Here is a 72,089-nt window from a genome sequence, read left to right as displayed (position 1 = left end):
TTAAATGGCAAAATGATTCAATTATAAAAGTTATTTAGTCTCAGAGAGTTACGTGAACATTACGGCTGCAACTAGCAAATATTTTCATTATTTTCTCAAATCACTTTTTTTGGTGTATGAAATGCCAGAAAATGGTGAAATGATTGGATGACTGAGCACCGTGGTAGACGACTGGTTACAGCTCATGCCACATAACTGCAACATCCCTGGCTGTCATCCAACTGGGGACCTTTGCTACATGTCATACCACTCCCTCCACCCCCTCCCTTGTTTCCTGTGTGCTTCTCCACTTTCAACTGTCAAATGGAGGCAAACAAATGCCAAAAACATATATCTTAAAAAATAAATTAAAATAAGGTCACCATTTCACATAGCGTAAGATGCAACCTAACAGTCCGCAGACCATATATTCATTAACTGTTAGAAACTAAAAATTAAATTGATGGTCAGCGACTTGATGAATGGATTAATCATTGCAGCTAAAGTGAACTGAACTAGAAACTGTAAAGGAAATGTAGGTTCAGGTAATAAATGCTGTCCTCCATTAGTTGGTTTGTGGTTCAGACCACATTTTGAAAATTTTGAGTCAAGTGACAAACACTGCCGCTTTGCAATAAACCTGCAGACAAAGGCCCATATTTCTAAAAACCTTGAATTGAATCATGGAAAGACATTAAATGATCCCTTTATTTCCACATCCCACGTTTTCAAATACTAAACATTCAAGACAAATTTGACTCAAAGTAAAAAGCACCTTTACATCACAGTGTCTTTCAGAATGGATATTTTAGCATTGCACTAAAATGGGTAAAAGGAGGAAGGAAATGTGCCTTGCCAATCACCATGACTACCAGTCACAGTGTATTGCAGTTCTACAGTTAATTTGTTGCGTCTCCCCTCCATACCTCTGCATCAGTAGGACAGAGAAAGAGGAGAGAGAAGCTTTGAGAAGCCTTCAGAAGCCTTCAATAGAGGAGAGAGAAGCTTTGAGCTACAGAAGAAAAGAAAAGGGCAATTGGAGGTCAGATCCATCCATATCCTGCGCAGTTAGCTCTGGAATTGGCTTTAAATGAAAGAAACACACTCACACACATACTGCAGAAGTTTTGTGCCCACCTATACAGCAAGACGCACACATGCAGGAAAGCAAGTGTACAGATGCATATACGGTACAAAACCAAGACACACACACACACAAGATTAGGGTCAAGTAAGGATGGGTTAGGGGAGTAAAGTTCAGCAGTTAGATGAGGGTGAAAATGGGAAGAGAAAAACTGTAGCTTAAAGCAGCAGCAATTGCAATGGGGATAAGAACCAGGTATAAGGATGGGAAGAAACAAATCAACAAAGAAAGTCAGAAGGATAAAAAAGAAATTTCTCTTAGAATGATCAAATTCCTGTTTTAATCGGATTTAGAAGCAAGGCTGTTTATGGGTATTTTTCTTAGAATAAGAGATTTAGGTTGCAGAGCAGATGAGCGGGGATAGATGAGTGCTCCATACTGTACCCTTCACGCACTTTGGAGATTTCCTCATTACTATTATGATTATTAGAGAGGACGGATTAAAACTGGGGGCATAAAGTGCATATACTGTATGCATAAAAACAAACAAACCACCTAAGGTTAGATTACATAAACACTTTAGTATGTAGGTAGCTCTAAGAGACAATGTGTGAATACTGAATATTACTGTACACATTAGTATTGTGTTTACTGTACTGTTATTTTCTCTTTTAATACGTTTGCCTGCAGTGGTCTTACCAACATGTCTGGTAACAATTACATCACCATTAAGAGGCCTGATATGTATATGTTGTTTCAAGTCTTGCCATGTCATTCAGGCTGCTATAACAGGACTATACATGAACTACATTTCAGGTGTGTATTGTACTCTTGTACTCTCCTGATGTGCTTTTTGACTGTCTGTTTAGGGTGATAAGGACTTCACCCCTGCAGCTGCCCAGGTGGCCCACCAGAAGCCCCAACCTGGTATCCCAAAGCTGCCCACCAACCAGCACATCAACCAGCACATTCATCAGCCTCGCAAGTGAGCCAGGCAGCCGTCAACTCCCTCCACCAGCCGGCCTTCCCAATGGAACACATAAGTTGAAGATGTTTCCCCACCAGGCGCAGATCTCCTCAAAATAATCACATTTAAATTTTGCTAGCCTGTTGCATTAATGTAAAGCAGCTTAATGCCAGTATGGCCATTGTAGAAGACCCAGTCTGTACACTCTTGCTGCATCGGTGCACTTTTGGGTCCTCTCCTTAAGGTGGTATAGATGGTGTAGGGTCCTCTAAAATGACTATTATTCTAAGTTTAAACATTAGTGGATAAACTGATCTGAGATCTGAGTCTGTTGGGGGAACTCACACCCCGGTGATGTGCTGACCAGAACCACATCACCACAACCAGCCAATCACAGAAACCTATCAGTCAGGCTACTTAACCAACCGAATCACCTCATAGTGAGGAGCCTGAACTCCAGCCTTCTACCTATGACCTTCACAGACAAAAAAGAACCAATCAACAAATCAGGAGGAGGACACCAGTTTTATATCATCAACAGGAACCAAAAAAAAAGAACACACAGTGAGCAGCTTCTAAATTGCAGAAATCAGTTCGATGTGAGAGAGACTTTTGCCAAATTGCACAGTTACAGCATGGGTAAGAGAAAGTAAAACTAGCCAATTATATGACAGCATTAACCAATAAGTAACCAAAATGCTGAAGTTCCTCTGAATATTGATAAGCATTCCATTTGTGAGATTTAGAAATGTAGTTATTGATCAACTCTTAATTGAAATTGGTCTGTATGTTCAACCAGGGCAAGAAATTGTACATTTTCAATATATTTTTTAAAAGGCCAATACAGGGAGATGAAAAACATGACCCATCTTACTGTACTGACTCATTCAGCTACTTGATGCATGTTGTTAGTGTCATGTCTCAAAACAACCAGATGCTAAAGGAAAAGCTAATATAACTTGAAAAATGTATGTAGATTTTTGCTACAGCCTCCTCCGATGTCAGAGCTTTTACCTTCATTTAACAGAGGGGCCACATTTTTTCCTGCCTCGTTTGAGCTGCAATGAAGTCTATCGTACTCTGGCAATGTTAACTAATTTTTATGCAAACTCAACCTGCTTCATAGTAAAAATCTTCCAGCTGTGCCTCTTTGCTTGACATCTTCTGTTAGCTTTGAGTAGGGTTTTTTTTTTGTCTATTTTATCTGCTACACATTAAAATCAACTGCAGTGAAAACATGTATCCAGAGCCATTTACTGTGAAGCAGCTGCAGGGTTCTTTGTGTTTGCATTAAAATTAGTGTTAACATCACAGGGGAGTAATGTACTTTATCAGGAGAGGAACAAAGCCTGACTGGGATGAGCCACTGACTGTACGCTGAAGGTAAACACATGAACATATTAGAAGAATAGCGCCACTATTTCTACATTCCACAAAAGTGTTAACGGTTTCTGTTTTCTTCTATCAGGAATAGTGTCAGCCCCCCCAAAATCTAGATCCACAGTTCCCCAGGAATGATGCATATCAACACTCACAGACACATGCACACATACACACCACCCTTTTCCTTAATCACCCATCCCCTTACACTGAAGTGTAATTTGTTGCAACACTAATGTTCAGGTTTCCAGGAAAAAAAATGAAATTTATCTTGCCAAGAAGGAATGATTTCCTGTGTTAATTTAATTAAGTTTAAAAGAGTTTTATTTTTGTTTGTCTCAGTTTCTTTTTTTTCTTGAGTAAATTGTTCAAATTGTACAAATCTTTAGTCATTGAGTGGACTTAGGTATTAGGTGTGGTTGTCATAGTAAATAAAGATATAAACTATCTTCAAATATCAAAACCTTGTTGTTCTTGAGACTCATTTGAAACATTTGTCATGTAAAAAAAGAAAAAGAAAAAAAGGTTCTCATCTTGGTAACGGTTCTAATATTTTGCAAAGTTCAAACTAATCTTTCTTGATATGTTGGGTCCTGCACATCACCTCCACTTTTTTAGCATCCCATTGTGCATTAGTAGCCTACTCTGCACTGAGGGATTAGGGCTCAGGTGTTGTTTTGAAATGAAACAGAAGCATCTTTCCAAGAACTGTCCGCTGTTTTTTTCTTTTTCCCTTCACTTCACACAAACACACAAACACTGTGTGCACCAGGTGTTAGTGCGTGTAATCCATTTTTACACGAGCATCTGCAACCAGGTGTTCTGTCAGCCCATGTTAGCCCAATAAAACACCCACTGCAGGCTTAGTTGGTACGAGGCTCTTTCAGGAAGCTGAAACTCCCCATTAAAGCAGACAAAATCTCCTTGACTCTCCATGGTTGTATATAGTTCTCTCAAGGTGGCAGACCTCTCATCTGCTGCCATGTCTTATTAGACTGACTGGAAGGGCAGGATGAGAGTGAGTCACTGATCAAAAATGTATCATGCTACTCTGCTCACGAATCTCTAGCTATGAGGAATTCATCCACATCGAAGAAGGTTCCAATTTTATTTATACATCTTAATATATTTTGGAAAGGTTAATTTTACATGTTTTTCTAGTCTATGAGCTAGTAAACATTAGATCATTAGTTGCAAAGATTGACACCTAGAACACCCATGCTAGAAAATGCTGAAATAAATTTTAAATATGTTGTCTGTTGATTTAAAATTCAGCTCTAAATTTAAATGATTAAACATCAATTAAGAGGTGCGTAGGTTTACTTCTCATGTCAGTGCATCATTTGTGGACTCTGACAGCTTTGCTCCAGCTGTCAGAGCCCCTCAGATATACACTGATGGGCTCAATCCACGGATCAACAAAAAACTCCAGCTGTGGTTTTGTGTCTTGCTGTTTTACACTACAAATACACACCTGATGTTGTTCAAGATACTGCTTACTGTGTGGGTATATTCAGGAAGGTTATCCAAAGCTTCAATTACCTGTGTCAGCAGCTCAAAGAGGTTAGCCATTTGTCAGAAATTAAAGACTAAAATGTACTTTTTGTAGTTTCTCTTCCAACACCATAAAAACACTCAAGGTTACAGTTTAAGGCACTTTACTTTTTTCAGTCTCTCTCATTTACAGGCACTTTATTACATCAACCCTAAGTATACACTGCCAGCTGTTGGCCATGTGGTCCCCAGGAAAATTCAAACTGGCTTTAGCTAGTTGAGACCGGTCATTTCTGTGATGGACTAGTCTGACAACCTTCCAGTGATGCTGACGTTTACTGAGTCAACAGGCAGAAGGGAAGAAGAGATATTTCAGTCGTTCAGGTCAGGACATTCTTTTGTTCACGGTCATTTTGATAAGGCGGCTATATTAAAATGTCAAGGTTTGACTCCAGTATTGACAAAAACAAACCTCCATTTTTATTTTTTTTATGTTCTCAGCATTGCACAATACCATGGGTGGTACTCCTCAAGCAGCACAATGACGAGATTTCATGTGAAACTAACCCATTTTTTCATGTGTCGCTGTAGAGAAAGTAACATACAGTACTTTTATCACGTTTTTGTTGCTCCTGGGAGAAGACTTTTGTAAGAGATCCACTCTCTGAAAAGTTTTTCTCACTTTTTTCTCAGTTCCTTTTTAGTTCACACATTGTAGGTAACTCTCGTGGTGATTCACTTATGAGAAGCAATCATTTATTCATACATTTTTCAGCATTTTAGAAATGATGAAGTATTAAAATAGTATTAATAGTATTAAAAAATGAAAATTATACAACTGTCATACCTTGAACAATGGGATAGATCACATTTTGTTCTTGTTAAATCACAGAAAATCGAGAAGAATGAGACCAAACAGTGGTCAAGTTGATCATATTTGTATGCAGCTATTGTTAATAGATAATACCTCAGAAATGTTTCATTACTATTTCATTCCCAAGAGAGGAACAAAATAATTGATTCTTTTAGTGGTTTTTTTTTTACATTAAAATTCAATTATTTTATTTTATTATTTGACTTTATTTATGCAAGTACAGATGAGATGTATGTTTACATTATTAACTTATATTTAATGTTGACAATTATGTTCAACTTATCAAGATAAGCTTTTTCTTGTAGAGCCCATTGCTGTTTTGTTAAACAATGGCCTACTGTTATAGTGTGTGTGTGTGTGTGTGTGTGTGTGTGTGTGTGTCTGTGTGTGTGTGGTGGTGGTGGTGGTGGTGGTGGGGGGGTACTTTTCTTTTCAGTATTACAGTCACTAGCTCATTTAAAATGTATGAAATACCCTTTATCTTCATCTAAATGTTTTACCAAAACCAACCAGCAGAGGGCATCAGCTAAGGACCCCCCCAAAAAACCATCACGAGAAGCACTCACACAGTACTGATCTGGAATCAGATCATTTATCTAAATCCCAGCCTGTAGCACCACAAGATGACATAATAGCTGTCGTATGTATGAATGTATTGAATAATGTTATACTGGGTTTCTATGAGGGATTTGGGTTGGGATGAGGGTGGGAGGAGGAGGGCGAGAGGGGAATTGCTGACCAAGCCTGTGGCGCTTCATAATCTCAGGTTACAATCTAAGCCAACAGCTGTTTCAGCTACAATGATGACCTAAATATTGTCTGATGCATTCAGGGCTAATAGGTTTGTCTCTCTCTCACATACACACACAGTGCAGTTCATTCCTCCACACTCTGAATAAAGTGAACTTGGGGTAGATGAATAGTCAACACACAAACCAATTGGTCTACCCCTATTGTGCCCAGATAAATCCTGACCAGAATTCAATAGACTGAAATCTCAATGGATACTTTCACCAGATCACAGAAATACTAATAAAAATGCTCAATAATAACTGACAAACATTAAGAAATGTATTCCTAAGCAACAAATGTTAGATGCCTCATAACAAATTGCACACGCAGTAGACATCACTGATTGTGACAATGCATTGCCATCAGAAGCCATTTCACTGAAACATTTCCTTATGTTAATGTTAAATATGTTAATCCTGCAGCCACTTAGACTTTGTTAAATGTAGAGTTCAGTAAATGTGCAGTTTGCTCATCTTTTGTCGTGTTCAAATGACTTCCTCTGGGCAGTGTTGGAGCAGATTGCCACTCTGAAGTCAATGAAGTTTATTTGAAGAAATGATTTAGTTGCGCAGTGCCCTTGTAACCCCTTAGCAACTCATCACCATGTATATTAGACACACACTCTTGGATGGCACTTAAGCTGCAATCGCCAAGAGGAGTTAGGACCGTGAAATTGTGCTCTCAAAAAGCCCGACAATGTGCTTTCCCCGTGGCTCTGTGTGTTTAAACTCTCAGCTTTTTTTTTTGCACCCCATTATTTTCATTGTTGTAATGTTAAAACAGCTGACCTCTTGCTCTATAATGGGTTGGCTGTTTTTATCAGAGGGTCCATATGTTTAGGATTAGTGCTTCGGTTCCTTCTGTCATGTTAACCAAGAATTGGTTTGGTTATTGAGTTAATTTTTTTCTGTCATTGTTAGCGGATGAAATGTTTTATGAAAACCAAGATGGGAAGAAGAGCAAAAAATCCTATTGGTTTAGAGCATCAATATTTGGCTTAATCACAACCACATCCAAAGTCACTGTTAACAGAAGTGTTTATTTCTTTTACATCATTCATACCCTGTAAATGCCATCCTCCCATAAGGAATGCAAACACACATCTAAGCGTCTCAGTCATTGCATGATAGTTTATAACCAATACAACCAGTGTTCTGTGAAGTTCTGCAATGTAAACATTTGGGAAAGAATTCCAACTTTCCTTCCACCTGGTAAAGACTTGAAGTGTTACATTGCAATAGTGCTCTATGCTGTCTTGGTCTCAAACATTAAGACTAGAAAAACAGTTGTGTGAAAAAGACCATATTGAATAAAAAATAGAAAGTTTTGTCATTAAAAAGCATTCAAATTCCTAATAGAAAATATACAGTATATATACCGCGCTATGTATATGTACTGTATATATATGCAAAATACATTCATGGGATTGTCAATATAAAGCAAAACAAAAAGCATCTAAAATATTTCTGTCATATGCTAGTAGCTTCTATGCTTTAGCTTTCTCAGTCATTAAGACACGCCCATTAGTATTCTTCATGGAAACATTTTAACATCTTTAATAATAACTGCTTCCATTTTTTAGGCTTAAAGACAACCGCACCATGTCTGCTGTGGTTAGTCTTAAAGAATCTATGTCAATGTATCTTGTGCTTGAACATTGTGTAACACACTATAAAAACACTGGTGTGCTGAGCACCCAATGCGTAACAAAATATAGAGTTGGCCATCTTCACTGCATTAAAAAGCAATAAATATGAAAAATAAGTTATAAGCTAAAAATATTTCAAGTATCAAATCCCCTGGGTAATCAATGTCAGAAAGGACACGGAGCATTGTGAACTTGTGAACAACCATTTTTAAGAGGCAAACCTGCATCCTTTCCTCAGACACGAGTGGAATTCAATTAGGGATGCAAAAGTGTTCAAGGAACACTGCTGGTAATTGTAGGCTCACCCTGAGCACATTAGCTTGCAGAGAAATATTAGAGCCAGATCAATCATCACCAAGCGTTGTATTTTTTTGGTTAGTGTACATCACGTCCTCATGATATTATTTCCTTTTCCCAGCAGAGAGGTGTCTCTTGGTTACAGCCTCTAGCCTCCTCCTCTCAGCCTCCTCGGCCTTCCTCCTTTCTTCTTTTAGCTCCTTGTACCGCCACTTTGGGATCTGCAGCAGGTGTCCACCTCCATCTTTGGCGCTGCTCTTCCTGCGGACCTTTTCTGGTTCGTAAGTGGGTGTGGGGGCTTTGGACACCCTCACCTTTGGAATGCTGAACCCTGGCCTGACGCTGCTCCTCCTCATCACCATATGCACGGGGAGCAGGCTGGTTCTCCGCAGTTCAAGGGCTTCGTTATAAGCCATCATGCCCATGCTGGGGCTTCTGTGTCGAGCCACCAGGCTCTGGGCCTGAAGGCTGGCCCGCCGGTCAGCTGCATTCTTGGCCACCAATGTGACTTTAGAGTTTTGGAAGAGTTTGAGGTGAGTATCCACCCTGTCAGGGTTGATGGTGCGGAGCTCCTTGGCACGTTGCTGGCGGACGATTTCAGGAACTGCATAGCGCCGTTTTCCCACAGCTGGGGGGCTGTCAGGACACACCTGAAAAAAAAAGGCTCTGATTGTTATTATCATCATAAGCAGTTTTAGTAGCACCATTAACAGCATGCTGGGTTTTTATTAGCTAAAAGCTGTGCTGAGTCTCCCTTTTGTTTGCAGCATTTCAATACTGGTAATCTTGCATGAATAACCTGCTTAACAGATAAGGCTGGTCTTAATTACATCCTTTAATTATTGTGAACAAATCCCATGAAAATTAGATGCTGCTAGATTTTGCTGATAAAAATAAAACATAAAATAATGCCGGAGTTATCCTTTAATAGCATTAATACAACAAAATGAGCATTTTTCACATTGCTTCTGTAGCAATGATAAAACTTAAGACCTCTACTAATGGACAATCACTGAAACAAGTGATTCAGTTTCAAGTCAGTGGAAGCTGATTACTACAAGAAGGTATGTGTCCATATGAAGATAAGAAAATGAACCCTGATAACTCCAACTGTGCTGAGTGTGTGGAGATACCACCAGGAATAATACAGAGGACAGCAAATTTAAAGACTTGCTTCACCTTAAAATCCTTCCTTATCATAAAGAGTTGCTTCACCATATCAGGATTTATAATTGAAAAATGCTTGTTTTCCTATTTCCAGACATGCCCTCCAAAGGGACCTGAGTTTGCAGAAAAGCATGAATTTCAAATGTTTGATAGCCTGACAGTGATGCTGTTTACCTTTTTTTTTCCGCAAATCAATACTGTGCGATGCTCAGCAACATGGGAAATGAACATTAAACAGGATTTAACATTATTAAAAATATTTAACATTGAACTCACTGTATGGCACGCCACTGCAATGAAAGGACTCCTCATTGCAGTTGTAATAGAAACCATGTGGTCGATGACACCTTCGTCCTCAGGGTTGGTGACATTTGCAATGTTGAAGACATTACGCACAGTGTCAGACAGGCGCTTCAGACAGCCACGGGGCTCCTGGTTTTTGGCCACGAGTGATGCCAATGGGGGCCACTCTAGACTGGAAGAGCAAGGTTGATATAAATCCACAGCACAGAGGCACAGACACTGAAGTCTATACCCTGAAAATGCTTCTTCTGTGTTATGTTTTTAAATTGTATAAAAGTTTTTTGACATTTTTAACAAGACAGCGTATATGCACACAAAATACATAAAAACCTGGCTCCAAATCCCCTCCTGCACATACAAACTGAAAAGGGGCCTTACTCAAAAGTAGGCAGTAGTAGTCAATTAAAATCATATATAACATAAACATATATAACATAAAATAAAAAGACACAATACAAACAACACTGACTTATTCATGGACAACTAATAGTCTATCAATTGTGATTTTTATATCAAATCTGATACAGGCATTGGCAAGATGTCCATATAGGTATTATAGGGTTAATCTTATGCAAGGTGTCCATATAGGTCAAATGGGGTTAATCTTATGCAAGGTGTTGTGTGCATTTCCGAGAGTATATGTGATAGTTTCAAGTTGAACACAACTGTTCATCTAAAAAAGCCATCCAGCTAGATGAGAAGAGGGACATCCATGTCATTGCTATATACTTCCAAGCAATACAAAAGCTATTTCTAAAAGCTGTACTTAAATATGCTATAATGAATAGTTAATGATAATGATAGTTATAATGAATCAATCTATATCTAGCATTAACTGTGGCTGAATGTCTTATGTTTTGCTTCAGCTGGGTATTTTCCTGTAGCTTTTATTTTTCTCCCTTTCTTGTGAATCAATAACCAGCTTGCACTGACCCTCCTTAAATCCCCAATATTTACTTCATATATATTTATGTGCTTTACTTATATATACAACCTTTTCACATAAAACTGAGGAAACATTTTTGTGCTCCACACTAACAGTGTGTCCGACCTTGTATTGCATGCCTAAATCCCCATGGCTCTGGGTGTGTTGTGAAGATGTGAAAAGCAGTGAGCTGGATATCAAGGTGAACTCACTGGGGGGAAAACATTGCAAAACTAATGATGGGAGCAAACAGCCATAAAAGAAAGTGCAGGGAGTCTAAATATGAGTCTGACAAAACCTGTCCTAACTAGCATCCCGCATAGCTAGGATGCTGGTCTGGATGTCAGCTGGCAAAGTTAGACTGTTTATACAGTAAAATACTCTAATGCATCACTTCTTAAAGTTTGCCAAGTATTGTACATAACAATTTACCTGTATGTGTCACGGTACTGGTAGGCACAGGGCCGTTCCATCAGGCGTGTCATCAGCCAGGCAGTTTCATAACGGCCTGTAAAAACGGCCCATTCCCTGGCAGTGAAGTGGCGGCCAAAGTCCCTTGCATTAAGAGAAGCTCCTGGGGGACATGAATGTTAAAGATGTGAATAAAAGGACACATAGCTGAAGGGTATATAAAATCACAGGTTAAATTATACAAAGGTTGCTATCTGTCTGTGTGTTGATGATAACTCATGTACAACACGCTCATACAACACTAATCCTCCAGTATAGCAATAAATACCCATATCGGTCAGACAGGGCCAGTTCATAGATCTGTATTAATGCCATACATTCTGAAATAAACATGCTAATCTACAGATGCCATTTCCATCATTCCATGGTTACAATAAACTCACATGCTGACAATAAAAGCTGATTTTATGATTTGTTATCAAAATTCAGAACACAATCTGGATTACTGCCAAAAAGTATTCAAATTGTCCATCTGTCCAACAAATTTTAGAAAATCTGTTCATACTTTAATGAGCTGCTCTGATGGCAGAATAATAAACTCCATCAGTCTCACAAAACTAATTTTTAAAATCCAGACCTTGAAAGTTTCAAAAATGTACACATCCTTTGAATTGCAAATGATTTGAAAACGTAAATCAATAAGGGGTGATGGCCTGAACCTCATGAAAAGAGTTCTTGATCAAAAGATTGTGTATTTTCAGTGTTTGTCTGAACCAACTTACAACTACAGCCGTTTTTCTTACCTGCCATCATGATGGAGCGCACACACTCAATCCGACCCTGCATGGCAGCTTTCATCAGAGCGGTGAAGCCGTGGCAGTTTCTCCTCTCGATGTCCAACCCAGAGTAGTAATTGAGCAGATAGTTGGTGATTGTTATGTGGCCTTAGAAAACATAGCAAAGGACAGTAGTTACTGGAGCTCACAATAGTCTTTTTTTCTGATCACTTATGTTGGAAAAACCTTGTGCAGCTATAGTACTGCAGACTATTAATGCCACAGTGTGTCTATTTGTGCCTGAGCTTACATGTGTTCAACAGTACTGTGATCCAGCTTTTGTGTGTAACTGAGCCTATGTTTACTATACTTTGTGTGTGTGTGTGTGTATGTGTGAGCCTTACCTGCCTGAGCGGCGGTGATGAGAGCTGTGTTTCCCTCACTGTCCTGCCAGTTCACATCCAGATACGGACACTGAGACAGCGCTATGACGACGTCAACATAACCTTGGTAACATGCAACCAACAGCGCTATCTGAGACAAAAAGTGACAGGACAAGAGGTAGAGATGGAGGAGTTGAAAGAACAAGGGAAAGAAGAGAGGCTTGCGTTTAGGAATCAGCAAAGAATGTTCAAAAGAAAATAAAAACATGTCAAAGGAGATGAAGCAAAACTGCAGTAAAGTGCTGACATATAAGAAGTAGTATGAAGAAAAAATGTGATCAGGGCCTGTGCATCTTTCAGAACTACTATCCCTGAATAAATATGACACCTGTTGTGTTTTCACTGTGAACTGTCTGTCTGTCTCTGTCCGTCCGTCTTTCTGTCTGTATGATGTTGTGTACTTTTATTTTTGTGCATTTGTGTGTTCATGCCAGAATAGGAACCCTTTTATGTGTGTGTGGATGTACTGTATGTGTAAATATTAGTCTTTGAGTGTGAGTTTATGTGAGTTTGGGTGTGTGAGTGTGTGTGAGTGTGTGTGAGTGTGTGAGCCTGGAAAACTCCTGTAAAAGTTTGGTACTTTCCGGAAGGTGCACACTTCATCAGCCAAAACAAACAAGTTTGCCACCGCAGAAGAGCTGAGACGGGGGGGGGGAAGGTGGCAGCAGCAGCATTTAGGAACACAGAGTTCTCAATTGATATGTCAGTGTGGATATATTCATTCATTAACACATGAAATATTTTCTATGAGAAAGAAATGTCTTTCACTAGATGGTTCAGGGCATATGTGGAAAAAGCCTGATATCTACCAAAAATGATTCAATACAGTACTTTGTAAAGAATTGGGAGTAAAATCAAATATAGTCCAATTAGTGATGGCTTAGATCATGATCATTCTACCTAGACATCTTCAGATTATGTAGTTCCATACCACGCAAAGGAACAAGTGAAAATCTATTTAATGTTGAAGGCTTTGCTATTTTTTTAAAAGTTCGTGTTTGCAGGCTAACAAGTATAATTTATGATCTTGGAGCGATCAGAAAAAATGAACTCACAGCAAAAATCTGACAGATAACTTGTTGTTCATAACAAGCTATTAATTGGCAAGATAGGAGATCCTACTGGGATTTTTAATTAGCGCTTTATTAAAGCCGGCTGTGATGGAAAGGTCACTCAGGCCGAATCTAATCAAAACACGCACAGACATTGCAAGCGACAGTTGCAAGACAATTGTTTTTTATGTTTTGCTGCAGGTGCCTGATGAAAGAAATTCAGATGTATAGCATGCAGTTTACTTTTATGTTTCCAGACACAGAAAGAATTCTCTGCACATGCATTTAAAGAGTTTTCCAATTAGTGCATTGCTTGAAATCCAATATGCTAACCATGGGGTATTAAACTTGTTGGTACAAACTGTACATAATGTCATATGGATATCAGATCAGTACATTAAAGAGTTAAATAATAAGTTAAACAATTCAAACATTGATACTTTGTTGAAAAGAGTCAAGTAGTATATTGTGTGTATGTAAGTTGGTACTATTTGTTCCACATTAGACTTGTTGAATCTCCTCAGTGCCACAATGTTCTCTTCATAAGCTCATAAAACCTACTTGATGCACTTCTTGGCACGATGAGATTTTAGTCTTGATTTTCAGGCACACTGTGTTTCTCCACTAACTTGCAATCTCTGGTATGGACTTGATCATAAGTTCTGTCTCACTGAAATGAATAAATATAATAATGACTAAAGAATGGTACAGAGAAAGCCTGGAGGTTTAAGAAACCTTACATAGTTTGCACCCATGCCTCACCTAGATATATCTACTTTCTACCCACACACACAAAACATAGACTGACAGTGTGTGTGAAAGGAGAAAGATTTAAATGTGCATCTGAACACACTGACTGCTAAACAATGCAACATACCTATATATGTTACACAGTTTAATCATACGTATGAAGGTGCAGACTGTTTAATTATTTTGAATCACTATCAGCTCCATTTTATGTTGGTGTGTAATCTGAGACATTGATTTGTGAATGTTAACGTAATTCCTTTTAGCAGTGCAACCTCTCTACTGATTAGTATTTAAAGATAAGGGTTGCAACTAACAATGATTCTCCTAATCAACTAATCTGCATCATTATTTTGGCTAATCTAATTGATTACTCATTTGGTCTATAAAAACACCAGGAAACTATAATCAATGCCTATTACAATTTCCAAGAACCCAAACTTATACTACTAATAATTACTTTTACCCAAATACATTCACTTTAATGTTAAGATGTTTATCAAATCTAAGAAGCTACAACCATCAAATACTTGGTGTTTCTGCCTAAAAATGGCTAAAATGATGAATAGATTATTGAAATTGTTCGTTTCTTGATCGACTAATTCATTAATTTCAGCTTTTTTACAGTTAAATAATTGATCTGAATTATATTTGAGCTACGATGAGCTTTAGATTGAGTTGTTAGCTCTTAGCACAGACTCAGTTAAAATGTTGCCTTGCAGCATTTATGGTACCTGTATATAAGACATAGTTTCACCTGCAAGACAACCTTAACTTAACTTTAAACTTTCCAGGCTGACAGCCAGCTGGATATGTAGTCACATTAGTGCCTGAGAGTTTTAAGGCAAAAAGATGGAGAAAGGTCCTGCATCGACTAGAATAAGATCACTTCCACTGGCACAGGTCCAGATCACTTTGTCTGGTTAGAAACACACATGTAGGTCTATGTCTCTCTTTCTCACTCTCTCTCACAAACACACACATTCTTGGCAAGCCTCCAGCCTTGCTGTGATGCACTTTAAAAGCATGCCCTGCAGCATGTCTGGAGCAATCTCAGTCGTTAGACATCGTCCTATTTTCTCTGTGAACCTTTTTCACATACACACACACATTCATGCACACACAAGCATTTAACTTCTGTTTTTTACCTTTTTCTCCCAGGCTCTAGTTTTCTACTTGCACGTCCCTATCACACGCACAGCAATATTTGTTACATCTATGTTAAGCTGCCGGCAATGTCGGTGATTGAAGAATCCGAGCACGAAGCAACGGCAAAATGCACACGCAGCAAACAAGTACAGAAACACTCATGAATGGCAAAAAGGCTCATGTGCTACACAATATTACCCACTCAATGACAAACTCTGGGGCTAAAGGGATAAAAATAACAACACTACCTGGCACCTGAACAAGCCTGAAACAATCAAGAGGGGTACTTCCAGTGAGTAATGCATGTGTGTGTGTAGAAATATAGAAATATAGCAAAATTTAAAGAGAGGCTTTGAGCATGACAGAGATTCACATCCTCCCCAATAGTTTTTTTGGGGGATTATGTATTTTGCATGTAGGCCAAATGAAGATGCAGACTGGAAATTTTAAAGCTTTCATCACTTTATGCTGATGGACACAGACATACATCCCCCCTGACTGTAATCTCATCTATTCCATTACACTGAACTGCGGCCGATCTCTTAAAATGTGAAGAGGTTTAACCCCCAAATTTAATACAGACCCAATCTTTCTTGATTGAAGTGCAATTTTCTTGACCTATTCTTTTAAAATAGATGGTAAATATATATAAATATATAATTACATACTGTAGTATACATAGCATTGCATTTAAACTGTCTAGCGGTGGGTTGCATTAGTCTCCTTTTGCCTTGGACATTACCTTTTATAATATTTTGCAATTTCAAAACCTGATGATTGCCTCTGCCAAAGTTGTGTCTGGGCTGCTTTAAAAAAAGGTTGTTGAGTTGATAACAAATATCCAGAAAATCTAAATCAATTAAAAATCATGTCAATGGTTAACAATACTGGCCACAAGGCATTCAAAACTATGTTATATTAGTATTTTCTAATAAGATGACCAGTTGTTTTCTGCCTATGATTAACTGTATCATTGTGCATCATATATTTCTACAACTGAATGAATGTACCAGCATCATCAGTTAGTATCAGACATTCACATCCTCAGGAGAACACCATCATAGCCGGCACTATCACCTCATTACAGTAAATACCATTTGAATTCCTTTTTGGCAGTGACAATTTTGACCAGTACATCAGTCATAACAAACCGAGGTTGTGTTGATTCCCAAGTGAAAATGAATTTCAATTTCAGGTGGACTTTAGGTCAAACTTCCATTATGTAATCAAGGTCAGTGAGTACTGGTGCAGTCTGAACACACACACACACACACACACACACACACACACACACACACACACACACACACAAATTCTGGTTAACTTATTATTAGCCCATACAGACACACAGACAAAGACACACAAATACACACACTAGAATCACTTCCGGGGTATTTACATAGACATTTGGTATTTATTTCCTGGAGTCTTACCCTAACCCTGACCATAACCACTACTTGCCCCAACCTAACCTTAACCTTAACCACTGATCCAAAAAACCCATGTTTTACACAAACTGTACACAGTCAACTCAATCACACACACACACACACACACACACACATATACAAAAACACACAAACACGCACACACTCCACTCACTAAGTAATCTGGGGAATATCCAATGCTAGGAATAGAAAGGCTTAGCCTTATCAGTCAGAGAGACACAGAGCGAGGGGGAGGGAGAGACGTAACTGTGTTTCTACAGTTAATATGGGAATGCTGTGTTTGGGTCCAATGTGGATGACACAATACCCAGTGTAACCCTTAAAATTCCTTACAGACACACAAACAGGTTTCCCAGCCCAACTTCAACTGTCTTCCCAAGTGCAAATGATATCAAATTAAATGTAATGCAGAATCTTCACATTAGCATGAATCATAACTGGCATTGAAATTAAAGATGATCTGGAATATTTCACTTTCAAGTATTTATAAAATGTTTAAAACCAATAATCATTTTAAAGTCTTTGCTCAATGTAGATTTAAAAAAAGGACATCAGATATTAGCACGGCACCAACAGCCCTACAGTCCACTAAACTACGTTCTTGTTCTTCATTCTGCTACAGCTGAAAAATTCAACCTTACTGCTAATACTTGCAGTAGATGAAGTTTAAATGAGCGTACTGTACACTGCAAAATTGGATTCCAGGGGGTGAGCTTGGGCTAAAAAGTACCCTATCATAACATAAGCAACCAGGTTAGCACCCCAATAAAGTAGAAACCTTGATCTGTCTATTAGGTCTGGTCCTGGTTTTACATCCTTAGAACAACTCATAGGTTGTTGTGTCCCTTGTGAGTTCCCGGCCACTTGTGCCAACTCATGGTGATTTTCCCATAAATAAATCTAACTACCTTCTCGTGTCCTTAATAAAACTAACTTAACCTAATTCCTTTCATTCTTTCAAAATGAATACAGCTTTGCAAAACTAATTGAAAGATCACACTTAGCTAAATACTTTAAATCATCAGAGACGCGTGGAAAACTTGCACGAGCCAAGTGTAAAGCGTGGCGTTCGTTTTGCAGTATTTTACAGTACGTCTTTGTGTTCAAGGACATACACACACACACACACACACACACGTACAGACACAGGCAAATACGCTCTAGACCGCTCTCAATCTCATACTGTACACCAGAAGCAGACGTACTAAGCCATGTTTCTGTCAATAGCCTCCCTGTTAACTGTCTTTTTCTGCAGCTCTGCGTTCACATGGCCGTATCAAATCAGATGTGTATGACTGTCGCTTTGATTTTTCCACTCATCTGTATTTGCTAGCAGCATCACGCCTGCTACCATTCGCAGTGCCAAATTTCTGTCCTTCCCCGCCTGTGCCTCATTTAGCCTGTGTGCCTGTTGGCCTAATGGTCGATCTGTGTGCCGGTCAGTCGTTCTTTCTGACTATGGCGTGACACTGTGGTTAACTTTGTCGCCTGTTGCCTTGTAATGTGAAAATACTGTACTTGTCCTTGTTTGTCTCCTGATCTCACCCTTTTTGGAAAATTTGATGATGCACTAGATGAGGACAGTGTGTGTTGGCGAGACAAAGAGAGGCAGGGGTGGCCTCATTTGAGCCGATTGGATCGTGTGTGTGTGTGTGTGTGTGATTGTGTGTGTGTACATGTGTCTGTGTGTATTTATTGAATTTTGTTTGTGAGCATGACAGCTTATCCAATTCACTGCCAAAGCAATGCACGCTGTCCTAAACAGGGTTAGAGGTGACTGAGGATTATATTAATTTGATACAAGATACAAGAAGTAACAAGACACACACACATACACACACACACACACACACACATTATGCATCTCCCAAAAGTCAACTTTATAATGACCGAGATAAACCTGATGTGATGTGATGTTTTTTTGTTTTCAAAATATTGTCAATAGTTCATTGAAATGTCATCCATCACAGTCACAATACTGAGAATAGAGAGTATTCAATACAGAGATTCTGAGAACATGTATAAACACTATGCTCTAATCATAAACTAGGATAATTAAATACACGTGCTTGCACACGGCCTACATAGTGGTAATTTCTGTGTAAATTTAGTATTCAGCCTTCTTTCAGTCATCTTAGGGTACAGTGTACTGTTTGTTTGGCTTACTCTGCTGTGATCGTGATTCTGGTTAATCAAGTTTAAACATGTTAGCAGTGGAAAGTATGATTTTATTACTTTTCGAGGGCTAGGTTGAGAAAAAAACAGGTTTGCAGTAAGATTCAAAGTCTTGCAAAACAATCTAGAGGATATAATATCAAAAGTTATGCTGGGTGATTTCTGACTTTTTCATCATAAAAACATAAGCCTCAACATTGGATATTTTAGCACTTTTTCTTTCCTGTTATGTCACATGAGGTTCATTTTTTGCAAATTCTAGCTATTTGACTCAACTTTCTCCACTCCCTGCATGTGTTACCCTTAACCCGTGCTGTGATGCAGATAGTTTGTCCACATGAGGGATTGTTAATTTTTGCATGACATTTTAACTCTGGGCCATATTGGTGTAATGTGATTAGGTGTTGGTTGTGCACTGTGGAGCCAAAAAGACTCTTGTTGATACTTTGGTGCCAATCCTGTTTGTGTGTTCACCAACATATCACAGAACTCCAACCTTATGTTACCTATAGCCCTTAAAATGAACTTGTTATCTTTGGCAGCAGGTGGTGTCACCTAGAGACTGTGCCCTCAACCATCCACCCTGCTGGTGTACCTTTATGTAAAACACTGAGTCTCTACCGGGTGTGGCCTGTGGTTATGTAGCTGACCCGGATCTTTGACTTCCCTGTTGAAGGGGACAACAGAGAGCAGAGGCAGCACATTAATGCATGGAAAATATGATTGCATAACATTTCACAACCTTTAGTTCTTTAATATAGCACATGACTAAAACCCAAACCTTTTAAACTGACCTGATGTATCTATACTAAAATGATATTTTTGACTCTACTTGTTATACCAACTTTATCTGTATGTGTATTTCAATACTTTCTGCCCCACTGTATATACATATTTCTATTTCAATTTACTGTATACAAAACATGGCAGTAGTTTCTTTGTTTTTCAGAATGAACAAGTCTCAATACTAAATATCTCCCTAAAAACAGCTCATAAGAGAAAAGCAAATTAGGCTACATGGTACATGATGTACAGCACAGCACTTGGTCAGTCTGTCTGCTGTGTTGTACTATTGACATATGTGACAGGATGTTGAAGTCACACACTTACACATACACACACACACACTAACGAGCATTACAGATTGTATCAATATGTGCCTCTAATAGATGTGGTGCCACTTGCCTAACCTGTATTGTGTCTCAGGGTACATGAACAGGTCTAATGTCAAATGGCATGACAAAACAAATGGTCAACGCACACACTCAAACAATGCACAATGAAAACACTCCACCCTGTGTCTCTCTCTGCTATACAAACACACACACACACACACACAGTACACGTGTTTTGAGGTGCTTTCCGCATCCCAAGACCTTTGGCCCTTTCTCTAGTTAGGACTTTGCAGCATGTGTGTGTGTCCTTCCGCCCTGCATGTCATATAGCAGAGAAGAAGAGAGGGAGAAGTCTCTGCATTCCAATGATGTCATTCTGTTCTTCCTTCCCATGACCTCATTACTGATTATATAGTGTACAAGCAGAAAAATAAGGAAGGACAGTTGGTGAGAGATACTGTAAGTGTAAGAGAAGGAAAGATAGTAGAAAGGACACAAAGAGATGTGGATAGCCTGAAGGTAAGAGACCAGACTTGTGATGTAAGGTCAGGGATACTGAAACACACACCAGCTGTGAAAACTCTTTCTCCCTCTGCACCTATGATCAAGTTTTCTGATTGAAACCCTAAACCCCAAAAGTTCTCCACTGCAGTTATGAAACTATAGTCATACTCAGATACTTACACTTGAAACTTTGTGCAAGAAATGTGCTCTAGCAAAGTGCTTTGCCAACTTTTTACGGGTGAAAAGCTATCACAAAGTTAAGAAGACAATTAATGGTGAGTGGTCTGTGATGAATTTTTAGCATGGAGCTTGCTGCCAGCCAATTTAATTAATATTAGCAAAATGTCCACATGAATGAAAACTAGTCTTGTTCCATCATTATGGATTCATCTCTTTGCCCTGGGCTGCTGTTCTTTGGCAGGAGTGAATAATACACAAGGCGCACTTTGATTGTATTGCCAATACAATTTCCAGTCATTTTCCAACAAGAACTTTTTTTGTGTTGATAAATGACCTGCTACATCCCTAATTTATGGTTTTAAAATGCATATTAGGTCATTAATAAGACTACTTAAATTGTTCTAAGGCACACTAATGCAATTATCCTAATGGTACGTGTAGATATTTACCCCCAAATTGCATCAGACACACTATCAAACAAATATGCTTGCATGACCACACGCATACACACACACATACAGATGATTTGCTAACTGTATGAGATGTTTTTAAGAAGTAGAGGTTCTTGCAAAACCGAGCCCTGTCAACACACACATAGTGTACACAGATCTGTAAGAAATCTATGGTATGGTATGAAATGAAAACTGAATGATGGCACCCTAGTTGACTGATAGACCGATCTCTTATTATAAATTAATAGAATTGGTTGCTAAGTGATTATTAATTAATCTTAACAGTTAATGAGAAGTTTTCATTGAGGCAGGTTAACATGCATTCATGGCAAAGTCAATTTCATTGCCAAACACATGACACATGCTAGTAAGCCTACTTTAAAGGTATCGAGGACTGGAAGTAGGTAAGTAAATCACTATGGCAAGCTCAGGCTTAATTAATTCAGTACCATGCTCCTTAACAGAACTTCTTTCACTGAGTGGCAGGAAAGTGAATGTAAGAATACAAGCCAATTTACTACTGAGTAATCGACTTTTGTCCCTCATATAGGTTAGGTTTTGCGAGATGACAAACTTTTTTATCATGTTTGGTACCACTTGTGGGCAACATGTTACTTCATACCCTGTTATTTCTGTCTGTGTGCTTGACCTCCTCCTCCTTCACTCCACGCCGGATCATAATTCGGACGATAGCCGCGTTGTTGGTGCAGCATGCCTGGAAAAAAGTCAGCGGCTCCGGGCTATCTGGAGACGGGGTGCGCTCCGAGTCCGCGAACACATCATCCGGCGGGTAGAAGGAGTCGTCCGACATGATACTACGACAATCATCCAAGTACTCAAAGTCAACTTCCTCGAATTCATCATCATCTTCCTCGCCTCCATCGTCGTCTTCATCTTCATCTTCGCCAGACCCCAGATAGTCCTCATCCTCAGAGTTGGACGGGGGTTGCTCGATTATGGTCGGATGAACTTGGGCAGTGCAACCCCCGGCTTTCTGCTGCAGCTGGATCTGTTTGACCCGGACCGACGATGCGCCTCCTCCATCCCTGTCGTCGGTGATCAGCACCATCTAACCCCCGAGCCTTGGGCACTGTCCTCGGGGTAGAGTGCAGCCTGGCACGTGGGGCGCGGGCATGGGACTGGCTGTCTCTCCAGAAAGATCAGAACAAACTAACGTGACTCTGCCCAAAAAAAAAAAAAAAAGTATCTTACATCGCCTACGGGAGCCCAAATTACACACACTCCTATGTCCGTGGTATCATATATAACCTACTAGTTGAGCATCAGTCATCTTCGCAGAGTTGTTGACATCATACCCATCCGACGCGTGAACGTCCCACGAAGTGAGACCCTCTTCCTTCGCGCTCGTAAAAACCGAAACCACGTTGGGTTGTGGTTGCACTCATCAGGTCTTCTTTTTTTATGTCGTAAAGTGAAGCTACACCAGAGAGTTTAAATGCTGCGCACACGACTGTCCCGTGTAGAGCGGAGAGAGACAGCAGCCTGTTAACCTATAGTCACCTAATCCGATTATATGGGACTGGGACTCTCTCTCTCTCTCTCTCTCTCTCTCTCTCTCTATCTCTCTCCTCTGTCTACTAAGAGATTAATTCTACTGTCTCTAATTGCCGGGAACCCTTAGTGATATATTCCTACAGTAGGCTATCCCTACATGGATTTAGATTGATTATGTTAGTTTTACATTGACTTTAATGTAGTTATATGGGGACGGTTGGCATGAAAGAGGAAGTGTTTTCCAAAGCATTTTATGGAAGAAAAAGATTGAACTACTTCAGAATCGAACTGGCAGAATATAAATAGGCTACTTCTATACTTAGTGAGCTGTAGGTCTATTTATATGCTATTTCTTGTAAAAAAGTTGTTTTTTACATATGACTTCCATGTCAGTTTCTAGTAAACTAAACAATGCAGAAGTCAGAGAGGTTACAAATCAATACTACAATGGTGTGTGGCTATGCTTTTGGTTTTTCTTTCAATGTTGACAACAAAATAAAAACCCTGTGCTTTTCTCTTCTTTGAAAAAAAATTCCCCATTTGAATAATTCGGCTGACTCATACCCAAACTCATGTGGGGGAAAACCAGCATTCAACTGGCAGCCTATGATGAGTAATTACTATCTACAGGGCATCAGTTTACAGCAAACCAAAGGGGGCACCCCGACTTTCAGGCTAATAAGGTGGATTGTGATTATTAAAATGACTGCAGCTCATGAGGGATGTTTCTATCATAATGTGATGGGTTTCTGAGATCATTTATTTTAAACACAGCTTTGGTATATTCTGTTCAGGCACCCCTCTGCCTCTCTCTGTGTCTATCTCTCTATGTTTGATTTACTTGACCAGTGGCCAATTGAGATAATAGAGATATAGATTGGGCTTCATTACTTGGCGCTCAACTGTGGGAAAAGTTGGAGCTAGATGCATGTGTGTAAACAGTTTCACCTCCTGGGAAAAGAAAAATACTACTTTGTGCAAAAAAGTATTTTTTTATCTGGTGTGTGAAAATGACTGCGTGGGCACAACCAAGGAGACTTTTCATGACAGACAAAATAATATGCTGTGTCTAGTGAAATAGAATATAGCTGCTGTCAAATTTGAACTAGAAAATTCTTATTTCAAAGTAATATCAGGGGGGAAAATAGCCAACAAATCACTTTATATGACATCTCCTGTAATAGAAATGAGTTATTACGTTAATATTCAACTCACTAGCAGCAGTAAAATCCTTACTTGTGGTTCTGCACTCACATCATGGTTTGCATATGAGTAAGGACCTAGCTGTAGATGTCCTATGTGTGGTAAAACAAAGCTAAGAGGTAAAATCATACACATTTGACCTCTGCATCCAAATGATCTTTTACATATGTTGTTGTGTTTTATCTACAGATACATAATTAAAACTTTGGAATGCATCAGAGTGTAAAATATATGATTATAGTTTATCCTTATCAATTACCTATGTATTTACTGTATCTGAGAGTGCCAAAATACAATAATCTGCTATTAAATGCCACAGCCAGATTTACAGAGACATTTTTTTCTCTCTGTAATTAATACATCAGTTTGCTGACATCACCTGCTGTGGAAAAACCTGGTGCACAACAGTCCCAGTGTGTACCCATTATTATAATACCTTCATCTACCCCCAGCTGAGAGCTCCACTCTCCTGTGGCTCTTCCATCTCTATGGTGTCAGTCTACTGCTGTGTGGGTGACAGTCACTATCAGCACTTCTAGAGACATACAATGGTGAAAAGTTTCAACGTTTGGTCAAGACACAATCCCCAGAGAAATGGATGATGAAAAATTAAATGACACTTCTATATAGTTAATTATAGGGTTTGATAAAAGGTCTCTGGTGAAGTATCAAGACGCAAGATTAAAGTGACTTCAGGCCCAGAAATATATACAGGGCAACAACAACAATATTCATTATGTCAAAATGCCCGTGTAAGCATGTATGCATCCCAATTCAGTTGAGAAAACATAACATATATCTAGATGACCTAAGGCCCAGCAACTTTGTGAAACTTTTATGTGCAAAAGCTTGCATATTATTACAACTAATGAAAATATGGACAGAAGCTAGGGGAAAACTAGGGTGTCTTCCAGCATATCCTCTAGTAGGCTATTTCCTATTTCATATTTTGTCTACCTCCACTGATGTAAAAAAAAAAAAAAATCACAAACACACCTCTTCTACTACACCTCGTAAAATGGAATACAACTAACAGCACCACAAACTACAGCTTACAAAATGAAGTTGAATGCACATGTCTCTAAAACAATGACGCTATAGAGCTGTCTGTGTCATAGTCAGTCTGCCATTCAGTGTCATTGATCTGTGACAATAATGAAGCTTAGCCAAAATTCAGTCAGGACGACTCTAAAACATACAGGCATCAGGAGTAACTTTCCTGCTTTCTTTCACGCATGCTCATATTTTTCCTAGTTTGTCATGTCCAAGGGTGTGATCTTTATTGAGTTGTTACCTGTCACTCTCGGCAACCAATAGCAAAACGCCACACTTAGCCTATCATCTCGGGGCAGTCTGTTTACATATGCCTCTCTCTCTCTATGCTTCAGCTGTGCTTACAGCTGTTCCTGCGCCCCACCACCTTCCCATCTCCTCCATTCTCCACAGGATCTGCAGTCCATTTTCCATTCTGCCATCTTCTCATTAGACTAATCAGAAATCACCACCACCAGTGTCTGGACTTCATGGGGGATCTTTATATATATTGCAGCCGTTTCCGGGATGATTCCTCATGGAGTTCGAGCGCCAAAGACTTTGTCCATTTACGAAGACTTTGTTCTCTCATATATTCACACTAAATATCTTTTGTCACTTGTCTCTCCTGATTGAAATGTATTCTGTAATCAAAGCTGAGTTGTAATCCAGTGAACCTTGATCTATCTACCAGCAGTTCCTTTGCTGCTCAATGATCTGTTCAGTGGGATAAAGCTACATTGAAGGCAACTCATCAAATTCTAGATGCTCTAATATTGCAAAGTGTAATACAAAACATTGCAAGTAGCCTGGTAACCACTTAATACTGAAATACAAAGATTTATCTGTTATATTCCTCAATATTATTCCCTGTCTCATCATGATTAGCTTTCTATTCGAACATGTTTGGACAACTGTAAATATATACTGTGAATCCAAATAAACCACTTGTACCTACATTGGGTTGTTTGACACACAGAGTGGAGCCAATCAGCCCATTTTAGCTCTAGAAAAATGGCATAAAATGATTCATAGTTATGACAGAGACAAGTGGCTGATTTAAAATGAGATTTCTTCAGCTGCTTAAGATCACACACAGGTTAATTTAATCTGAGCTCAGGGTCAGTTTAACAGCTGCTGAGAGATGTGTTGTTCATTCAAGGATATTCTGAAGGGCAGAAGCCAGTTTGTATGTAGACTTAATCCCAGATCCCCTCCAATATGTCCTACATACAGTATCCCACAATGCACTTGTTTGCTGATGAACTGCAATATACACTATATACTATATACTATTGTATATGTCGTAAAATACTGGAGTATGGCATCTTGAAAGAGTCAGATTTGTTTCCCGTATATTGCTGAAGATGTATCAATATTCTGTGATGTGCACATGCAGTCATGTGGGGCTCGAAAGACAAGCTGCAAATAGCACAACATTAGCAACACCATCACTTGCAGAGCCAATTGCATTAGCTCAACCTGAGCTCAGAAGACAGATCCCCTGGACAGATAATCACAGTGAGCTCTTCTGTGACTGCCTGTGTGTGTGTGTGTGTTTGTGTGTGTTTGTGTGTGCATGTGTGTGTGCGTGTGCATGTGTGTGTGTGTGTGTGTGTGTGTATGTGTGCACCATGTAAATGGTTTATGCCAGGTCCCTGATCCATTACATATTCAAGGCTCTTTCAAACGACTACACTTAGCAAGAGTATAGCACTCCAAAGCTGTTAGATATGAAATCTTTTTTAACCCAGAACCAAAGCAGTTTCATGGCAAATTCAGTAGGGCAGCAAAATCAGGACTGTGTAATTTGATGGCTATTTCTTGCCTGTCTCTTTGTTGCATGTGGCAACATATATTTGAACCCATTTCTTGGAAGATTTATGAAAAAGTCATGGCTGGAAAATCACAGCTCAAAGTGTTTAGAGTTCATTAAGATATGGTTGTATCTGTCATGAGGCTGTCTTAGAGTCTCAAAGATAACAACCCCATCCAACAATATAGTCACATCTACTACAAAAAGGAGCTACACCTTTCCAATTGACCCCCCATATTTTCTCTTTGCAACTTGCTTCTTCCCAGTATAAAACAAATAACTGTCCATTCTTGCATGCTGCAGTATTTAAGTATTTCTGGAAATTAACTCTGTCGTAAGTAGACTTATTTTTGGCTTTACATATGTGATCAGCAAGTAGAAACACTAACTGGATATTATGAGGACGTTACTCTAACAGAAGGTAGGCAGAAGTGGTTGCTTTAAATATGTCTCTGCCCTCTATGCCTCTGTTTTCAGTTTTTATACTAAGCTAACTGGCTGCAGGCGGAAGCTACATATTTACTGTAAAAACATGACGGTGGTATCAGTCTTCTCATCTGAAGCATATTTCTCAAAATGCCAAATTCCTGCTTTAAAACTGAGGAAGTACAAGTTCTTTTGAAGGCTCTTCATTTGAAAGGACTCGTTGGCCTTTGAAAATTAATTCAAACAAATGATCAATAATACATTTCTCTAGCATACCCTTTTTCAATAGATCTCCTATATGCCTGCATCCCACATGCGACTCATGAACACAGCATGACCTTGCCGCTGGGAGGTTTAGACAAGCTCCTGCATGCCTCTCCTCATTCAGTCATTCATTTATTCCTCCTAAACCACAAACAGCCAAAACACCCCAACACACTACGGTCTCTTCTACCTGAAGCACGAGTGCCACACAAAGATCTCCTGTGAGTCTCCTCTTCACACAAACACTCAACTGTTTAGGTTTGTGTATGTGTTCGTGTGTGATGATTAAGTAAACGTGTGATGAAAATCGTGAGTGTTTATGTCAGGGTTTTTAACAGGGTTGCTTGTGCCTAAGAAGATTTTTCTGCAGATGTTTTTTTTCCACTCTCTCCCTTGCTCTCTCTCTCTCTCTCTCTTCACAGCAAAGACCTAATGTGCTGATTATTAAAAGCTTGATTAGAAACTCTTCATATTATGGCTTAATCAGTTAATGAGGCCGGGACAGACAACACAGTCTATTCAGAAGCTGAGGACAACACTTAAATCAGAGAACAGAGAAAGCTTTTGCTGGTATCTAAACAGGAGAAATTCAATAGCCCACACTCGGTAATTAACTAATTTTAATCAGCCAGCAACGACCATTAATTAAGCTCTTTTTGTGATGTATGCTAATGTGTATAAAAACAACTCCCATATACGGCCTGAACAACTTTATTTATTGTTAGAATATTCCACAAATGCTATTAGACCATAGATGGAACTAATGCTAATAATAAATACAGACATCATTACATACATACAAATGTTGCAATCAATTGAAGCCAAGTTACGCCAATGAGGTCATTTGCAGAACACTTACATTTAACTAAAGAGTGACAAGACAGGGCATAAAAAGTTGCACAAGAATTAAATAATGTCCTTTTTCACACACATCAATGTTGTAGTGAGACTGAATGGTGAAGCCAATGTGCAAATGTATTAAAATAATTTCCCTCTAATAGCTGCTGGACTCTGGCATGAATCCCAGAGTTTGCTGAAAGTAGTGGAAGTCTAATCCAACGTCTATCTTGAAATATAAAGTATATTTTTTCATAAGTTGCTGGGGTGTAAATAATTAATTCTGCATCTTCTAATGTGCATCACAGTAAGGATTATGAGATCATTGTTCCATTAAGAAGATAATAAGGCTTAAAGAGACAAATGCTATCATAATGAGCCGTGGTGGTTTCTGCTTTATTGTCCCACCTCAGCAACCAAGGAGTAGGGAGTGCAAATCCACGCTTTAAAACATCCCATGAGAGAAATATGGATGATATCAATGATATTATGTCCATTGTTTTTCTATAGTCCATGTTTGTAGCATATTAGTTACATTCGATTCAGTGTGATGTCAGGTATTTCCAGCTGACTCTCTCTTTATTACACATGCTGCACCCTGCACTCAACAATAGATCTTTCCAGATCTGGTTTAGCTTTTACCGTTCTATATAAATCTATAAAGTTCTCTTCTGTTAGTTCTTATTCGGCTCTTGAGGCTGATCTGGAGGAGAGGAGTCCATATCGTCACGATGGATGAAATCAAGAGGCTTAATCATCCCCTGTTGGAGTTCCCTGGAACATAAAGTTTGTTAAATATAGTTAGACATCTATGAGATACATTTGTACAGTACAATGCAAGCAATACATGTGCAAATGTCCCAGTTCCCTTACATACTGTTGACTTATATACTGTAATCATTTGTAATTTAGGTTATTAGTCTTTCAAGAAGTAATTGATGCCAAACAGCCAAGCTTGACAGCAAACTCTACATTAATTCAATTATGTAAACCAAGCCGATTGCACAATTTCAACCCAACAAATCCTGTCAACAGAGTACAGCTGTAGAGTAGTAGAGCACAGCTGTACAGTAGTAGAGCTGACTGATACAATATCCATGTTCTCTAACTTCAGAGTATAGCATGAATCATGTTTTCCTGAATCCTTACCCTGAAATCTGTTACACAACAGCAACAGAGAGGAACGCTACAAGGGAGCCTTTTGTGTCCACTCTCTCTTCTCCTGTCTCTTTCACACTGCTCTGCTACATTCGTCGTGTCCCTGGAGATGTGATGTTATGAGCAAAGCTTGACGAAATGATGGAGGTTGTGCAACGAGGTCCTGCCTGGAGCTGAGATTTCTAAACCACTGACATCTTTGCAATGACATCATCTTTGTTCCAACACCCTATAACAATGGGGTATACAGCATTGGATCAGTGTGCATTGTGACCATTTTAGTGGAGGATGCACCTAAGACTAAGTTCAAGTTGCAAAGAAATTTAAGGTCTACACATGCTCTGTGGAAACTTGTCAGTGTTTTACACTGTGCGATGGAACGTATCGAGAAAGTAGAAAAACACATTTTAAAACGAATACTGGAATGATGTTTCTACTTGATCTGCCTGGCTGTCATTAGGATCAACAGATCTAAAGATCTTCAGTGTGTTGTGTGAGTCAGGATATGGATGAAGAAAAAAACAAAAAAAACGGAAGTTCCTAATTAACTAAAACATTTACTGAGTTCCTGGAACAGTTCTGAAGTCCAGTCCTGGTCAATCAGATGTGTAACATTTCATTTGAAAATACTTTCTATTTCACTTTCTGAGTCATAGAGTTTTGGAAATTCCAAAGAATACTGACTTCCAAACAGAAATATCTCTGTTTTAAGTCCTGACAAAATTCTTTCTCTCCTGTGTCATACAGGTGGAGAGCCTGCAGTTATCAAGATATCAGGGATTCTATCTGTTCTCCAATCCCCTTTGACTCGGCCACAGCTGCAATCCTGCGAGGGGTAAGCTTCAGCGTGCGTGTGTGTGTGTGTGTGTGTGTATCCTCCACCCATAAAACCTACTGCCAACTGCGCCTGAACTGTGAATTCCCACTGATCCTGTTTCCTGTCCTGGCTGATGAAATGCTCCCAAAATAACACAATTGCATGTTGAAGAGCCTGCGCGTGCATGCGTAAGGGAGAAAAACATGTTTATAAGAACAGTGTGTAATGCATTGATTGTATATGAAGATGCACGTCATGACAGCTAACCCAAAAGTAAGGCTAAAACATCCCCTTCTCCCACTGGTGACTGGCAGACAATATCATTTTAGGTAGTTTGTATTATGCTGATGTTTGTCCATGTGCACATTTTTCTGATAATTCATTTTTTAATTAGTTATTTGATAATACCAAAAGAGGTGTGCTGTCATGATTGACAGCTGTGACAGCCACTCTCAGTCTACAACTCAAATTCTGTCTCCAAATTATGTCACACAAGCACGGAAAGGAGATGTTTTGGCTTCACTTTTGCATAGTGGTAGGAAGTGGAGGCGTGTCGTCAATCCTGATATACAGTCAGTGGTGTAATATGATGCCTCTGTGACTTACCAGGCTATTTTCCCATACTGACATGTTAAACAGTGTCTTAAATATGTAAATGCAAAAGTTCTGCTCTCAAGTTCAGTGAAATTTGGCGTGAGATTCTAACATGTGCTAGGTGAATGTATGTATACCTTTGAGATTTCCTGGCCCTGTGTGTGATTTTGTGGGCTGACTACTGTAATAAACCTGTCTGAGTGTACAGTTGTACTTGCCCATTTCCAATATTGCATGGAGGAGTGAACAAAACACAGGGGGCTTTAAGTGCTTAACACAAGCTGAAAATCACACTTCTGCGCCCTCAGTGCTTATCTCCTTACCTCTTGTTTTTTTTTTTTGCCTGCTAGGTGGAATGAATATACCAGTGGAGAGGCCAACTGCAGTGAGGCTGTGAGTTGATAGGTTGTGTGTATGATGATATGAATTAACTTTGGCTAACCCAGACATAAGAGAACAGGCAATAAAAAGCATACACACACACACACTCTACCTGACAGTTTGTGTAAAGCAGCTTTATGTCTCTCTTGCTGATCATTAAAAGATTCCAACCTGACTAAAAATATCAGCCTTGTTCAGCTGGACAATGATGAATAATAACCTGCTGTGCCTGATGCTAACAATTAATGGGACCAATTTCTAAGTAATGAAACAACAGCTGTGCTTGAAGGAACATTAGTAGGCCCATTTATTAATTGAACACTGTCATTTTGTTACTTCTATTCCTTCCTTCCTGTCCTCCACTGCTTTCCGTCTATCCTTCCCTCACTTCCTGCTGATGTAGAAGTTGGAAACTTGAATCATGCCGTTCTGCTTGTTGCTGTCGGGCAGAGAAACCAATGCATCAGCGTTACAGCTCTTCTCAGCAGAATAAGGATTTTCACAACAGTGAATATCACTATCTCAGAACACCATCTGAAGCCAGGGGACCCAGCTTACCTTTTAGCTCTGACTGTGCTTCTTAGCCTACCAATCATCAGCTGGCAGAAAATGTTGGACCATACTGGCAGCATACCTTCAGCTTCAAGTTGTTTTAAATGTACTTCCCACACTTTTTCATACAATATATGCCTTATGAAAAACTAGGCGTAGTTTTGTAATGCAGTTCTAGTTACACTGTGCCTCAATTGTACATGTATGAAAAGGAACTGTAAATGCCATAATGTGTTGTGTTCAGTAGCACTTCATGCTGAAAAGTTGAACTAATCAAACTATGAGTTATGGTTGCTACCTCACATGATAAAACAAATAAGGGAAATTTGAGGGGGAAAAAAACAAAAAAAAGACAGTGTGCTGGCTGGTAAATTCCACAATTCTTGGAAGTCACATAAGCTCAAACAGCAAGTCCAGTTAACACTATACTACGTTTCATATGACTCAACTACAAGAATAAAGTCTTTTTTATGAGGTTTGACTGGAGCTGAGTCCAAGGGGAACTGTTTCAAATGAAGAAAATAATTATGCTGTGTGAGAAAAGAGAACTGGGTAGCATTTCTTCTGGCGATGCATATGAAATAACCTCGTTTTCTTCTGTCTACATCCACTCTCTACTGCAAGTGGAAGTTTCATTTCTAGAGGGGATGACACACACACACACACACACACACACACACACACACACACACACACAAACAACACCTACACTTGTGGCTGCAGGCTGTTGAGGAAGTTGTCTATGTGGTCCTGTGACATGTCCCCATCCAGGTGAGCCAGGTAGGTGTACAGTTTGGCAAAAGTGTCGAAGGGGATCCTGGCAGCAGCACCCTCTTCATCCTTTGTCAGGATCTCACATGCAACCTTGAGAGAACTCATGAGGGTCTGAGAAAGCATATTCAGGGAGACAGACAATAAGTCAGTATGATTAGATAAAAAAAACAGACACAGAAATATAAAAAAACTTTCAGCATTCAGGGACAATCACATCCCATTTCGGCATCAAAGGCACATACTGCAAAAACACTTGCATGCACACATTCTAGCTCATACTACCATATAGACTGGAGAAAAAAAGCCTGATTACAGTAATACAGAGCATGACTGCCCTCATGTGGTTTAACTGTTCATCAGCATCACACACAGCAGCATCCTTCCCAAACTACTGCTTAAAGAAATTCTCTTTGATCTGTCTCTTCTGCCCTATCTGCATCTTCGAAGCAGAAGCCTTGGCTTAATAGAATTGCAAGGATTCACATAGTCAAGGAAGGATTTATCCAGTCATTCCTTATGGAGCCCGGGGACCCTGATGGAGAAGTCTGGATCATGGATGTCTGGATCTAGTTTAAAAACTGGAAGACTAGAATGTGAGATGAACAAAAAAAAGGTGCTTGAAGATGCCCAGCTGTGCTTGGCCTCACAGCAGGTTTTAAAGCTCAACAGAAGCAAGTGTTATTAGAATTTCTATGTGGCCTTATGCAACATCTCACCCCTCCCAGAGCACTGCAGCCCAGGGCAAAAAACTCCATGCAATCGACATCTGTGCTGAAGCTGCCCAGCGACAGCAGAGTCTCCAGCTGATTCATGGGTAGACACAGACCCTTCCATTTCTTCTGCAGATCCTCCTTGCTGCATGTTTGCCCGGGGGACAGCTTAGATTAGGTGGGGGTGGGTGGGGTGTGTGTGTGTGTGTGTGTGTGGGGGGGGGGGGGGGGGGGGGGGGGGGTAGGAGAGTGGAGGGAGAAAAAGTTGTAGAAAAAAAAAAGAGAGACAGAAGAGATTATACAAAGGCATACAAGTTCAAAGACATACTTCTTTGATGATTCTTTTATGAAAAAAATAGATTTGATTAGACTGTAAAAGTATCTGGAGTAATTATTTTTGTATTATTTGCCAATGTAAACAGCAGTATTGGTTCTTCAGAGTTGGACAGCTGTGCATACTGATTATCTATTTATCAGCAAAATTGAATTTACTTATGGTAGACTTTTATGTATGGGAAGCTAAAATAATTAATAATTAAGACCTAGCAAGGATAGATATGTAAGCAGAGGAGTTTTCTTTAAATATTTTCTCAACTAAATGCAATTCTTAATATTACAAAAGTGATCAACTTTGCAATACAAACTGGCATAAAGTCAGAAATAGTGTAGCATTACACAAGGTTCACACTGTTGCTTAAGTGTTGGCCTTTAAGAAAATATTAATTATTCAGTTCTCTTAATGAATCCACCACACCAAGATACTAGTAGATGCCCCAGGTGAGATAAAATAGGTTTACAATAATATGAAATTTTAATGATCCACATGGGGAAACAGCATCACTGCAAGTATGAGGATACACAAAAAAAAGAATGTAAGTGTAAGCAAATGTGGACAAATTTATACAGTACAGGATGCAAATTCAAAGTAGTATAACGGTGGAAAAATGTAATAAATTCAATACATTACTTTTGTGTTGTCCTACTGTTGTGAAAATACCTGTTTGTGGAGAGTCTTGAGTAGACCTGGAGTCAGCCCAGTGTCTGTCTTCTGGGTGGCAACATTCATCTCCAGCCTGTCCTTGACAGGCAGACTCTCTCCTTTAGACAGTGCACTGAAGTATCTGTGAAAGGACACACACATTATTAACACACATACATTATTAAACACTGTGCTTATCGCACTCCTACTTGTCATTCATCCCACCTCCTCCCTCCGCATACCAATGAAATTAAGTGATAAAAGGACACTTTGAAGAAGTAAATATGACATAAGTTCACATTATTCAGATTTAATGATGTTTAATGTTCTCATGAGTACAATTTGAATAAATCATACATTGACTCTTTTCTTAGTCGGAAGTTTACCAGTACTGTTGTGAAAATGGCCATACAGTGGCTCATCTTACCCCACTGTTTAAATCATATTTAGCAGTGAATTTAGAGGCTGTATGGCTTCCAGCAGTTCAGCGAGGCAATGCAGCCAAGTTTTAATAGCATAACATATTTTAACCCAGGACACATTTTAATTCTTTTACTGTGTGGCTCACTTTACTTTCTATTATTGTAAACACTGCCAAGCTACAATGGCCAATAACTCAGTGGAGAATATGACAGTCCTCAGGGGTACAAAAATTCTTAATATATTTAAATTTCATCCAGTTCTTTCAAAGTGTTTTTTTTTTTGTTGAGAAAGTCAGATAGTTTAACCTCTGCAGTACCATAAAAACCACCCTGGGATCCAATTATAGCCAGTCAACGCAAAGATGAGGAATACACAAGTGAAAAGGGTGTGCCTTTTCAGTTATCCTGCCTGGAGACACTGTTTATAGTATTGTTTAAGAGATCAAAATTGGAATAAAACACTATCACATGTATCTTCCCTCTACCCGCACCACCGTTGACAGAGATTAAGACTTACGCCTCAGACCACAGCAGCAAATCCTTGGGCTGTGTTCGGATGGCTGCCTTAGTGAAGTTTTTGAGGATGTCTGGCAGGTCTGGAGGGATGTTGATTTGCTGGGCACAGTAGATTGTGTCTGGAAGAGGCATGGCTGCAATATAAAATATTGCAATACAGTAGATGAGATCTAGTAGATAGCAGATCTAACAGAAAATCTAAAAGTGACAGCTTCCTCGCAACTAAAAACCTACAACGACAATAACAAACCATCTACATAAACACAATTTGTATAATACTGGCTTTCTAGTCTTATGTATCCGTTAATGTTGCTGTAACATCGGGGAAGTTTAATAGAAATATGGAGATGATCCTGAAAGCACAACACTGGACAGATGTGCTGACAAGACAATCTTTTCAATAACGGTTATCAATATGAAAGTGTTTTGACTTAATGAATAAGAAATAAGGCAAGACACCATATTATGTCTCTCACTCTGATATCTGCATTATTAAAGGTGTGTTTTGGTGAATCGGCTCTATCTTTTAAACAATTAATTAAGAAACAGACTTAAGCAGACTTATTACACTAAATGTACCATTATGGAATAAACAATAATTAAGTGTATCCTTTTTAATACTTAACACTATATTAACTACTAACGGTATTAATGTTTTTTAAAGTTAAGTGAGCTTTTTTTGGCCATAACGTTGATGCTATCGTTACCAGCTTCAAGCCAATTTGCAAACGCTGACACTGAACTTTAACTTTGAGAACACCCGGCGCATTGCAAACGGTTACTTTACCTGGACTGCTAAACGATGAATGTGGACAAAAAAAACAGCTAAAAGTTTGTCTAAAATGTGAGTGGCTAGGTCAAATATTGGAAGTTTATTCCCTAGCACTTTGTGTAACGCTGCATCGTCGCATAGCAACGGTGCTGTTCTTCTTCGGTTTTTAAATTGTGGTCGCTGCATTACTGCCCCCCTCTGCTGGGAAGAGTGAACCACAAACCATATAATTTAAACCCTTTTTGGCAAATGAAGTGACACCCATTCATTCTGGATGGTCACCTATTAATCTAACACTACTTTAAACATTTTCGATGTGCTATACTATTTTGGATTGGTTATGACAGTGGAGAGTGTCTACTGAAGAAAGCAGGCTTCTCAGCATTTCTGAAGCAACAGAGCCTAATACTGGTGATTGTAGAATTCAGTAGAAGTAGAAGTAGAAGAGACATTTTGATAATAATAAAATAATGACAATTATTTATGCAGACAATGTGACTACAACTGGCAAGTCAAGTAAGTGAATCTCCTAACAAATCATGTTACCCAGAGTCACTTGATCCAGTCCAAGTCAAAATGTTGGAAAAAACGAGGCAACACATGTAACATTTTAAAACTTATTCCACATAATTTTACAGAAAGGTTACTTGCCTGTGCAATGCTTAAAAAAATGTTATTGGATACAAGCTATGCCAGTTTTGGCATAGGTCATATTTAAGTTAGAACTGTCCCAAACCATGCAACACATTTGGACAAACACATAATGTCAGACACCATTCTGTGTCAACACACACATTTATTGAAGTGATGCCACAAACAGGCAAAACATCATATTGAAGATTTTATTATTAAACAGCTTCTTGAAAATACATGTTTACACAGAGTGTGATTAGAAAATAAGAGTACAACTACCAGTATTTGGTAACTGAACTGACATGAACAATTAAAAAAAAAAGCAGATCCCCGAACCACACCCGATGCTCAAAATAAGTCAGCAACTACAGTATGATAGACCAAGGAGACAAATTCATACTTGTGCAATACGCACACATGCACATTCACACAATCACTGTCAGGTCACATACACTGGCAAGTGCAAATTTGTTTTAGCACATGTATAACTCAATTTCAGTACGTAGAATCTGCAATGTGAAATCCCTTTACGGTTCAACTAATTTAACATCTAGAGGGAGCCATGTAATACACACAGCACAGCGTTTCCTTTCCGCAACATCTTAGACTGTTACACAGGGGCAAACTAAAAATTGTAATTGATAAACAAAAAGGATGGATTATAGCAAAAACAACACAGGTTATGTGGACTAGATAATGGACTATCCCGTGATGCTAGTCCCCTTTTTACCCCTCATCTCTCTCTCCGCTTGTTACAAAAATAAAACTGTGCTTCCCCCAAAAACCCACCCTGGACACTCTCCTGTGCCTATAAAACTATCAAGGATCAGATAATATGCCCCACTGACACCTTAGGGCCGTGGCCAACTATTACCCCTAAAGTCTCTTAACCTTTACCTTATCTTAAGCTCTCCTGGACGAGACTTGAGCCAAGTCATCATTTGAGAGGCATTCAAGTGCAGTTCTGGGATTGACAGAGTGTATGACACAATGGAATCAACTTCAATGTCCACCTCAAATCGCAAAAACACATCTATGTCGTACAATATTCAGACTAAAGCAAGTCCTCACAGGTAAATTAAACTATATGAATTCGACCTCTCTGCCCTCAGCTGGCATTCCCAAAAGCATTGTAGCGTCACAGGTCACTAGGTGCAGGTAAAAAATTTGAGGCAATGCATATGGGCAAGTTCATGCTTAACATTATGCAGACACACTATATTTAACCTTTCCTTACATGCCACTGTCTACTATATTGATTTGATCCCATCTTCCCTACCATGGGCAACAATAACCAATAAGCTAAAAAGAGTTAGCCTTGCAGTCCTTAGAAAATGATTCCAAATGTCTGGCATTAGCATTAGCTGGCAATATTAGTTAATCGTTTATCAATTAGGAATCAGATGGAATGGAACCAAATCAGTGTGGGACAGTGGGCAATGCAAACCAGCATATAATAGAAAAATAATGCTGCTTATGGTTTTAAAAAATCCTTAAATGTCCATTTTCTTTGCTGTGAAGTTGGATAAGGATGATTATAGCGCTTATTATGCTTTTGGGAGACCAGGCCTTACAAGCTACAAACGACAAACTGGTCAGTCGCAGGGTTCTGTCTTTCCTTGGCTCTATCTCTTGCCCCTTTTGTTACCAGCAGGGGGCTTCTTGAGCTGGAGAAGGGGCCCTCCTGTGACAAAGCCTGCTGCAGGTTGGTTAGACACACCGAAGGTCAGGCCGGCCGAAGGGTTGAGGCCAGGGTTACTGAAGTTAAAGCCTGAGGTGCTGCTGCTGCCAAAACCTAGAAAAGCAAGAGACAGGAGAGACGGAGGGAAATATTAGTAATGTTAGAGAAAACCAATGAATGATAACAAAGACTGTCAACATATTGTCTTGCGTCCACCTGGTATAAAACCCAAGAATGCCAACACGCTCATGTAAAATGCATACAAGATACAAAGATGGTCTTGACAAAGCTGACTTATGGCGGAGGGGAAACTTGTGAAGCATTGCTGTGAAGCTCACAATAGCTTGACAATGTCTACAGAGGAAGCTTGTCCTGTTTTGGAGGGGCGTGTGAAGGGGGGGGGGGTATACACAGTACATATGTACCTGCACTCAGACTGCCTCCTGTGGGCTTACTGGTGGAGGAGAAGGCAAAAGAAGAACCCCCAGTCCCCACCCCACCAAATCCTGGCCCACCACCAAAACCTGTAGGAGAGAGTGATATTGGAGTCAGTTTGGGCTAAGCACACAGCTGACACTAGGAATGAAAACAAGGCTCAGCGCCTCAGAAGTACACAGAGGGAGACATTATTAAACATATATGCAAAAACAAAATGCCATGACCTAATCAATAGAGCACTACACACGCTAGCTTAACTACTGAGACTGCACAACAAAATAGGACTCAGGGTACACTGCAAGGGAAAGCAAAGGCCAACGGGAGAAAAGCGACAGATTTCTACCAAACACACTGACATAGTGTGCGTTCAGACCACTTGTTTCCACACCGCCAAGTTACTTGTAACTGGCTGTCGTGGCTAAGTGGATTTGCCAGGCGAGATGCAAAGGGCTTTTAGCAACAAATGGAAAATCATTTTAGTGTAACACAATCTTTTGGCCAAAATTTGCTTCATTTGGGGGGAAAATATGATCCAACTTGTTGCAGTGACCTATGGCAAGTCAGTTTTCTTGTGGTGTGAACGCACTTAACATCTTGCACAAGGGAAGAACAGAAAAAAAGGATCTCACACTCACTCACACACACACACACACACACACACCTCAAATAAAAAGCTTGTCCATCTATTGGAAAGTTTGAGGCATGGGGCAGAAATGGTACAATGCAAAAGGGAAGGAAAAAGTACAAGGGGATATTGAAGAAAAAAAAAGAGCAGAGGTAATACCTCCAAGAGTAGAGGAGCCCAAGCTAGTGCCAACTGCCGAGGCAAAGGGGTTTCCAAACCCTGCCCCCAAGGGTGCCTGGGTCCCTAAGGCACAGAGAGAGCATATGCTTTACCCCTCTTGATCTGTTTGTGTGTGTGTGTCTGTGTGTGTGTGAAGTATCTATGAGAAGACAAATTATGCATCTTCGGACTTGCACTACTGTCACCTTCCTCTTCACCTTTATAGAAAATATACATTTGTATGAGAAATAAACAAACTCTAACATGCTGGGCTGCAGCATAACTGTGGAATCAGGCAGTACACCGTGCTTTTACAACTGCACACTACAAATAACAACTACATAAAAAGGGTTTTAAACTTAACATTTTTAGCAAATCAGCAGAACAAGTTATCTTTGCTGAAAATATCTAGAAAAATATTCTGCTAGTTCTTTCACTCAGAAACTTGTCTTTTTTTCCTCTATGATTTTTTTTTTCACGTAGTTAAATTTAGCAAAGTTTCCAATCAATCTGCATTTTTAAAAACAACTTCAGTCGAAAAGAAACCAGGACAAACGTTTCTTTGTTTAAAAATGGATTTATTGTCAATTTAATATGCAATTCCACTTACATAAAACACAAACAAACAGCTTAGAACAGAATTGATTGTTAATTGCTAACTGCTACTGCATTTGACAAGTTTCCAAATTTTCAATATTTGAGAGTGAATGAACTAGCATACGCCAAAAAAAAAAAAAAAAAAAAAAGAAGCATCACACAATTATTTAATATATCTTAAAAAGGCACACCATATTATATATTAAATATACTTTATCAACAGGCATTGGTTATATAAGTTTAAATACACTCATCTACAAGTAAAAGCACTCGAGATTTAGATAAGAAACGTGGATTTGGCATCTATGGCTGCCTCTCAGTGTAAACTGTTGAAAATAAAGAATACTCAGTGATATGTTACAGTTTGCCTGTGGAAGTCGATATGGTCAAGTGTCAGGTCATCCCACCCACAAGGATTTGAATGGCCTTTAAAACTTTTGTGTTTTCGCCAGTGTATTGTTAGACATAATAAAACAGCCTGATTCTTAACACAAAAGCTGCACCTTGGATACATATACACATGATTTACAGACTACAAATACCCTTTGTTTTTGTGGGATCAAGTCTGATTTAGGAGAGGTGATTGGTTAACATATCAGGAGATTTTTCAGTCTAGATTCAGATGAATATTAGCAAATGTGTAGCTTGTAAGAGATCGCAAAGAGTCCTCAACACACAGCCTGCCATAGTAGTACCTCCTGAAAGCCATACAATGAAAACACACTACAAAAAAAAAGCATAATATAGGCATATGGTTCTTTGAAAAGTCAAAAATGAAATGAACGAGAGAAGAACATTCAAAACAGTCTGTAACAGCCAACTTCTCAAAAGACGAGACACTCTGAATAAATATTTCCTTTTAGACTTAGAAGGACAATTTTAGTGAAGTGCTATGCTGAGGCTCGACATCAAACAGAAAAAAGAAAGGAACCATCTACACAATCAATAATCATCATCGAGTCTCTGAATAATTCAAGTAAGCTAATGGTGGTACCAGCGTTGTGCCGGACATAAATTAAAATAATAATCACATTTTAATTCCTTCACATGTTTTTTTTTTTTTTAAAGAGGTAAATTAGATCAGTCCTGCTGTTACTATGGCGTTCAAGAAAATAGAAAAACAGCATTCAGCATTTGCATACATAATACTGATTGATATTAAGAGGAATAGGTGGTCTAATATCCACTATTAACTTCAAGGTCCAAACAGCTTCCATAGACTAAAAAATAACTTTTTTTGATAAGCATCATTGTGACAAGTACAACTGCTGAGGTTGGAAGACGATATGTTAAAATAGAAGCTTAACAACAGGAAAGTCAAAATGATGAACTTGAGAATCCAGCTAACATACATCCAGATCAGTCCAAAAAAAATTGTTTCTCATCTCTAAAAAAGGAGTTTAAAGCCATTTTTCTTTTAAAAGGAGGACTGGAATGTCCAGAGCAGCAGTTTATCTCAACGCAATAACTCCATCAATAAAGATTGAATTAGTGTTGGGGTCTAGCAGTAATATACTGACAATGAGTCTATATCGCAACACTGTTTTTGTCCTCGCTCTTCTAAATGCCAAAAAAATTTAAAATTAAAAAAAAGGGCTAAGCTCTTATTAATATCTACATCAAAATGCCTTTATCATAAAATGCTGGGAAATAAAAACCCCTACACAATAAAAGCGTATCTCTCTCTCTCTCTCTCTCTCTCTCCCTCTCTTTTGGCACATATGTATCTCACTGGTATCTAAAGGACCAGTGTGAGCAGCAAAAATCACTCTTCTCTTCTGAACTAATAAAAAATGGGCTTGAGTAGATTTCCCACACAAACAACAAACTTGTCTCAGCCAAGGTCAATAAAAAAAAAAAAAGTACCACTACCTTGAAATACCATAGGAAATACCTGAAATCACAACTTTTAATTACACTTTGAACAGCACTTTTTCTCTAAAGATTTTCAGTTAATTGAAATGAACATTTTTCCAGCCCCATTACGCTGACAGTAGCCCTTAGGTGAAATAGCTTAAATCAAGTAACAGTGGTATGGCCGACCAAACCAACTGCATGTATTTTAGTATTAAACATTTCCATAAAGATACGCGTACCATTTTTGTAACTTCTGACAATCTATAATGTGAATGGAATTTCAACATAAAATGACCAACAGCTCTTTGTTCAAAAAACTTGATCATATATAAACACACTGAGCACACATGTTCACTCAGGCCAGCAATAAGTGACAATGACAATGACTAGGGGCTATTTTACAAGGTTATCAGCCTCATGTCCACTTCATAGACCAACTAAGTGCAGCAACAATAGACAACTTCTTTGTTTTCTTTAGAGTTAAGGTAAGTAAATAGTTTCTATTATTTGTCCTGAGTCCTTTGGCACCTTTTAACTAACGCCCCGTTGGAGGCTCAAATCTTAATAAGCTTCTAGCCAACACAGTCAACCACTGCACAGACAGGTTCAGTCAAATACAAATCTATATGAAGTAAGCACCACCCAGCTGCATGGTTAGCGTTGTGTGTGTGTGTTGTGATACTGGCCTCTCTCCACTATGCCATTTCCAATTATGAAGTTGCACACAAACAACACAAAATAAAATAGAAATAAATACTAGAATAAATACTGGATCGACAAGGACACGCACATGCCCACAGGTATCGTCTATGAAATGACTGGGTCAAGTTCTAGGAACAACAAATATTTGGTAATAGGAATGGGAATTTCTTTAAATAATAATATTAATATTAAAAACAGCAATCTTGTAAACTAGTATCCACAGTTCACTGACTTGCAAAGCTACAAATTTCAAATAAGTCGCAGTGTTTTAACTGAGCACAATGCAAAGCTTTTAGACAGACAGCGTGCCCTGAGCACTGAGGGTTACAACCAACCAATGATCAAGAAATGGATTTGGCTAATATGGCTAATTCAATGCAATTGTTCTGATTAGCTTCAAATCAGAAAAACATGTTTAAAAAATGTAATCGCAATAAAAAATGGAAATGGAAATTGGCACACAGAAACAGACGTTACCCACTGAAGCAACTGGGCTCATTTGTGAAGTACTTTCTCTGCTCAAATGGCACCAGTTTGAATTTAATGACACATAGATTCAAATAATAAATGGCAGTTGACTAATGGGTGATGTAACATTTACCATCCCTACTTGGCACTTCGAATACTGATTCAAAACATTTGGTGCAAAGCAATCAAAGGTGTGTGAATATTCAAATATAACACTGAAGAAAGTAAGCCACATTCATTGTTTGGGGCTTCAATTATCACATCTGAGCAGACTTAATGATGTGAGAGAAGTAGTGATGAGAAGTTTGTGTACTTTGCCATGGGAGAATTTACAAATCTTGCCACCTTTGCAGCCCCCCCCTCCCCCCCAATTTAAATATTGCTTCCGAAATTCTATGAAATTTCACATTTCCATGATTGCAAATTAATCTTTTATGCACTTTATTTAACTTTACAAGAAAAAAAAGACAGCAGAATCATGCTAATATGCATAGCAGCTTAGTTTGTTCATTTCAAGTGGGTGCTCCGATATGCTAGTAAAATGGCCTACAAAAAAAAGGCCTCAGAGATGTGGCAACAGACAGTTTAGTAGTAAAATATTTCATAAATGTGAATTTGTGTGCCTTTACGTGCAGAGGTTACTGAACCAATATGACCTACTTAAAAGGTTGTGTTTTATAACATTAGTGAAGATGGTTTATTGAAATGTTTTGGGGATATACCCATCATCAAGTCCTAAAAAAACTTGCCAACATACACCTGACACCAATCTCATTAAGCAGCAAGTATATAAAAAAAGATCTGCTTTCACCTGTCTGCTTCTAACTGAATATTAAAGTTTTTGCTGGAGGAAGATGGAATGAATTTCATGTGGTGTGATATTAATATGATCTTACATTCTTTGATAATACAAGGCTTATTTAATAGAAGTTGACCTAGGCCTGTAGTTTAATTATTAAGAGTATTGTTTCTTAAAAGTGTGGGTCTTGGCCTAAACTGCACCTACTATTGGTGAGACCCTGAACAGCATACTTCATTAAACCAATGTTGACAATCTTTATACACATCGTATATCTTCAGTGTAGTCAGCTGATACCATTTCTTCCCTACATGCAAAATACCTCTTTGCAGGTGGACTGGAAACAGTAGAAGCTACATTATAGTAAAAATGTCTTATACACCGACTGATCGTCCAGACACATTCTTAAAAAACAAAACAAAAGAGAAAATCAACCAACAGGCCACATGACTGACTACTCGTTCAGAGATTATTTAGCTAAGAATATCTAAATCACACAGCAAATGTCTACTACTTCTAACCCCATGATATAACAATCTTCATTGTGTAGACCTATTTCAAGCATCCATTGAATAATAATAAAAAAAAGTCCTAACTTCATGATTCAAGTGAGTAAAATCGACATATCAGGACTATCTCTCCCATCGTTTCTCCAAATCTCCCATCAGAGAGGGCACAGAGAGGAAGAGGGATATTGGGTGAAGGAGGTTATATCCTTGGCGTCGTAGGGCCCTATGATATCGCGTTGCGGAAAACACGGACGGAATTGTGCAATTTCGTAAACTGTAAAATGTGGAATGTTGTGGAATTTGGGAAAATTTTGATGCATTTTTAAAAGATCTGAAGAATCCACATCTGTTCAATCCACACTGACTCCGACCTGCGTTCAGCTGCTCTGTTGTCTGAGTCGTCTGTCAGCAGAAGCTTGTGGGGAACTGAAGACAGCATCTGACCAAACTGCCTTCAACAGGCTGACTGACTGCAGAAATTTAATGAATCAAAAATTTTTTTTTTTTTTTTTTTAAATGTGTTGATTTTATTTCCTCGCCTATCAAAGCAGGTAAGTAGAATCTGTCTACGGTCAAACAGGCAACTCACAGACAGACTGGTAGCTAATCAATTAATGCAGATTAAGTGAATGAGTTCACAACAGATATACAGCTGGATATCTGTGTGTTTTGAACAGCTGTCTGTGCAGACAGCTGTTCAAAAGCTAGAAAAAACTGAAATAGACTCAGAGCGTAAAAAATCGCGGGAGAGTCTCCATGAGACATGTCACTCGGATTTAGTGTGGATTGATACATTTAATAATATATTAGTTTAATTCAGGAAATGATTCAATTTGGAATACTTTCTTATTGAATTGTTGAAATTGTATTCCTCCACCACATCATTAGACACACTTTGTGTTGACAGAATGTGCTTAAATCATAAATAACAGAAGTCAGGAGAATTAAACCGGAAAAAAACTGAATCTGGAAAAATTTAAACAGATTTCATAGGGCCCTACTGTCACTGAACATAGTTTGTAAGACATTCTCAAGTTTATAGGCTTGGCACCAACACTGCCAGAGTCTGGGGGTCAGTTCCCACTGGAGCCATTGATTAAAATGTCCTCACCTGGTATTGTAAGGCGCATTAGATGAACGTATCGAACCCTTGAACTGAGAGCCAGAGACACGATGGTAAGGCAGCACAAAAGTTTCCTGTCAAGAGTGTAGCAACAATTCTCTCATCTCTCCCTTTCTCCCTCTTTCTTTCATTATAGAAAGTACGCACACAATAGCTTGGCACCAGCTAAGCTTGTTGGTAATAGTTTTCAATCATCCTCTCTGTCCCCTTTGTCCCACCGATACCATCATACTAAAATAACACTCATCCTGCTCTTTCCAAACTTATTTTTACATTCGTCCCTCCTCTCCTTCCTTTATTTTATCAAACAAGGTGACAGGAGGTGAACTTTCTAGAACTTGTAGGCAGTCAGACCTGTAGTTGGCTGCTGTTGCTGGGTCAATGTGGCTGCCATGGCAACCGCTGCAGCGTTTGGCACACTGGAGAATGGGGCAGGCCCTGTTGTGACTCGCGGCGCACTCTGCCACTTCCTGTTGGATGTCCGTTTGGACTCGAAAACGTCTGTGGAGTCTTCCAGGAAGGCCCGACGATAGGAAAGGTACTGATGCTTCAAGATCTAGCATACAAGATGTGAACAAGGGGAGAGACATGGCATTACAACGTTATTCACACACATAACAAAAACTCAACTTATACAATTTACTTGAAATCTGGGACATCTGAACCACAAAATTGAGTAAGAACATAATAATAACAACAATGTACAGCTGCAAGCGGATGAGATGCAAAACAATTCGGACAGTGGATTTGATTTCAATAAAATGTTACAGAACCTAATCCACAGCCAGGTCAATAAGTATATTTAATCATTTTCAGAGAAGAGGGCCAGAGCTTACCTTGACATTCTCATGGACAGACTGGAGCTGGGCAGCTTGTGCAACAAATGTCTGATACAACTTCTGCATTGCCAGGGTCAAGTCTGGGAACACAAACATACATAACATCACGCAAAGTCAAATAAAAAAACATACAAACAGGAGATACAAATAATGATCAGGAAGAAACAGAAAAAAGTAACAGACGAAAAATTCTAATTACTGTTTAGCTAGAATTTAAAAGGGTTTGTTGAATGTCAAACAAATGTCCTGTTACCCTGAGGGGTGATGTGAGAGCCAGTGCTCTGCGTTGTCAGGTGGTTCTCCAGCTCTTCTATCTGCTGCCGGTACTGCTGCAGCTGCACCTCGAACTGCTCTACCAGGCAGCGGAAATAACTAAACACAGGAAAAAAGGTACAATAGTGTCATCTTGGTCCAATTTATGAAGTGATGAAAGCTGAAATATGCAAAACAGTCAGAATAGTGAAGAGGGACATATTGGCTAAATAAGCAAAAGGAGCTGCCACTACAGATAAGATGAGCAATATTATGTCATCTACTGAGACCCAAATGGAACAGATACAATACTTCCAACGAATTCAATGAAAGTTTTAGTTTAACATTGAGTTGAGTGCTAAAAAGGCAGAGTTAAATGAAGCAATCTTGTTTAAATTCTGTTCTACTATTTGATTGGGCACTTACTCTGATGGAGCAGTGTTCTCATGTTGAAGTCCAGGAGGAGTCTTTTGTGTACGCAGTGCTATATCAGCATTTTTCAGCTCCTTAAAAACAAAACAGAAGGAGGAAATCATCAGGATTCCATCTTTTTCTAGGAGATTATTTTCAACTTTCCATTCAAGATTGGAATAAGAGACACTGTTCACAATATAGACCATTATGTTCCTCTCATAGAAAGACCTATTTAAAAGAACTACAAAACAATCAGTCCACAGCTAAAATACAGCAAATATGCAAGAGTAGTTTGAGTTATAGCTTGACCAGATTTGTGGATATCCAGTGTTCATTATGATATATATGCTGTTACTGGTTGATCTGGGAATCAGTTTAGGTTTGTGTGTAAAGATGTGCTTGTTTTTACCTGTGCTGTCTCCAGCTTCAGCTTGTCAATAGCCAGAGCCTGACGTTGCAGACCGCTGGCACTCACGGAGAGAAGCTGTTTGAGGTTCTTGATGTCATCTTGGACTTTGGAGATGGCTTTGGATGACATCCTGCTTATGTCCTCCTGAACCTGTTTCTGCTCTTTGACAAATTTTCTGTAAAAAGGAGGAAGAAAAGACAACAGATTTAGAATATCATAGTAAGTTCTCCTGCAACATATTATCAATACGCTGGTATCAAATATATGCAAATGACAGTTAACCAGTGCATAGGAAACACCCACGAGAAAACAGCTCATTTTATTTGGTGTAGAGTATACCTGTGCACTCTACCTAACAAGTATAAGTCCTAGGCTTTGTGATTCTAAGATGCCTCTGGCTACACAACCAAATGAAGCCAAATTTCCTGTGGTACATTAATACAACTATTAAAACAGGTAATAATTTTGCATATCTACACAAATATGATCCAACTTCAACAGGCTCATTACCTACAGCTCAGTGGATCAAATCATGTGATAATGTGATGCATACAAGTACAACCACACTTACTGGAAATTCTCCACATCCTGACAGATGACCGGAGGCAGGTTCTCATCTTTTAAAGCTTTACTGTCCCTGAGGGTGTGAAGGAGAGTGTTACTCATTACAATTAATCAGTTACACGTCAACAAAATAAGTAATTATTTACACTTTTTACACTAAAATATTAATTTAAACGTTTGCAATGAAATATGGCTTGCGGACATTGAGATTTTCCATTTATTTTAGAGCCATGTGTAGGTCAACATGACTTACTGTGCATTGGCTCCAGATGATGTGTCGCTCTTATTCTCAGAAGAAGTGCTGAAGTCGACGCCACCTAAACCAATACTAGGAGCTGGAGCGGCTGGCGCTGCTGTAGAGGTAGCTAACAGAGAACCCAACGTTAAACCTCCTCCTACTCCTCCAAGAGTGGTCTGACCCAAACCTGCAACAGAGTGGCCATGTAGGTTCATTTTATTAAAATCACATTTACACATTCAGGAATTACTGTTAAAAGATGTTTTTCAGTCCTCACATGAAACAGTTAAATCATAAATCAAGTGTTTCTCCTGCAATTTTGCTTTGCCGATTTTAAACCTAATCTTTACCCATCCGAATTACAGATACATTATTTTTAAGCTTGGGGCCAGTAGTTCCTATATGAATGCTGTTTAAATAGTTTGATTATAGTATTCAAGTAGCCTGCTTCCAGTGTTTTTCACAGTATATGAGAGAAAAAAACAACAAAAAATATAGTTATCAATTTGACTTTTGCAGTTTGCGCTATACTTAAAAATGTTTATAATTGGAAGAAAACTAGTTATATGATATGTAGCTATCACAGTGTAATGAGACACAAAGGCCACTGCAGCGGTGTTACAGGCGCAGCTTCACAGTGCTGTGACTCCTAAAACAAACAACTAGCTTTACAATATAATGTCAGGACAGAGATGTGATGTTCATATAATGTATGAGGCCAAATATAGTGCTGGGTAACCCGTCATAACAGAGTGTTGGTAAGGAAGAGACCACAGGAGCTACCTATTTCCCCATTAATTTGTGTCTAAGTGAATCATTGATTCAACAATGATTTTTCAAACTGGTCCAATATCGAGTGAGGGCACTTCAGCCCACAGCTGCCAACAGGCTGCAATGTAATCCTGTAGGGCAATTCAACTACATCTGGGATTGTTTCCCCAATACAGGCTCAAATGCAGACAGCAGACTTGGGTGCAGCACTTGTTACATTTCAATGATTCACCTAAATTGAGTCCACAAAATACATTCAGGATTGTTTCTTAAGAGCGGTATGAGGAGTCTACAGCCGTTTTCTGAGTTTTTTCTAGTCATAGGGCACAAATCTAAAAAATAACTTGGTGAACTGGTGTTAAGAAGTCATCATATTCAAAGCTGTGAATTTTCCCTTTCATGGAATATCATTGTTGTGTTCAGTTCTTGACGCTGACCCAACCCATCCCAATCCCAAGCACAGCTCATACATAGGCATGTTCAGGCTGCCTGTATTTATCTTACCTGTAGCTGCAGTGCTGGAGAAGAGACCCCCGCCTAGTGATGGGATTGTTGCAGCTGCTGCTGTTGTTGTTGAACCACCAAGCCCAAGGGTGAAGCCTGCGGCTGCTGGCTGTTGTGGAGCAGTGGAGGTCAGGACAGAGCCAAATGTTAGACCTGCCCCGGCAGGGGCTGACGAGGTGGTGGAGGTGGTGGTGAGGGAGAATGGTGTTGCTGATGCAGTGGGCTTGTTGAAAGCCAAACTGAAGCCAGTGGAAGCACCTGTGGATGCTGGGGCACCTAGGATTAAGTACATACAAAATTCAAAGATATAACCTATTTTCATAGACTTAAGGTTGAGACTCTACTTCAAAAATAAACCCAGTCATACAAACGTACCTAACGTAAGGCCAGCAGTGGGTGCAGCAGCACCTAAAAGAGAACACCACAACAACAACAAAGGATAAGGTTAATGGCTGCAGATGCTATGTTAATTAGAGCACATGCAACATAATTTTGCTGTTTGTCACTGGGTTTGTAATTGTGTGAGAGTATTACTTGAGGCAGGTGTGTTGAAAGAAAATCCCCCAGGAGGTTTCTGACCAAAGAGACTGCCTCCTAGACCAAGGGACGGCGTGCTGGTGGTGGCGGCGGCGGCAGCAGGAGTTGGGGCTGCTGTACCCAAAGCAGTTCCAAAGGAGAAGCCACCAGTATTGGCCGCAGGTGCACTTGTGAGAAAAACACATATACATAATATGATCACAGGTCTTCAAAGAACAAAGTGACAAACTGTAACTTTGGGAAAAATGAACCATTGTGACAGTGATGCAAACTAACTGATTTATCCATTTCTAATTGACAAAGAGAATACAGTTTAACACTGAAGTAGCATCCAATTCAGGTTTAAGGGAACACATAAATAATAATTTTTGCAGCAGATTCTTTTTTGACCCTTTTACACTTATGAAAAATTATTAAACATTATAACAAAAGCCTTGACACTGTTTAAACCCACTCAGATTTATGAAACCTCTATTTTGCATATGAAAACATGAAAATAGGCGACTACACTGCTTTCCCCAACCAAACCAGGTCCAGATCAAAAAAACACCATAACTAGACTTGTCATAGCTTAACTAGATTACTAAGATTAGACAAGAAGTTGTATAAATTAGTGGTTTCTGATCTGGTCCCGGACTAACGTGGTCTTGATAGGGGAAAAAGCAGTGGCATTACCCTTTTTTCCCCCAAATTTTCACAAATAGACTAAACGTTTCACAAATCTGAATCTATATATTAGAAGCTTTGGAGGCTCCTTATATCTAGGCCAGACTTGACAAGTAAAGGGGTAGTCGTTTTTGATCCGAACCTGGTCTAATATGGTCATGACGGGTAAAACGTTAAAGTGAAACTGCCTTTATTTCAAACTTTTCCTTGAACTCCGTATCAGAAGCTAACTTCAGCATCGTCAAAAATGAACCTCGTGTGACTTCAATTGGGTTGAAGGGTTATCCACCAAGCCGTGATAAAGTCACAAGAGGTGACCTGCTAACATCAGGCTGGCTATGCTAACGTTAGCTCATTCGGCTATTTGGTATTTTCCGTTACCTGGTTGCGGCCCCGAATGAGAATCCCGCACCGGCGTTGGTGGCGGCGGTAAGACCACCTGCTCCGAAGTTAAAGCCAGACATTGTAATTTAGGAGGCACACATATAACAAGGACCGGCTATTTGTGCTTCTACCACACATGAACACGCTCAGCCAGCATCACCGCCACCACGCTAGCTAGTTAGCTTTGAAAAGATGCCCGTGTAAGGGCCAAATTCGCGCTGCTGTCTTGACTAAAAACAAACTTTGAGACAGACTGTCATCTTCTCTGAATAAATCCACTGCACTCCAACTGGTTCTTCGCCCTGTTAAATCCTTATTAGAAACTAAAAGCTGCCAAATATAACAGGGTCAATTCTCGCATGGTGGTACTTTTCCTATTCCCCGCCTGCTATTTACCGGACGCTGGGGCATTTCGGGTAATCACTAATCGACTACATTTCCCGTCGTGCCTAGTGATGTTTTTGGGTCGCATGATGCCTCGCGCATGCGTGCGGTAGCAACGTAGGTACTTAGGGCGGATGTTCCCAACAAGTGACGAAAGACCACAAACACATTTCCGGATTTGCTTTCAAAATAAAATACGCCATCTGTGACGCTATTATAATTGTAAATGCAACAGATTGTAAATGTACAGAATTGAAAATGTTTTGTCAATTTTTTCAACATTATGACTCTATTAAAAGAAAACAAGGGATAGGACAAATATAAAGAATAGATGTATAAGTGTTAAAGTGTTTTATTTATGAAATAACTGTGACAGGGAATTAAAACAGTGCAGTGTAGTTATATGTAGCCTAGTACACTTCATACATTTTAGTCGTAAAAAAAAAAAAAAAAAACTGAGGTATGATCATAATGGTCAATGAAATGTTTGATTTTGTATTAGGGAATATTGTTTTGTATTGTTAGTTTTTTTCATTTGAGGTAAAACTAAGTAAGCACAATAAACTGAAGCTCCAGCTTATACATTTTCAGTCAATAATGTGTCTTTCTTTGTTTGTTTAATATAATTGATATATGTATATGTGCATTCTTTACATTTTGTTTATATCTTGTGTTTTGGATCTTATTTACTTTTATTATCTGTTTTTAGTGTAAAGCACAAGTTATTGTTCCTTTGTAACAATGTTAAAATAAGGACCAATATATATATATATATATATATATATGTATTATGTTTGTGAATGCTTTCACTTTGCCTGTTTTGTTTTACATTAGAGATAGAGATTACATTTTATAGCCTCATTCATGCTACAAATATCGTAGATAAAGGATTACTTATACACTTCATTTTAGTTTTTCCTTTCTGCACCACCTCTATTACTATTGCAACACTTCAGTAATGCATTTTGTAGCCTAATAATGGCCAACTTGACTCTCTATTAATCTTGATGCTTGCTGCTATATGTTTACTTTCTGCAATTTGCCATAAAATCTCAAGTATAATTAACATTTTATTTTATGTTACCTTATCAAAGGCCGGATTACCAACCAGGCAAAGTGGACAACTGTGCCAAGGATCCAGACCCTCAGGGGGCCCTGAAGGCTCCAGGTTCACCATTTACCAACAGTCTGCCATCTGCAAAATTGCAGATTTGTTTATTAATAGTCCATGCAGGTGAATTGATAGAAAGCCTGAAGGCAACACATGCATCTTGTTTTGAAGCCTTGAGCTAAAAAAAATGTGTTTTTAATAGTTTGAAGCAGGTTGATATTTCTTTATTGAAATTATATATTATGGCATAAAATTGTGCTTATTAATTTCATTTGAGAGAATGCAAGGCTTTTATCTGACTGTCATGTCCATGAAAACATAAAGAAAAAAAGATACTTATTTTTGAAGAGTACACACCGGAAGTGCCATAGTAGTGCTTGTCGGGATCTTTACGCGGATGGAGGAGTGAAATAATTGACAATAAACACATATCGTCGGTGGCTGGAGCTCGTCAAAGCGGTTCGTGCAGCAGGTTTTAGCCACCATAATATCAATGATAGAGTTATATCCAGAAGGCGTCGTGTGAAGCTTTGCAGTTGCTGACAGCTGTGTGGACTCGGAGAAATGGAGCATATCCGCACCCCAAAGGTAACGTTAGCTAACATTTTTAGCTAATTGCAGTGGCTCGGATACAGACAGCAGCTCGGCCTTGTGTTTTTAGGGATTTTTCTTTTTCTGGGTGGGGGTTTGCATCTGATTTATATCAATGTTCAGAATACGTTTGCGTGTTTTTATCAAGATAGCATGATGGCTAGCAGGTGTCTCCAGTCAGCAGCTTGAAGTGTCAGACGTGACGAGCATCAGTGAGCTGGTTGTGTGCTTTTTCTCCTCTCCTTGCAGCTGGTAGCTAGGATTCATCTGTGTAATGCAACTCACTTCATTGCCCTCCCTAATTTGAGTTAACGTCACCACGTCAACCCAGCCAGTGCATCAAGTTTTGCTAGATCACTACAGAGAGAGATGACAAGCTATACATTCAAGCATAATGGCACATTGATGCATCTATGAGACTTCATGTCACAGCAATGTCTGCATGTTTACTGTTTGCGGCTCTTGAACACTTTAAGATTGGTAATCCTATTAATATAACGTCACAAATAAATGATTGATTTTTGCCAAGCTGTGTAATGTTTGACTGGCCAAAACAATAACTGTAGACCCGACTGGAGGCAAAAAAAGCCCCCCAAATAGACAAGAACTGGAGACTACTGCAGTACAGAGCTGGCAAAGCATCAGTGGATGATGATATCTGTGGGTTGTACACTTAAGACAGTGATTGATCAATTGCAACCAGATATTAACTACGATGACTTTAAGATTAAGCTATATAATCCCATAGATTGCATACACAGTCTATGAATGGTGCTTTTTTTTTGTACAGTGAAGGAATGATGTTTTAAAAGGGTTTACCCAATATGTACATTTAAGTTCACACCCTCATATTAAAGCTGAAAGTCAAACATGAATTTTACTTAATAGTCAATAAAGACAACACAGCATTCTGCACTATGTTTGGTTTAGCTGGCTCTTCCTCCCATGACATTTCCCCCTGGAATTTACTGGACATAAGCCTCAGTGGCTAAAAAGCTAGGGACATGATTCAGGCCTCCAGCTAATCTTTTCTAGTGTGTGTGTGTGTGTGGGTGTTCACAAGGGTGTGTATATTGAAAGGTGAGCTTTCTCTGTCTTGTTAGGAAGCAGTTTGGCCTAATTTTGGAGGCCCTGGGATAACTACATACTCCAGTAATGTATACATAGCTTTAAGGTAACATATTTGCCTATGGAATAAAGTCACACTGGGTTCAGGTGGATGTGACTGGACACAGATGGGGTGTGGCTCCACTGTCTTAAGCCTGGTTGTTTGCTTGAACCCCTTAGAGGAGAACAGTACTGTTATCACAATGTGTTTCCACTTTGAGTAAGTATAATCACCACCTTGTTATGAGGTCTTAACATTGTGGTCCAGCTAGAAAAAAAAAATGAAGCTCCTTTTTAAAATGACAGGATTGTGTTGTTATTACTTTATTACTTCTTCATGCACATGGTGCCAGGTGTCATCTGGCAATCTGACACTTCGAGGTATGACTTAGACTGCGTCATTGGTTTGAATGTAAACATTCACGTCACCAACTTTTTAATGTGATGGTCCCTCTCTCTTTCTCTCTTCCACTAATTTGCTCGCTCACTCACTCACACCACTGACTTCCTGTGTGTGCTATGCCTGTCTATGACAGAACTGCGTTCTACTAGTTGCTGGGAGACGGAGATCATTTCTTCATATCTGAGAACGACAGGAAAGCGGAAACAAAGAGAGAGAGAGAGAGGATGTCTGAGTCAACAAGAACCGCTGATGTGATGAATCATGGATTTGGACAGTTGGCAACAGCAGCAGTTAACGGTCCAAATCCTAATGTCCAGTAGCCTTTGAACACAGAGTGTAGGTTACTAGTGGCAATCAATGTGCTACTATTTAATATGAGGAGTACCCTTATTCTAATGGATCTTAGTGTTCTTAGTGATCTTAGAAAGAGATGTTAGAGGAAAACAATACAGCAGGTTGCACATATATGTATATGTAAAAGTTACGTATCATCCATCAGCAGTGTTTTTTTCAACAGTGTCTTAAAATACTGCTGCTTGTTAATCCTGCCAGACTTTGTTTAAAGGAGTCATGAATAGACGTTCTGACCACCAAAGCTTGTGAAACCTGTTGTTTATTATAGCTAGTGGACCACAACCTTCTTCCTGTGAAAAAACATGTGATGTGGGTAAATGTTCTACTCAGAGTATGGACTGTTTATATGTGTAGTTGGAAGCGGGGGGGCGGGGGGGTTTGCAAGAATTTAGCAAGTCTACGCCCCAGCTGAATAAGACATTTTGGAACACTGAAAACATCACATTTGTTACATTGTTCAGTTACTACCATCATATCATCATTAGATTTTCCTCTCCCATGTCCAGAAATATCATTCTAATCATTATAATGGAGTTGGCACCTGATGGTGAGGACCAGGTGGTTAGGATTAGGTGGAGTGCCAGCTGGAAGCACACATAGTCATTTTGTGACAGGTGTCATTCCTGTTAGCAAAATCCCATCTTTATTTCACTGCTGCCTGTAAAACTTTATATGTATTTTTTTACTACTAGAAGATTAATGGTGTTATTCTTGGTATGTGTTTGCAGGTGGAGCAGGTGCGGCTGTTGGATCGCTTCAGCAACAAATCCACAAATGGCACACTTTATCTCACAGCTACACATCTCATCTTTGTGGAGAGCAACACGAACAATTCAGCGTCTGCAGCACAGGAGATCTGGGTGAGTGACTGCATTCTGCCTGTATTACAGATCTAATTCACTTTCCAGCTTCTTCACTACAGTCAACTACATATGGATGTGACCGCAGTAAATGCACTGCTGGTACTTTCTTTGATTTCAACCTGCTGAAAAGAGACACAAGTCAGAAGTAAGATGGTACAACTTCATACATGCTAATAACTGCGGGTAATGGAGGGCACTCATTTGACAGAACTGACCTATTTTTAAGTCTAGTTGTTACCTTTCATTAGTCTGCAATCATGTATTATTTATTCACTTCCATATTAAGATAACTTATGCAGTGTAATATTGCCAGCAGCTACTTGCAAAATCATTGCTGTGGCTGTCAGAAACCTGCAGCTTTTTTCACACAATTAGTTTCAGCAGCATTGTCTCTCTTACAGCTCTTCATTTGCTCTTAATTAAGCTTCAGGATAGTTTTGTAGTAATGCAGCCATATATTTGAGGATTGTTTCATGATATAGCTGAATTATTACTCTTATACTTTTCAAATAGTTGGTCCGCATTATGGGACAGGATTGTTTTTCTCAAAATGCTTTGTGCAGCAGAACCTGGGTCGTGACCGCCCCCTCCCCCCCCCCCCCCCCCGCCATCCTTCCTGCTTTAGGTGCTGAAACAAGGCAAAAATGTTCTTTTTTCATCTTTGTTTTTCAGCATATCCTGGTGGAATATGCCGTATGCTCCTACCAATGCTCAGTGTGTGTTTTTATATTTGGTTTCTTTGTTAAAATGCCTTTACGCATGTGCCAAGTGCAGCAGCATATGTGTGAGCATTTTTGGTGTTGATTTAGACTGCTGATCAGAGACAGAGATAGTTTCTGAGAGTGTTATTGCACCTTATAAAATATTAAACAGCAGTCGACTTGCTGTCTGGATCACCAGCTGGTGTGATCAGCATTTAGTGTGTGTGTGTGTGTGTGTGTGTGTGTATGTGTGTGTGCGTGTGCGTGTGTGTGTGTGTCACTGGTCATTACCGATGCTGATGAATGTGCATTTTTATTATATACCTTGGTTGGAATCCCTGTGGAGCTCAATCTGTGCTCATTGAATATGGTGATGTGCTGCATGTGTCCTTTTTGCCCTCTGTTCTTTATGATCATGATGAAACAATGCAACTTTTTTTTTATGTCCAGAGAGTTCAGAGTAGATGTTCTTGACATCCTTTCATCTTGCAATGTTAACAATCGTATTCATTCTTAAATTGTATCCTTATAAATCTGTACAAGGTGTTTCAAGTGCTTCCACCAATGGAAAAACCGCATTTATGTGATGCATGTGAACATGCTGTCAAATTTTCTTCCTCAGTCCAGATTTATGAGCACAGGAGGTATATCAGTGCTATGATATACATAATATCTGTACCTTTTTGTGATCTTGTCAAAAGAATAACTCTTTGGTTTGTAACATAATGATTTGCTTGTTAGGCCACATTTCAGACTGTTGATGAAGTTACTGGAGAGATACATGTTAAAGGGTGTGACACTTGTAAAGCCTGACCTACCTCATTTTTTTTTAGTTTACCTGAGGTGTGGAGAGTAATGAAAATTGCAACAGGCTTAATGAATTTTCCAAACCATTATTTGTTTTTTGATCCTTGCTGATACAGGGTCAACCTGCTTCCTATTATTATACACTGGTTGTGCATGAATTGAATCCCTAACTATAGTAAAAATGGAGGAATACAGGGCTTCATAGTAAATGCTTCATAGTATACTAAAAATAGAGACAGCACCTTCCCTACTGTACATTTTCAGCAGTATGCTCCTGTGATTGTTAAATAATTTAGACAACATTAAAAAAATGCCTGATCTAATTCACTCTCTCTTTCCTCTCTTCTCTGCAGATTTTGCACCACCATATAGCCTCTGTTGAGAAGCTCTCCCTGACCACCACAGGCTGTCCACTGGTCATTCAGTGTCGGAACTTCAGATTGGTTCATTTTGTGGTACAGAGGGAAAGAGACTGCCATGACATCTACAGCTCACTGTTGCGTCTTCTGCGGCCTGGTGGGTTTCAGTGTGTGTCTGTGTGTGTTTTTATCCACTCTCTACTCTATTCACTCTCTCCTCTTTCTCCGCATATACATTTTTAGACATGTAAGAGATATTCTGTTTATTTGCATACATACACAGCGTCCTCATATTTTGCTGTGTTTTCTCTGGCAGTATCCTATGAGGAGCTCTACGCATTCTCCTACAACCCCAAACAGAACGACCAGCAGCGAGAGGAAGGATGGCAGCTCATCGACCTGGGGGCAGAGTTTGAAAGAATGGGCGTCCCCTGCGACCAGTGGCAGCTCACCGACGTCAACAGAGACTTTAAGGTAGATGATTGACAGTATCTCATTCACTCATCTAACTGTGAGTGTTCTCGACTGAAGGTGCCACTTTGTGAAGACTGTAGGCCTGGTGGAGGCAAAATCTAAGAAGAAAATCTGCAGTGCCAGACTTTTATGTAACATCACAGCTTTTTCTATAACCAAGACTGACACCTGCTGACAGTGACTGGCTGGACCCTGATACTGCCTCTGTGTGCCATAAACCTGTTATTAAGACAAACAGAAGTAGGAGTTCATTAATGTCACATGATTACTGAGCAATAAAGTCATTATGGGCTTTATTTGTCACATAGTATTATTTAGTGTGTCTTTAGCAAACATTGCCCAGGCTTGTCTGCCTAAATGTGTGGCAAGATATGTTGTAATAAGGTAGTTGTGACTGCGGGTGTGGTAGTAGAGTTCAGTTGCTACAGCATGTTATTGGTGAAATAACACAACATTTATTTACATAAGCAAAAGTTTGTTTTTAGGGCAGAATCATCTGTTGTTTTGGACTACTGGCTAATGAATTATGATATCCGTACATTATTTCATTGTTCAGGGTAATGCTTACAAACCAGGAGATGATTGTCAGTATCTATGTCTCTATATGAGCTTGTATATGTTTTTTCTTTTTTTCCTAGGTGTGTGAGACATATCCACGTGACCTGTATGTTCCCATCACTGCCAGTAAGCCTATCATTGTGGGGAGTTCCAAGTTCAGAAGCAAAGGACGTTTTCCTGTGCTTACATACTTCTACCAAGAAAAGAAGGTATTTAATAAAATGTGAAAACCTGCACACAATATTAGTTGCAAAAGTAGCACATGAACTGAGGACCATTACAGTAATTCTTGACAGTTATTTTTCTACTTTATTTGTGTATTTTTTATTGAATTCGGTTTGCTCTTTATGTATGTTGTGGTAGTTTATAAAGGGAGTGTCAGGAAAAAATGTTAGCCACTGAGAGTAATAAAAACTGCTACTTCAGTTTTAGTGTCATACAAGTTTCCATATTGAGGTTTTCCAGAGGGTGGCACTAGAGGAAGGGCCATAGGCATACTGCAAGCAGAAGAGTTCCTTTAATCAAATTTCGTGGCACTGTATCTATGAGTGGATGGAACTCGTGTGAGGGAATTTTTTGTCAGTTTATTTATCTTATATGGAAATGTTGACCTTTTAATGATGTTGGATGAAATCCCAGGGAGGATTGCCAAAAGCATTAGATATCAGTGTCTGGGGTCCATGAGATTTAAGAGGAGTGTGGACAACAGTTGACAAGATATCTTCTTCTGTACTAAAATATCAGAGAGACTGATGGACAGACATGGCTATCATTGCGCCCTGCAAAATAAAAATGATTTGACATTACTGTGAGCACATGATGAAATTATAATCAGTAATACCCATGTACACTCATGCTAATGCATTTTATAATTGAAAGGGTATGAATGGCGTGTGTGTGTGTGTGTGTGTGTGTGTGTGTGTGTGTGTGTGTGTGTGTGTGTGTGTGTGTGTGTGTGTGTGTGTGTGTGTGTGTGTGTGTGTGTGTGTGTGTGTGTGTGTGTGTGTGTGTGTGTGTGTGTGTGTGTGTGTGTGTGTGTGTTGGAAACTACATTGTCCGTCACATTGCACACATAATGTGACTCCTGACTGTCCAGTAAAACTATTTCCATGAAAGTCCTCCCAGCTTTTTATTGCACTTCTGCCATTATCCATTTCATTCATGTGTTAACTTGGAAAAACAAATGGTTAGCACTTTATTCAATCAATGCATGTTTGGCACATTGACTAAACCTGATGTTTTCACAGGATGGATATAAACACAGCCTACATACTGCACTATAGCATGGTTTAGTCATCAGTTATCCATTGAGAATCCACATAAGGTTATGATAGACTAGCTATGGAGGGAAGTAATAATAGGTGTCATTGTTTGTTGATAATGCAGCAGCAGTGTTTTTCATTTATTGTATTTGATCAGTGTTGTGTATTCTCACACACAGGCAGCAGTGTGCCGGTGCAGCCAGCCTCTCTCTGGGTTCAGTGCACGATGCTTGGAGGATGAGAGCTTGCTGCAGGCCATCAGCAAAGCCAATCACAACAGCCGATTTGTCTACGTCATGGATACCAGGCCAAAGGTGAGGTGGTGACACCCAGAAATAAAGCCCTTCTCCTGTTAGCATTCTTAAGTTTATTTTTAATTCAATAAGCTCAAATTGTAATGCTTTAAATGTACACGACATAAACACTGTTTGAAAACAGAGCAAGCAGAAGATTTGCAATTATTTTGTCCTCATCTAATTTTCCTGTCGTGCAGTTGAATGCGCTGGCTAACCGAGCAGCAGGTAAAGGTTACGAAAACGAGGACAACTATTCAAACATCCGCTTCCAGTTCGTCGGCATCGAAAACATCCACGTAATGAGGGCCAGCCTGCAGAAATTACTGGAAGGTTAAAAACATGTCGCCTCACACGCCAGCACATACAGTATAACAGACATTGTATTTCTTCAGTGGAATGTGGAAAGACAGGACTGCACCTGCAAATAGTGTTAGATAATGAGCTTTGTTTAGTTTCAAGATTAAGAACGACTCTTTTATAATAATTTAGACAAAGTAGAAATAGCTTTAGTAATAATATTCTCTGGTTGGTTGTGTTTCTTAGTGATAGGAACCCGGTCTCTCTCCATGAGTGACTATCTGGTAGGTCTGGAGAGCTGTGGCTGGCTGCGGCATATCAAGGCTGTTGTGGATGCAGCTATCTTTCTTGCAAAGGTAAATCTGTCCATTTCTCTACAAGTGCATTTAATTGCAACATTAACTTTGTTTTATTCCATGATATTGAAGTATTTCTCTAGAAGTAATATGTTTGCAGCTATAGTAACCAATGATAGGCAAACTTTCTTCTTTCTTTAAATCTTGACTCTTGGCTAATCCATAATATTCATCACGCCTTCATCTTGGATAATGAGCTGCTTTGTTTTTTTTATTGTATCACTTAATGACTCACTAACCTTGGCCGTCCATTCACACTCTTGACCCCCAGGCGGTTACCGTGGAGGGAGCCAGCGTGTTGGTTCATTGTTCAGATGGTTGGGACAGAACAGCCCAGGTCTGCTCTCTGGGGTCACTGCTCATGGACCCTTACTACCGCACCATCAAGGGCTTCATGGTACTGATAGAAAAAGACTGGATCTCCTTTGGCCATAAGTTTGCAGACAGGTGAGCTTTCATCTGGATCATATTGTAACTGTTTATACCCCAATTGTATCAGTTATAATTGGGTGTTTTATTGTTTGACATATATACTGCATATTTACTATTCATACTACATAATTGATTTGTTAGTTATATATACTATCACATACTATTTATACACATACTAAATAGTTAACTTGTATATGTTAAAGTATAATTTACATGTTTTTGAATTGTGTACCCGTAGGTGTGACCAATTGGACGGAGATCCAAAGGAAGTGTCTCCAATCTTCACTCAGTTCCTGGAGTGTGTGTGGCAGCTGACCGAGCAGTTTCCACAGGTGTGTGTGTGTATATATATATATATATATATATATATATATATATATATATATATATATATATGGAGCTGCATGTCATGTGTATTGTATTTTACATGTGTCACTCTCACCACCATCTCTTTTATTGTATTTATTTTATGATAAAAGTATTATCTTTTTTTTTAATTAGGCATTTGAGTTCAGTGAGTGGTTCCTGCTGCAGATCCATGAACACGTCCACTCCTGTCAATATGGCAACTTCCTCGGCAACAATCAGAGACAGAGAGAGGAGCTGCAGTGAGTCCAACACGCATATGTTTGTATTGAGTAGATGTTCACTAGTTTTCCTGTGTCAATTAGGAAGTTCTCTCTGCTTCATGGCTTAAACAAATGAGGGACATTGATCAGCTCCCTACATCAAAAGAGACATTCATTGAAAAAACATACCCAATGAACCTGTACAGCTGCACCTGTAACCATCAGCACTGTCCCAACCCTAAAATATAGCTATAATATTGCTTACTCTTACCCTACTTTTTCTCACACACAAGAATAGGAATACAGACGCACAAATATACACTTACACAAGACCTGGGTTGACTAATATTGCAAGGTGCTCTAACATTGGTTTTCAGGTACTTCTCTCTGGTTGGTTAAACCCCTTCCAATGCTCATTTTCCTGTATGTGAAACTTCCTTATTATTTTATTAGGCTAACACAAACACTTCTTATGGCAGATGATAGCAGGTCATAGGTGTGACCTGTTAAAGACAGACACACCATCACACTACCTACCTACTCTGCTCTGTTAGTTTTCAGTACATCCAAAGGTAAAAGAAGAAGACTGAGAACAATTATAATTTTACACTCTAATAAGTCAGATTCACATATAAAGAAAGGTTCTCAAACAATTCTTTTAATTCATTGTATTGGTTGTATTTCTCTTGCCTGAGGTAAGAATTTAGTCAAACATGATTTTTACAGTTTAGCAAATATATAAACATTTATGACTGCTGTGAGCTTCCTGTGTCATGAAAATGAGACTGAGTTGAGTTTTTGAACGCTTGAACAATTACCCCATTGGAGTCTGTTTGAATTAATGTGTTTTATTGTTTTACGTTCCAGGCTGAGAGAACGGACTCATTCACTGTGGGCATATCTAATGAGCGAAAAACAGAATTACATGAATCCATTCTACAGCCCTGCGTACTCTGAAGCACACCCTGTGCTGGCGCCCTCCACCCTGCCCTACCATTTCAAGTCAGTACAATCAGGTTTACATGTGTATTGTTTCAGCCACACTAGGAGAAGTCTTGTCTAACTCTGTGTTTGTGTGCACCTGTGTTTCCAAGGTTCTGGAGAAACATGTACCACCAGTTTGATAGGTCAATGCACCCACGTCAGTCCATCCTTAAAACCATTTTGACCCTGAGAGAGAACAGCCGCAATACGGAGAGCACCCTGCAAGCACTGGAGAATGTGAGTTCACACACAAATATGTTGAAGTTGAGTCAGTGAAGATATCTTGTGGTTTTATACATTCAGTGTGGATAAACATTGTTATCTTTTTTTATTCTTGAAATAAATCCAATAACTGCAGAAGCCTAAAGCTGCCATGATTGCTTTTAAAAAAAAAATCTGATTATCCTGAAATCATTTGTGGATAACAGAATGATGAGAAAAAGACTGCCATTGTTTTAACAAGATATTTATCCTTTATGATGAATATGGTTATCTTGGGATAACATAATTACAACCAGCTGCCTTCAGTTATTGTACATCATTTTTGCTTATCAAAAACATTTCTGTAGATATAGTATACATAAAAACTAATTTTCAGCACCATCACAGATTTTATTTATTACTTTTGGACCATTTTATATACTATAATACAATAATACATATTTAGACTGTGTTATTTTTTATACTGCAGTGGGCTTTTAGAAATGGTCAAAAGATGAAGCGGTACATGTGTGTTATTTACATTTCTGAATAAAAACGACTTTCCCTGGTGTCGTCTTGTCTCGCCAGAGGCTCCGCCAGCTTGGTGTGACCCCCATCGCGACCTCTGACCCGCCTGCACCTCCTCCAACCAGAGATCAACACTCTAACACCAACACCCTCCCGCCACGTCCAGACTCCCTAATTCTAGGGGCGCCTATCAACCACAAAGAGGTGCAGCGGCAGGAGGACGACAACGACGAACAGGAGGAAGTGGGCGAGGAAGCCACTGAGAGCATCGACACCGAGCGGACAGTAGAGGGCAGCAGTGGCACCGAGAGCAGGAAGCAGAGCTATGGAGAGCTGGAAGGGACATACAACAGCGAGCTGGCCAAAGAAGAGCCAGCTGTTGTCAGTCTGGAGTTTGGAGTGGCACGCATGACCTGCTGAGACCAAACTGGGGGATTGTGGGATGCTGAGGGACACGCGCAATCTGAAGGCTTACTGAAAGTGTGTGCGTGTTGGTAGGGTGGGAGGGGGGGCTGTGGTTCTGTATGTGATTATGTGCTGATTACGCAATGGTCCTTAATGGGCCGAGTGGATGAAATTGTATGTCTGTATAGTCAAAATCTCTATGGAAAGCGTCATTATAATGTCATATACTGCACCTATAGAAAAAAACTTGTTTTTTTATGAATGTTGAAAAGCTCTATAGAGAATTAATGAACAGAATAATTGAATAAATTCATCCTCAAGAAAATGGTCAGTCTTCTGCTTTGTTCATTTCTACAACATCTGGTCTTGATCATCTTTGTGTGTGTGTGTGTGTGTGTGTGTGTATGGGCATGCATCTATGCTCTAAAAAATATACAGTGTGCATAATGGGCAAAATTCAGCACTGTGCAGTCCTGATATTTCATAGTCAGTGTCGTGTTAATCAGATTAACAGATAACCTAATTTCTTGACATAAAAACCCATAAGAAATCAAGAATTTTCATCTCCTCTGAGGGCTCACATCCAGCCTAATCTCAATGTCAGTTGTGACCTGATCTGATTTAGCTCCAATCTGACTGATTGAAAAAAGATAAAACATGAAACTGGAAATGACGCTGACTGTGTTGTACTACTAACCGCATAAGACTAAATCCACTTTGATTTAGTAGACACTGGTCATTTCACTTATTTAAAGCTCCCTCTGGACACATAAAAACTAGGGGTGTGACGATACACTCAGCTAATGAGACGAGACACCATATTGGTTTCACAAGATCAAGACAAGGCAAGATTTTAACACTATTTTTAAGAAAACTTCAATGAGGAAATATTGGACTGTTCTTTTATTTGAAATTCGCAAAATGGAAATAATGCAGGTTCGTTTTGAAATGTTTTAACTAATCTTGTAATGAATCACTTTAGTTCTACTTTCTAAATATATAATTATCATATGCAGTATGCAGCACTGTGAAAGGTTTCCCCATATAGATATTTTATAGATGGATCATTTTGGTATTAATGGAAATAAAAAAAAATAAATACAAAAGTTAGATACAATACCAAAAAATAAATGATAAAGAGTAGGAAAAAACCCCCCCCCCCCCCCCCCGCTCCTCTGCTCTTCTCCTCATTTCCTACTTCTGACTGAGATCTTCTCAGCAGGTAGAAGCTGCAACTAGGTGTTTTTTTTTTGGTGCGCCCCTTAATTATAACTCTACTTTGAATAATATTGTCTGACATGGTGTGTCCACCAAAATAAATTCTACTACCTCATTAGAAATTCTTAAAATTCAATGTATTCCTCCCTCATCTATGAATAAGTATGGATCATTTCAAAAGTTTATGCAAACAGGATGTCTATGTCACTTCAAATTTCCCTGTTATGTCACAAACCATTCTCATAGTGAAACCCCATGAACTGTTATTTAAGGTAAGCACTGACAAACGTTGCTGCACAAACATCCAAGTGAAGTAACAATAAGCAAAGCAAACAATTGATTGGAGAGGGACTTCAACTACTACCGTGGCAGTAGACAAATGAACTGTGACGGCCATACAACTCAGAAGAGGTTCAGATGTCAACTGTCACCCTTATTGATTATTTAATCCTATTTTACATCTCACATTGATCAGATAATCAGACTTACTAATGTGCATTGATACCAAAATCCTATTGGTTGTCCCTGTCTGCCTAAGCCAGTGATTTATTTATGACAGATGACCCTTTGCAGGGGTCACTGTCACAGTAATGCCAGCAGCAGAAAAGGCCCAAGGTCAATGAGTCTGCTTGTCAAGGTACTATAAAATGTAATTCATGACTCCACTGCGGAGTTCTTCAGATTTTATAACACTGTCCATATATGATCTATATTTGAGGGGTATTTGGGCAGGCCCCCAATCTTTTTGGTCCTTTCATTGTGGCCACCATACATCAATAACATTTTATTCAATTTGTACTTTAAGTAAATAAACATAACTATGTACAGCATGGACGTAGGAAGCATTTGAAATGTGGGTGGGAGAATGCAATGGGGGGTCTTTTTTAACAGAGTAGATGTCATTTCCTGTATTCTGGAGCCTTTTAACAGGTGTTTTGACAGCTCACAGCTGCGACCAATGGACTCATTTGATAATTAGTGTAATATACAGGCAAGATAGTCATTCACAAATTCTTATTTTTTTGAGTGATCTAGCCAAATAAATACAAATAAATAACAACTAAGGGTCCATTGTTGATTTACAGTTTGAAAGTGAGCATAGCATAAGATGGTTCACCAGGAAATATTATGATATTAAGTTATCAAATGTTCAAATATGTGATGCTCTCCTGACTTCATTGATCATACAGGACACCTTGACTGAAATGTTTCACACTGACAAATTATTCTGAACTGTCAAATCCCTTTAATCACTCACCACAGAAAAGGGTCTCTGCACTGTCCCTACATCCTGCACTTGTCTCTGACTCTGTCTCATACACCTAGATGTCAGGAGAGGTGGTGGAATTATTTAGTGAGCAGATTGCTCCTCAAAAAGTAGAATATTTGTCAGTTTTATGAGCCAGGTTTTTATTAGTCAGCTCTCGTCCAGCTGTGACATACAGTCACCTGGGTGTTGCTCTCAGCTGCAGATTAGCAGAAGGTAGAAATAAAACGCAGTGCGGTGCAAATACTGGGCAATCCACGGTGTTGTAACATTCTCAGGTAAAAGCTGTGATGAAACAGCGCCTGGCAGTGTGGAGTCTGAGTCTGAGTTTTCTTTGACTCATTCAGTATTGAAAGTGTTTTGTTGGCACTGGCCCTCGTTGGCCCCTCCCTAGAACCGCCATTGGTTCTGATGATCTACAAATCCAAATTAAACATAGAACCAGTAAAATAATTCATGCTTGATAGCTTGAATCATTTTTTTTAATGCATCATTTTCTTCTAGTGGAGAGTGGTGAGTATGTTACTGAGGAAGTTCTGAGGATGTAGGACATGAAATGAGGTCAGAAGTTCACATATATACATTTTTGAGCCAAAAATGTAAAAATTCTGTGTTAAATCCAGACTATGGTTGTAACTTTGCTTCATATCAGAGCTCAGAAAGGATTTGATGGTCATCGGATTTGATTTACTGTACAAGCAAATATCAAACCTCAATCAAGATTGCTTCAGATGAGCAAGATGTAAAAATAACCTGGAGGATGTCAGGGCAGAATGAATGTGTGATGTGTCTCTCTGTTATGCAAATTAATAACAGTTGCATTTTATTTGTACAGTGCCTCCCATGACACTCATAGCAACTATGCATAAGTTCACAACACCAAACACTGTTCATGTGTTGTGTTTTATCAAGCCTGTGTGCTTCTGAATACTTTATGGAACTTGTGCTCACAGCATTGGCAGTGAACTAGCTCCACTGTAAATAACACTCTCTTCACCGTCCTTAAATACTGTAGGAATAGATGGAGTTTTGTGCTTACACACACAAATACACGCATTCACCCAGCAATCAGACAAAGTGTCCATTAGCCTCAGAGCAAATAAACAAATCATTATTGAGCTGCAGATACTTGCAAGAAAGATACACTGGCAGTGCATTGTGGCTTGTGTTCCATTGTACCACTGTGTAAAGGAAGGGAAAGTAACACATTAACTGGTGCATATAGTCCGAAAAAATTGAGTAGGGGTTTTACGTTTGTCCCATGACACATGCTCTCATTTGGGTATGTTAACGCATCTCTTACAGTGTGTCATTGCTGTTCCTTTCACAGATGTCTTGCTGTAGCCTACATGTGCATTAAACATTAAGAAGTTTCATCCAGTGCAAGCTGCTGAGGGCTCTCACAGGCCTCTGAATCATTCAGATGAATACTGCACGCCATGCTGGTAGAACACTCCTGAGGACAAGGAGGAAATACTGTACTTACACTCAACATAAACAAATCATGCAAAATGTCCATATAAATACAGGCAGCACAGATATCACATAGATATCCATACTGTGTACAGCAGGGGTATTCAATTAAAATTCACTGAGGTCCAATTTGTGAAAAGTTTCTCAAGTAAAGGTCCAGAACATTCTAATGTTTTATTTTTCAGTACCTTGAAGTAGCATTGTAGTTACATCAGCATCTGTGTTTAGTGGGTAGATTGTAGACTGATTTTCTTTTTATTATATCAAACTAAGATGGGATTTTAAAATAAAGTGCATTATAGAAAGCTTTTGTAAAATAAAGTTCTGAGTTAAGAAAAAAAAGAATCCCTTTTAACTTTTAAACTTAAAAAATCAGCTATTTTCTGTGCCCTCACTGTTGATTTGAGTGGGTGTTTTGTCTCATAGTGGCGCTTAACATTGCCGCTTTTAATAATGGTTGCTGTGTTAGAACAAATGAAAAAAATACCTGCAAGTACATCCTCTACAATGGCCTGCGGAATACAATAAAACATGTTTTGTTGTCTTTGCTTTGTTTTGTTTTAAAAACAAAAAAAATAAAAAAGTTACAGTTTTTCTTATAGGCCAAATTTGACCTGTTAAAAATGATGGGTTGTTCATGCTAAGAAATACATGGTAAATGTTGCCCAAACCATCATGAATAACAAAAATTACAACAAAACAGCTTTTGTCCCCCAATTTCTGGGTCTTCTGTCCTCAAACAAATAGACCATCCCCAGTTTAATACTTTAGTCTGAAACTTGTTCCCACAAGTAGACATACACATACAAAAATACACAAACACACACACACATCTCCTATTCTCATACTTTATTTCTCACATCTCACATCTCACAAACACAAATCATGCCAGAGATGACACTTGTTGTGTGACTGGCCCAAAAGTGGTGTTTTTGGAATTAAAGCCCATATATTTAAGACTTTTCTTCTTTTTCATTGGATCCATAACAAAACAGGCATAACAATAATTGTTCTTTTGGTTTATAAGGAAATATAAATGAGTTATTTGGGGAATGCTCTTGTTAATCATTAGCCTCTCGTGGTCTGTTTTGCTCATCATAAGCAATAAAACAGATGAAATGTGCCTGTTTTAAACCAAAAAATGTGTGTTAAATGTGTTCTAGGTAGATAAATGATCAAAGTAAGTACAAGATTCTGGGTTAAGAATAAGTCACATGTACAGTAGAACATTTTACTGGATGATAGTTGTTTTTTTTCAGTGCTTGTTACTGAATTCAAACACAGATCAAATTTGACCCACAAACACTAACCCTTTTTTTTTTGTAAACCCTTTTCAAATACAATAGCGCTCTGCTCTATTTATGTTTTCCACCAGTGAACAAGTATACATAATACCAGCACCCTGCAACTGGAACACCTAAATAGAACAGAGCCAACATTATTAATTACACCCAGGCTTTTTGTGCCACAAAGGCTCAAATTATTTGCTGTGAAAAAAAGAAGAAAAATCAGGTCAGTAATTTGTGCAGGAAAACTTTGCACTGGAACAATTTCATGAAATGAATAAATATAGCAGACCCACACGTTACCTTATAGGTGTCCTTTGAGTGTAAGTGTTTGAGATGTGTTTTCTTAGATGGCTTAATAACACTTAGTGCCACACCTTGTTTATTACAAAAGTAACAAAAGAGCGGGTGGGTGGGTAATCCTAGGGGGCTTAATACCGCACACACATACACATTCTAGCATGGTTTAATCTGGACCCTTGAAGACCCCCTGTCCTGGAACAACCTGACCATTAGGACCCCTGTAGAGATGATGATGATGTTCATAAGTATGTCATGTGTTCCTGTACAGCACTACCAGAACAGATCAGTTAGACAAGCAGCCACACTTGAGCCTTGTTTTCATTGCAAGTAGTTTACATACATATATATAGTATGCACACTATGTATTATACTCATGCTTTACAGTCCTCCTATTGAAGACTGCAGCACTGCAATCTCTGGGTTAAAACTCCAGGCATATTGCACTTCAGCCACATCCCAACTACTGATGTCACAACAGGTGACATGTGCCATGACGAAAAAAACATCTGCCAACAATTGTGTGATTTATGATTGAGTTCAAGTCAAGACTATTGTATTTGCGGTGTAAACCTTTTCCTTATTGCTGTTGAGCATAACCACAGGAATATAACACAGACAAACTTTTGCTCTATTGTTTCCCCTTTTATTTTATTTCGCATTATTTATCCAGTACATGTCAATAATGCTGGAACCTGGTATTTTTTTAGATTGTACATGAGGTTTTGGAGAGCTGGAGCCTGAAGACACAGTTAAAAAATTGCAATGGATGATTTGCAGTTTTTATCTTGATTTATTAGAGTGGCACTTAAGACGAGCTATAAATTTAAGCTTGCCACTGTTGTGTAAGCAGACTGGATTCAACAAAGAAGAGATCGTGATGGTTGCAACACAGTTTTATTTACCATCTCATGATAGTCAGTTAATTAAAGTCTAATGAAAACACACAAGCCTTATGACCTGGAGGCAGTGGAGCAGGTTTTATAGAAACTGCAGCCAATCATAGTTGCAGTATGGACTTTTCTCAAACAAAAATGAGTTGCATAAGGAAGGGCTGCAGACTATAGTTATTTTAATTGCCCATACTATACCAGACTAATTATTAACCACTGGAGATTAGGTGAGGTAGCTAACACACACACTTGGAGATAAACTTTTCAATGACTGAAATTATATTTATTACTCTGGTTGACTTTTCAAATAAAACAATAAGATTGAACACAAGATTGTTGAATGATTAGAGTTAATTTACGTGGTTGGGAAACTGTTGCTCTCCCTGACAGCCAATAAATCAAAGACCTACGACTGCCAGTGTGGGAGAAACGCAACAGAATCACACCACACAATTAGCATCTACACAGGTGAGAAGATTTCATAATTCTAAATAACTTAAGTCAAAATAAATCTCATCCTGCATCCTCCGCTTTTCGTACTTAATATGGCTCTAACAATGACATTTAAACAGAACTAGGCAAGTTACGAAGGGTTTCTGTTGGTTTTAAGGCTATCAGATAACATATTCACCCATCCATCTACCCATCTTTCCATGCACTGCCTCTGTCACACACACACACACACACACACACACACGCACACACACGCACACACGCACACACACACACACACGCACACACACACACACACGCACACACACACACACACACACACACTTTTAATATAACATCAATATTTGCATCCAGAGGCTTTTTACTAGCAGAGCATGGAGAGTGTAAAAGCACATTCAGCAGCTATAATGCAAAGGAGGCAAACGCTATGCATGCACACTCAGACAAGCCATATTATTAGAAAAAACAAGTAGAGCTAGAGAGACTGAGAGAGAAAATGTCCTCTAACTGTCCCACTTAGTGCTGAGCTTCACTCAGGGGGCTGAAATGGGAACCCTATTTAGACAGATGGGGAGGAAAGAGATGGTGTGTGTGTGTGTTGTGTGTGTGTGTGTTTGCCTGTGTGTGTGTGTGTAAAGATAATAGGGCGGGTGTCTGCCTTCTCTTTCTCAGATACAGAAAGGAATTATTAGGTCATGAAGAAAGCATATTTTATCAAACTAGATTCAACCAGAAATATCCATAGAAAGGGACTACCTGTGATTGTTGAGCTTAACATTTACCTCAACATTTAAAGGTTAATGCCAAAACAATAGTATGTCACTATTGACTCTTTGGAGTATCTTGGCATTGTTCTCC

At 39.1% G+C, this 72,089-nt stretch overlaps 5 protein-coding genes across 6 annotated transcripts in view; 2 read left to right on the top strand and 3 right to left on the bottom strand.

Annotated features, from left to right (window-relative positions):
- The window catches only part of dap (death-associated protein), an 11,816-nt gene extending 8,421 nt beyond the window's left edge, over positions 1–3,395 (top strand). Inside the window, exon 4 of the mRNA XM_053342308.1 lies at positions 1,933–3,395. Coding sequence (XP_053198283.1) covers positions 1,933–2,052 — 120 coding nt within the window. The 3' untranslated portion in view covers positions 2,053–3,395. The remainder of the gene's footprint in view (positions 1–1,932) is intronic.
- A 4,700-nt stretch (positions 3,396–8,095) lies between these two features.
- ankrd33ba (ankyrin repeat domain 33ba) lies at positions 8,096–22,448 on the bottom strand. The gene is made up of 6 exons (XM_053342302.1): positions 21,985–22,448; positions 12,502–12,631; positions 12,125–12,265; positions 11,343–11,484; positions 9,959–10,157; positions 8,096–9,165 (listed from the first exon to the last, which is right to left on the bottom strand). The coding sequence occupies exons 1-6, from the start codon at positions 22,429–22,431 to the stop codon at positions 8,620–8,622; spliced, it is 1,605 nt and encodes a 534-aa protein (XP_053198277.1). The 5' UTR covers positions 22,432–22,448; the 3' UTR covers positions 8,096–8,619.
- Positions 22,449–31,789: 9,341 nt separating this feature from the next.
- ropn1l (rhophilin associated tail protein 1-like) lies at positions 31,790–35,490 on the bottom strand. The gene is made up of 5 exons (XM_053342307.1): positions 35,360–35,490; positions 34,439–34,562; positions 33,448–33,609; positions 32,667–32,842; positions 31,790–31,844 (listed from the first exon to the last, which is right to left on the bottom strand). The coding sequence occupies exons 1-5, from the start codon at positions 35,488–35,490 to the stop codon at positions 31,790–31,792; spliced, it is 648 nt and encodes a 215-aa protein (XP_053198282.1).
- A 1,412-nt stretch (positions 35,491–36,902) lies between these two features.
- nup58 (nucleoporin 58) lies at positions 36,903–51,676 on the bottom strand. Of its 2 annotated transcripts, XM_053342301.1 has the most exons (14): positions 51,297–51,676; positions 50,247–50,416; positions 50,088–50,120; positions 49,713–49,988; positions 48,453–48,624; positions 48,207–48,272; positions 47,636–47,810; positions 47,239–47,318; positions 46,814–46,932; positions 46,558–46,640; positions 46,076–46,277; positions 39,667–39,750; positions 38,870–38,968; positions 36,903–38,558 (listed from the first exon to the last, which is right to left on the bottom strand). In XM_053342301.1, the coding sequence occupies exons 1-14, from the start codon at positions 51,377–51,379 to the stop codon at positions 38,389–38,391; spliced, it is 1,812 nt and encodes a 603-aa protein (XP_053198276.1). In that variant the 5' UTR covers positions 51,380–51,676; the 3' UTR covers positions 36,903–38,388. The 2 variants fall into 2 exon arrangements, with proteins under 2 accessions (XP_053198276.1, XP_053198275.1); XM_053342300.1 differs by lacking the exons at positions 38,870–38,968; positions 39,667–39,750.
- Positions 51,677–53,164: 1,488 nt separating this feature from the next.
- On the top strand, positions 53,165–64,666 carry mtmr6 (myotubularin related protein 6). Its single transcript, XM_053342299.1, has 14 exons — positions 53,165–53,382; positions 55,978–56,109; positions 57,974–58,136; positions 58,296–58,453; positions 59,092–59,220; positions 60,453–60,587; positions 60,767–60,899; positions 61,113–61,222; positions 61,494–61,669; positions 61,893–61,986; positions 62,156–62,262; positions 63,091–63,225; positions 63,318–63,444; positions 63,997–64,666. Exons 1-14 carry the CDS (start codon positions 53,359–53,361, stop codon positions 64,354–64,356), a joined length of 1,983 nt encoding a protein of 660 aa, XP_053198274.1. The 5' UTR covers positions 53,165–53,358; the 3' UTR covers positions 64,357–64,666.
- Positions 64,667–72,089: the final 7,423 nt, after the last annotated feature.

Source organism: Scomber japonicus, chromosome 21 (assembly GCF_027409825.1).
Source record: "Scomber japonicus isolate fScoJap1 chromosome 21, fScoJap1.pri, whole genome shotgun sequence".
Lineage (NCBI taxonomy): Eukaryota > Metazoa > Chordata > Actinopteri > Scombriformes > Scombridae > Scomber > Scomber japonicus.
This window is presented reverse-complemented; position numbering and strand designations above follow the sequence as displayed.

Excerpts from the sequence above, each read along its gene's own strand:
- ankrd33ba (XM_053342302.1), bottom strand. The coding sequence starts at position 22,431 with ATGGTGCTGATCACCGACGACAGGGATGGAGGAGGCGCATCGTCGGTC. Across the intron at positions 11,485-12,124 it reads GCGCTCCATCATGATGGCAG|GAGCTTCTCTTAATGCAAGG; the intron begins GTAAGAAAAACG and ends CATGTCCCCCAG. Across the intron at positions 10,158-11,342 it reads CAGTACCGTGACACATACAG|TCTAGAGTGGCCCCCATTGG; the intron begins GTAAATTGTTAT and ends TTGCTCTTCCAG.
- ropn1l (XM_053342307.1), bottom strand. The coding sequence starts at position 35,490 with ATGCCTCTTCCAGACACAATCTACTGTGCCCAGCAAATCAACATCCCT. Across the intron at positions 34,563-35,359 it reads TTGCTGCTGTGGTCTGAGGC|ATACTTCAGTGCACTGTCTA; the intron begins GTAAGTCTTAAT and ends GTCCTTTCACAG. Across the intron at positions 32,843-33,447 it reads GCTGCAGTGCTCTGGGAGGG|ACCCTCATGAGTTCTCTCAA; the intron begins GTGAGATGTTGC and ends ATGCTTTCTCAG.
- nup58 (XM_053342301.1), bottom strand. The coding sequence starts at position 51,379 with ATGTCTGGCTTTAACTTCGGAGCAGGTGGTCTTACCGCCGCCACCAAC. Across the intron at positions 47,811-48,206 it reads CAGGATGTGGAGAATTTCCA|AAAATTTGTCAAAGAGCAGA; the intron begins GTAAGTGTGGTT and ends TCCTTTTTACAG. Across the intron at positions 38,559-38,869 it reads AGGAGGCAGTCTGAGTGCAG|GTTTTGGCAGCAGCAGCACC; the intron begins GTACATATGTAC and ends TTGCTTTTCTAG.
- mtmr6 (XM_053342299.1), top strand. The coding sequence starts at position 53,359 with ATGGAGCATATCCGCACCCCAAAG. Across the intron at positions 56,110-57,973 it reads CTGCAGCACAGGAGATCTGG|ATTTTGCACCACCATATAGC; the intron begins GTGAGTGACTGC and ends TCTTCTCTGCAG. Across the intron at positions 63,226-63,317 it reads ACCCTGCCCTACCATTTCAA|GTTCTGGAGAAACATGTACC; the intron begins GTCAGTACAATC and ends TGTGTTTCCAAG.